General features: G+C 35.3%; 1 protein-coding gene and 3 long non-coding RNA genes across 4 annotated transcripts; 3 read left to right on the top strand and 1 right to left on the bottom strand.

Annotated features, from left to right (window-relative positions):
- Positions 1-1,602: 1,602 nt before the first annotated feature.
- LOC140021654 (uncharacterized) lies at positions 1,603-4,901 on the bottom strand. The gene is made up of 4 exons (XR_011825556.1): positions 4,703-4,901; positions 3,617-3,819; positions 3,402-3,536; positions 1,603-1,846 (listed from the first exon to the last, which is right to left on the bottom strand). It is a non-coding gene; the product is annotated as an uncharacterized lncRNA (long non-coding RNA).
- Positions 4,902-44,830: 39,929 nt separating this feature from the next.
- LOC140021663 (disease susceptibility protein LOV1-like) lies at positions 44,831-47,546 on the top strand. Its single transcript, XM_072072952.1, has 2 exons — positions 44,831-45,410; positions 45,550-47,546. Exons 1-2 carry the CDS (start codon positions 44,831-44,833, stop codon positions 47,544-47,546), a joined length of 2,577 nt encoding a protein of 858 aa, XP_071929053.1.
- Positions 47,547-62,727: 15,181 nt separating this feature from the next.
- Positions 62,728-65,255, top strand: LOC140021088 (uncharacterized). The gene is made up of 3 exons (XR_011825062.1): positions 62,728-62,904; positions 64,265-64,323; positions 65,063-65,255. It is a non-coding gene; the product is annotated as an uncharacterized lncRNA (long non-coding RNA).
- A 1,853-nt stretch (positions 65,256-67,108) lies between these two features.
- On the top strand, positions 67,109-69,636 carry LOC140021084 (uncharacterized). The gene is made up of 3 exons (XR_011825058.1): positions 67,109-67,285; positions 68,646-68,704; positions 69,444-69,636. It is a non-coding gene; the product is annotated as an uncharacterized lncRNA (long non-coding RNA).
- The last annotated feature ends 2,453 nt before the right edge of the window (positions 69,637-72,089 follow it).

Raw genomic sequence — 72,089 nt, 5'->3', positions numbered from 1 at the left:
AGTTATTACTATTTCCTAACATTTACAGATAAAGTTTATAACAAGCTGGCTTTCGAAATGGATCACATTTCTATGGCTTCCCTTCCTGGGATGTATGGGAGAACTGTCACTCTGAATTCGTAAGGGAAGACATTTTCCTTAACCGGTTGGAAGATTGGGTGGGCAATAGCTCCTCCACATTTGACATGGGGGGTGAGACAAGTCCATTCTTTTCTCACTTTTGCAACATCAACTCCAATGCAGTATGCTGCTGCAACAACTCTTGGAGCCCCAGATTCCTACTATCAGGAGCTAAAGACTAGTTACATGGCGAAGAAAGCGATCCTTGTTGATGGATTGAAGGCTGCAGGTTTCATAGTTTATCCTTCCAGTGGAACTTATTTTGTAATGGTGGATCACACTCCTTTTGGGCTGGAAAACGATGTTGCCTTTTGTGAGTATCTGATCAAGGAAGTTGGCGTTGTGGCAATTCCGACTAGTTTCTTTTACTTGAATCCAGAAGAGGGAAAGAATCTTGTAAAATTTACCTTCTGCAAAGATGAAGAAACTCTTAAGAGTGCAGTTGAGATAATGAAAGAGAAGCTGTCCAAGAAGTTCTAACCCACGAGGCATGGGGTTTTTAGACCTTATTTATATGGTGCTATTATTGGTGGCTAGTAATATTTCATGTGCTTTGGGAGTGTATATATTTTCCAAACTACAACATTTCTAAGATATTGAATTTCTAAGGTGTAAAATTTTTTTTAATGGTTTCTAAGTATTATATCCACAGCTTCGTGTATTCCCTTTGGCTGATGTAAATGTTCTCTTTGATGTCATTTCAGCAAAAATTTTCATTTGTGTTTTAGTTCATGTTCTCCTTCATCACATTTTCTGATTTTATCTTCCATTTTAATGAATTTTTTCAGTTTTTTTTTTGTTTAATGATGAGTGTAAAAGATTGATAGTGCTATTTCAGTTAGGTGTTAATGATTGGTAGCGCTATTTCAGTTAAAATATGTTTTTAATTTGGGTATTATGTTTTTTTCTTTTTTTATTTTAATTCATATAATTGCTATTCCACTACAACAAAAATGGCCTTTAGCGGCATTTAAAGGTGTCAGTATAGATAATCTAACCTGACACTTTATCTATCCTCACACCTAGGGTGAGTGTTGTCCCTTCCGATGTGGGGATAGCCTCAAATCTTTAGCAGCATTCAAATGTGTCAGGAAAACCATGCTGCTATAGCATTCCCTCTGCCAACAAAAACTTTTTTGTGATAATCGAAAGTGTCAGTATAGCATTAGAACATCAGTAGCGGATCAGTAGGATATCCAATTTATGAAGGCATCTTGAGTTGTCTTAATATATGGCTTTAAGGACACGTAGCCATGTGAATTTACACTGGTTTGGACGACATGCCCATTTGTCATTAGTGTTTTTCGAAACTAAGCTATGCTGACACTTTTAATTGTCAGGAGTTTTTTCCCTTTTTTCTTATATGGAAGCAACCTGCAATTAGTCATCCCTGCTGTACATTCCATCAACCAGAATCCCAAGGGACTTGTAAAATTATCCCAAAGAGCAGAATGCATATAGCAATTTAAAAGAAAAAGTCGATACTCAAATATAATTCGTTGAATTAAAAGTCTGTAACAAGTACAAACATAACAAGTACTAAAATCCCAAACAAGTACTAAAACATTCTCATGTACACAAACTTGAAATACTCTCTTGTGCACAAACTAAAAGATTCTCATCCCTAACAAGTTGAAAGAACTAACAGTAGCTTCCAAACTTTCCAATGAAATGAGAGCTTTCAGTCATAACCACGAAGTCCCCATCAATCTTCAGCTGGTTCCACCTATGCACAAAGTTTGTGGGGGATCATTAGATCATCATACTAACAAGAGCTTTCCAGAAAAGCCACAATGTATTTGCTAAAGATCAAATTAAATTGCCATGATTCCAGAGGCGAAGCCATTCATGATGAGACCTAAGAGCCACGATGTAAAGACATGAACCCCTTTTCCACTACTCTGGGTTAGGCCACGAGCCATGTCATTTTGTTTGATTCAAAGTTAGGAACCATTCTAAGGATTTAAATTTGTTCAAATTTTCTGTATTCCACGAAATAATCACTTCCAGGAGGAAATTTTGCAACCCACTCACACTTAAGATCAATCTGCTATCAATGAAAAACTAAACCTTGTATCCACTCAGTAACATAAAGTCAACTGCTAACAAAACTAGTTACATGCATTTCATATCGGCAATTATAGGACAGATCAATGCGTAAAGTTAAAAGCTTTCAGAATAAGTATTAGCAACTCAATGCCCATAAAACCAATACATAAATGTGCAGCAGTAATGGATCATGAAGCTTTAGTTGCATTTACTTCTTAAATATTAGCTAGAGAAAAGATCATAACGTTTCCCACCTAGAAGGTTTAATTTCATCCGTTAGTTACCACCTCATACTTGCCAACAACCATAATCACACCACTCATCCTCTTATACCAACCACAAAGTCCAATAAACCCAATCTCCTGCCCCCTGACCCTTCTCTTCCCCACCCCCTCAAAAAAAAAAAGAAAACTAAAAAAAGAAAGAACAGAACAAGAAATGGTTCTTGGAACATTTACAATTTTCACAACCCTTTCACAACAAATACATGGAAAGCACTAATGAACATCATCTGTAGGCCTAATTGAATCAAACAAAACTGACTACTAGTTCTCAATTTACTGTACAACCACTAACCACCGACATGATTACTACCAAAAATGCATCTGCAAAGCAGAAGCAACCTCTTTAATTCATAAAACAGAGTACAAAATCAACCCATTTTAGTACTCAACTTCCATCCTTAAAATCCAGAAAAGGCCATGCAACATCCTTAATCTTCCTCACAAAGACTAAAGACCGTTCTTTGATCAGCTTATACCAAAACCCCACAAAATTAAAACACATATTTTTCAGTTTCAAGAAAAATCACGAGCCAAGATTTACCTTTAGAGAAGACTTAAAACAGCCCTTCCGGTACACAGACTGGAAAACTTAATGATGTATTGCTGTCCTATCCTTGACCAGGGCCTTTTAAATACTTAATGTAATTACCTAGTAGATCAAGAATTTAGTTTCTTTTTGGTGTTAATGTTTTCCACATGAATCAGGAGTTTGTTTTATCTTTTCTTGGCTTCCTCGTGAATCAGGGAATGTAGAAAATGGAAACATAAGAGTGATCACTCAATAAAAAACCTATACTAGGTTGTTTTCGTATTTATGGTGAAACTATATATTACCTAATAACTTTTCAGTACATCAAATTGCAATCATGGACAGCAAAATGTGCATTGCATCCGTTGCTTTCGCGAAAAATTTGAACTATACTAAAAGGAATGTCTTAAAATTTTTACCTCCAAAGGAGGGAAGTTCTGCATTAGTGCTCAAAAGAAGCTGTGCTTTTGTTCCTGTGCAGAGTCTCCATTTCCTTTCTTTAAGGTAAAATTGTTTGGAGAGGCATTCATTGCTAAAGTTTCTTGATACAAAGCCTGCAAAAATAGTTTCCCCAAATTTTAGTAAAGACAAAAGCGAGGCTAAATCAAATGCTTGTATGAGAAAGATAGTTTACCATTTATCATTGCCAGATATACTCTCATTGCCCTACTTCCTAGACTGCAATTCAACTTTCAAAGCCTTAAGAAGGTCTTGCATTTCAATTTGTTGGTTTTGCATTTCAGCTTGTCAGTTCTCCAGCCTTTGCATAAGTTGCTATTGAGTTTGGACTTGAATTTTCATCTCAGCTGAGCGCTTTTCCGCTTGTTCAGCATTTTTCTTGAATTTTCCAACCATGTCAGGTACGAATAACAACAATTCATTAAAAAACAAGACAGATTATGTCCCATCACAGAAGATGCAAAAGAAAGCTCCAAAGTCTGAATTATAAGTTGTAAGTGTGATTATAATTTTAAGCTAGTCCTAAAATTATACATCTCAAACTACACAACATCAACTCCCAAGTTTGAAAAAGAATAACCAAAGGAGATTTCAATTCATGAACAACCCCTCCATATGATACATACCCAGCCTACTCAATCAGATTGAATTTGAGGGAAAAAAATAGGGTCAGATCAAGCACATAACATCCCATCTGTTCCAATTCTGTGTACCCATACAAAAGCTCCAATTAGCTTGCTGGATAAACTAAATCAACCCCAAAAACTAGTGGCAAAACACATCTAATTTAATGTTTTCTAAGTTTGTTGTGTAGGTTTGTCTAATGAGGGAAAGAAGCAGAAAGTATGGTCAACATTTTACACTACCAACGACAACAACCAAAATTTTCCAACCGCTGGTCAATTTTTGTTCAACTCTCCCCCTGCCAAGTCCAGCCGTAGTTGGGTTTTGTGCAAAAAATGGTTGGGAAGTAGCAAGTCCTTCCCAAGCGGGCCAAGAGGCAGATGATGCAATTAATCTAGGGGATTCATGATGACAAGGCAAAAATTTTTAACAATTTTTTCCCCTAAGTTAAAAATTAGGGCAATAAAATTTCTAGGGATGAAAAGATTAATCATGTAAATAACCATAAAATTACACCCTAAATGCAGATTCGACAAGAATGCAGGTAGAAATTTTCAGAAAAAAAAAAAGAAACAGGCTTAGGGCCAAAATATTTGCAAATTATTTTAGAGAGAAAGAGGAGAGGGAAAGAACTAACCTTTGCTGCAGACACTTGGAGAATTACTTGGTCTTCATGCCAGAGAGCCATGGTACTTCACTGGTCTTCAATCGTCGGAGAGATTGAGATTGCAGTAGTGAGGTGGAAGTAGAGGTGAGAGTGGGCGTTTGAGTGAAAGTGAGGTAGAGGTGATTTGTGAGAGAGTTCAACACTTAGAAAAGCTTTGTTTTGCTTCTACACGGTAAAAGACAATTAGACAAGAGTCCGCCACTTTTTTTGCCTTGAAGAAGAAAATTTTCACTAAGTCTTTTGGCCGCCAAAATGAAACTTTGGAGTTTCCGCCAAAATCAAACGCTATCGTTTTGTGTCTTTTTTTTTTGTACATCTTACATTTTATTAAATGTCATGATAGGTTGTCTAAAGGCACATTATTATTTTTATATTAGATAAAATAAAAAAAATTATAGTATATATTATTGAGTTGATAATAAGTGTCATGATAGGATTGCTTTAATGACACAAACCAGAAAGTGTCCTTATAGGCATGTCAAGAAAAGCCATTTTTGTTGTAGTGTTCATTTAAAATGATCGGAGAACATGAAGTATAAAATTAGAGGTGGAGATAATTTTATGGGTGAAGAGATATATACTCTTTGAAATTGAACTCTTTGCATTCTTTTGTGTGTTATTTCTATTGATATATAATAGAGTGTTAATCATGATCCACCACATATAAATTTTTTTTTCTATCTCATTATTCATTTTTTTACAACTAAAATTTCATTAGTAGAGATAACTGAGTTTTTTTTTATTTTTTTGGGCATATCTAATGTAATGCACTAATGACAACGAGTCCTTTTTTTTAGGTAAAATGCGAAATTTTATTGATCAAGCCATTTCAGTTTGTACGCAACAGCATAGGCTATATATGTTGAAAATGAGGTTTGAATTAAAACTTTCATTGGTCTAGGAAGTTTCTTCTTAAAAGTTATGATTCTTTATTTTTTCCAGATCAGTTTCTTCTTGACTTTCGGTTGGGAAGTCATGGCTTTTGGTCCAAAAACTGTCTACCAACGGTTTCTTCATGACTTTTGATCTATAAATATATGTTAGTAGGACAGAAAGTGTGTAACCATTAATTCCTTTGTTGCATCAAAAGTTTCTGCAGAAGTTCCATAGAATCATCTTGAGAGAAAAGTGAAAACACAGAGTTCATAGACTTCCTAAATTTTTTGTGCAAATTTGAGGGAGAATTCACAGTTGAATCCTGGGAACAGATTGCTCACGCACTTCTGCACAAAGGGAAGGAGCAAAATTCTGTTTTAGGACATTGATCAAAGATCAAGCCTCTGTGATTTGTAAGTTAGTAAGTTATTGTTATTAACATTGTTCTAGTTTATTACATCAGTGATTTGAATTTATTTAGTGGTAGGATTTGTTACTGGTAGGTTTTTCATTTCCTTTTCTTAGACTTCTCTTTAGTCTCCAATAATCTAAAATAGAATTTTTGTTGGAGGTTTTCCTGAGTCTTTCTTTATTAGTTCATTGATTCGGTTTCACTTGAAAGCCATTGAAAGATATGGCTTCAAGTTCTGATGTGAAATCAGATGTTCAGATCTCTAACAAGATCAACGATGAAAGGCCAGAAAAGTTTAAGGGAGTAGATTTCAAAAGATGGCAGCAGAAAATGCTATTTTGTCTTACAACCTTGAACTTGGCACACATCCTCAAGGAGGAATGTCCCAAGCCAGCGGATCCAGATTCAAGAGAGTCTTTCTTGACCGTAGAGACATGGAAGTAGTCTGACTTCCTTTGCAAAAACTATGTTCTCAATCGTCTCGATGATACGCTTTATGACATATATTCAGCGTATTCTACTACGAAGAAAGTCTGGGATTCACTCGAGAAGGAATACAAAACGGAGGATGCTGGGGCCAAAAAGTTCGTGATTGGAAAATTCCTCAAATATATAATGGTGTATTCAAAGTCTGCGACAAAACAAGTAGAAGAGATTCAAATTCTCATGCATGAGTTACATGGGGAAGGATGCTCGATTAATGAACACTTTCAAATTGGTGCAATAATTGAAAAATTGCCTCCATCTTGGAATGATTTCAAAATCTACTTGAAACACAAGCGTAGAGAGATGTCCATGGAGGATTTGATCTTGAGGTTGCGAGTAGAGGAAGATCATCGCAAGGGTGATAAGAGTGATGCACCATCCATGGAGGCCAAAGCCAATATGATTGAGGGATCGAGTTTCAAGTCAAAATTCCAAAAGAATAAAGGCAAAAAAAGAGTAGGAGGGCCTGGAAATTCTATGGCACCTAAAGGCAAGAATTTCAAGCGGATCAGAGGATCATGCTGGGTGTGTGGAAAACCAAGGCACAAGGCAAAAGATTGTTACTTTAGAAAGGGCCAAAATGATGCTAACTCCTTGAAGAACAAGGAAGCAAACATGGTTGAAGAAAATGTTCAGCATATGGACCCCGATGAAGACAATCTTGTTGCTATAGTGACTGAAGTGAACGTTGTTTCTGATATCATGGGCTGGTGGATTGATATCGGAGCCACAAGGCACATCTGTTCGAATGAAAATATGTTTTGTGAGTACAATAAGCTCACAAATGGCGAACAGCTCTACATGGGAAACTCCTCTTCTTTAAGAGTGGAGAGGAAAGGGACTATCAAATTGAAGTTCACTTCTGGAAAAGTTGTAACCCTCAAGGATGTTCTTCATGTACCTGATATTAGAAAGAATCTAGTTTTTGGTCCACTCCTTAGCCAAAAAGGATTCAAGCTTGTGTTTGAATCCAATAAATTTGTACTTACTAAGGGTGGAATGTATGTAGGAAAAGGCTATTTAGCTGATGGTTTGTTCAAACTAAATGTAATGGTTGCAAATGCTATGAATAAAAATAATATTTCTGCTTATATTGCTAATTCCTTTGACTTGTGGCATGCAAGGCTAGGGCATGTTAATTCTAGATCTTTGCATAGAATGATGAATTTGGGACTTATACCTAAACTTGACTTTGATGCCAAAAGCAAATGTGAAATATGCGTTGAATCGAAATTTGCTAGACATACTTATAAAACTGTCCAAGGAAGAACAAGTGAATTACTTGACTTAATTCACACAGATATATGTGACTTTAAGTCACTTCCAACACGTGGTGGGAAAAATTACTTCATCACATTCATTGATGATTGTAGTAAGTATTGCTACGTGTACTTGATCAAAAGTAAAGATGAAGCTTTGGGAATATTAAAGATTTACAAAGTTGAAGTTGAAAATCAACTTGGAAGAAAGATAAAGGCAATACGATCTGACAGGGGTGGAGAATATGAATCTGATGCCTTTGCAGAATTTTGTGCTATACATGGAATAATTCATCAAACTACTGCACCCTTTGCACCTCAACAAAATGGTGTAGCAGAAAGAAAGAATAGAACACTTAAAGATATGATGAATTCCATATTAAATAGCTCGGGTTTACCTCATAATTTGTGGGGTGAGGCATTGCTTACTAAGAATCATATCTTGAACAAAATACCATATAAGAAGACTAATAAGTCTCCTTATGAGATATGGAGAGGACGGTTACCAACATATAAAACACTTAAAGTGTGGGGTTGTCTAGCAAAAGTCTTAATTCCTATACCTAAAAGGACAAAAGTAGGACCTAAGACTGTTGATTGCATTTTTATTGGTTTTGCAAATCACAGTGCAGCATACAGGTTCTTAGTGATTAAATACGAGAATCCAAATGTTCATATTAATACGATTATTGAGTCCAATGAGGCTGAATTTTTTGAAGGAATTTTGCCTTATAAAGATAAGGAGACAATCTCAAAGAAAAGAGGTTATGGCGAGAGTCAAAATGAGTCTCCTAAATTAAGTGTTAAAGATCAAGACATGGAACCAAGAAAAAGCAAAAGGACAAAATCTCTAAGGATTTTGGTCCAGACTTTATCAGTTATCTAACTGAAGAAGAGCCAAGAACCTATAGTGAAGCTATGAGGTCACCAGAAGCTCCTTACTGGAAGGAAGCTATTGATAGTGAAATCCAATCTATTTCACAAAACAATACTTGGGAATTGGTTGATCTTCCACTAGGAAGTAAACCAATTGGTTGTAAGTGGGTTTTCAGGAGGAAACTCAGAGCCGATGGTTCTATAGACAAATACAAAGCACGTCTGGTAGCTAAAGGCTATCGGCAAAAGGAAGGATTGGATTATTTCTATACTTATTCTCCGATTTCTCGAATTACATCTATAAGGATGTTAATAGCAATAGCTGACATATATAACATGGATATACATCAAATGGATGTTAAAACAGCCTTTCTGAATGATGAATTAGATGAAGAAATTTATATGGAACAACCGGAGGGTTTTGTGGTCAAAAATCAAGAGAATAAGGTGTGTAAACTTGTCAAGTCTCTTTATGGACTTAAACAAGCACCTAAGAAATGGCACAAGAAATTTGATCACGCGATGTTATCACATGGATTTAAGATAAATGAATGTGACAAATGTGTGTACTACAAGGAAATGAAGAATTCCTGTGTTTTAGTATGCTTGTATGTTGATGATATGCTCATAATAGGAACTAGTAAGGATGCAATAAACTCAACTAAGAAATTGTTGAGTTCAATGTTTGACATGAAAGATTTAGGTCAAGCAGATGTAATTTTGGGCATTAAAGTCAAAAGAAGTGATGAAGGATATGTCCTTACCCAATCTCATTATATTGAATAAATACTGCAACGATTTAATCAAATGGATTGTAAACCAGCAGTAACTTCTTTTGATGCTAATTGCAATTTGCAAAAACATAAAGGAGATCCAATTCATCAATTGGAATACTCTCAAGTGATTGGGAGTTTGATGTAACTAATGAACTCTACTAGACCTGATATTGCTTATTCAGTAAACAGGGTAAGTAGATATACAAGTAGTCCATGATATGACCATTGGAAAGCATTAAATAGAATACTAAGATATTTGAAGTTTACTTCAAATTATGGACTACACTATACAAAGTATCCTCCTGTTCTAGAAGGATTCAATGATGCTAACTGGATTTCAGATAACACAGAAACCAAGTCGACTAGTGGATATATATTTACACTAGGTGGAGCAGCAGTATCATGGCGGTCCTCAAAACAAACTTGTATTGCACGTTCTACAATGGAATCAGAGTTTGTAGCATTGGATAAAGCTGCTGAAGAAGCAGAATGGCTTAGAAACTTTCTAGAGGACGTTCCAATATGGCCAAAGCCTATCACAGCCATTTGTATACATTGTGACAGTATGGCTGCTCAAGTTAGAGCTAAAAATAGTGTATACAATGGTAAATCAAGGCATATTAGGTGCAGACACAATACAATTAGACAATTGCTCTCGAATGAAATTATTTCCATTCAATTCATAAAATCAAAGGCAAATTTAGCGGATGCTTTGACTAAAGGCCTACCAAGAGAGCAAGTCAAGTTCTTATCGAGGGAAATGGGTCTAAAGCCAATCAATGAGTAAAATCCGGTGGAAACCTAACCTAGCAGATTGGAGATCCCATGGTCTAGGTTCAATTAATAGGCAAACTGGTTGGATAATACTCAAATAAGTGAAGCACATGAGTTGCTTATTTCTATGATAAACATGTGTTGTTGTTGATTGTTGTAGGGTATGCGTAAGCATTTAATGACAACTATAAGAGTTCTTTAGAACCTATAGTAGAGTTACCTATGTGATAGTAAATGTGGGGTCGCATTTATGAGAATGATAATGGCTAAGTTCTCTAAAACTATCATGAAACCGGGATTTGTTCAGGACCAAAATTGAACAACAACGTTGTGAATTACTGTGCTATTTAAACATAGTTGTGTGTCCAGTATATTGTCTTGGTTACTACAAATGGTGATTAGTTCAAGATCAGCTCTATCCACTGCATCATCAAGTAACTCCGGTATACTCTCACTAAGGTAAAGTTCAAGTCTTTTACGACACTTCATCTGATGCACAACATGTTAATTTTCTCTCAAGATGATATTATTCCTATATTTATTTTTAAAGTTTTAATTCAAAAGTGGGGTATTGTTGAAAATGAGGTTTGAATTAAAACTTTCATTGGTCTAGGAAGTTTCTTCTTAAAAGTTATGATTCTTTATTTTTTCCAGATCAGTTTCTTCTTGACTTTCGGTTGGGAAGTCATGACTTTTGGTCCAAAAACTGTCTACCAACGGTTTCTTCATGACTTTTGATCTATAAATATATGTTAGTAGGACAGAAAGTGTGTAACCATTAATTCATTTGTTGCATCAAAAGTTTCTGCAGAAGTTCCATAGAATCATCTTGAGAGAAAAGTGAAAACACAGAGTTCATAGACTTCCTAAATTTTTTGTGCAAATTTGAGGGAGAATTCACAGTTGAATCCTGGGAACAGATTGCTCACGCACTTCTGCACAAAGGGAAGGAGCAAAATTCTGTTTTAGGACATTGATCAATGATCAAGCCTCTGTGATTTGTAAGTTAGTAAGTTATTGTTATTAACATTGTTCTAGTTTATTACATCAGTGATTTGAATTTGTTTAGTGGTAAGATTTGTTACTTAAAGGTTTTTCATTTCCTTTTCTTAGACTTCTCTTTAGTCTCCAACAATATATTCATCAATGACATTTACAGTCTCCTAGACTATATCTGTCAACAAAAGAATTGGATTTCTAATGTTCACAAATCCAAGGTAATTCAAGGGACCACGGAAATGGACCAAGGCATCAATGGTTGTCAATAACAATTGTTTTGAACATGTAACATTTTTTGAACAAGATATAATTTTACATGAATTACTTATAAAACTTAGTAATAGAGAGATAACTATTATATACAGGATCCACATAAATAATAACAAAATATCATACATTTGTTATAAAAATATACAAAAAATTTACATAAAATTAAAAATATTACACTGTTGAGGCCGTCTCCCCGGATATGGTACTCTGAATACTGATACCATACTCAGGAGTTAGGACCTTCCGCTACACAGCAGCCGAAATGGAACATAGAGAAAATTAAATGATTCATTGACTCCTCAACGCAGCCCCATAATAAACAACCAATACCATCACCGCTTATGCACCCCCAATTCTGCATTCTATCCTCAGTGTATAATCTTTCCTTGCATGGTAGCCATAAAATGAATGAAAATTTCGGAAAATGACAAAGAGTCCATTAAAAATAAAAACCTTGATTGGGTATCAATAACAATAGTTTTGACAATTTGAAAATTCAACTAGGTTGTGACTAATGAAAAATTTTAGATTGAAATAAAAATGAAAGATGGAATGCAAAAAGACATATTAGATTGAATTGTTCTATTTTATTCATCGTATTTATGATTCAAATTTAATTAAATTTACAATTTTTTTCTTCATACCTGCTACAATTGCTGACTACTATTAGAATACAATAAATAAATCTAATAAGGGAGAAGTGTGTACACACATTTATTACATACATACATATATATATACACACACACACACATACATATATATATATATATATATGTAAAAACACACACACACACATATAGCCCAAACTTAACTCCCATCCAATTAGCACAAAATATTTTGGCACAAATTCAACTCATCTCACGTTGTATAGGGCTCGACCTCATAAATTTAGGGTTAGGGTCTACTAGGCTGAGCTGAGGCTAACCCAACCCAATTGATAGGCCTATTAATAACTGGAACAAGCATTGCTTTAAATAACTAAAATAATAGGTCTAACTACATTTGTTTGTAAAAGTAATTATAACTATCTTTAATGGTCAAACGAAATTACTCAAATGGGTTGGAGTTTTTGAACTAAATTATTGAAATTATTAAGATAAATGATATACAAAAATGTTGAAAAAAATATGAAACTACTCAAAAAGGAAAAAGAGGGTTTTATAAATTATTAAATAGTTTCCTTCATTGTTTAGTGCTACAATTAGAATTGGTTTAATCTATTTCCTAACAAAGAGGCCTAGATAGTAAATATTTGATTTATGTGCGCATTACACATGTTTGTAAATATCATTCATAGAAGGAAAAGTTGTCCCAAATGTTCCCCATATTTTGTCAAATGAATTTTTTCGTCCTTCACTTTTAAAATGATAACTTTACAATTTTTACAAATTCATATTAACAAAATTTGGTCCAAACCAAAAATTTCAACTATATTTTAGTCTGAAATCACCACGTGACCCATATGTAGTCATTTATTATGTACAAAAAAAATCAGATTCCACTTTTTTAGTGATAAAAATAAATATGGATTGGATCAAATGCCACATTTTTGGGAAAAAAATAAATATGGTTCTAGTCAGATCATACTTTTTAGAGGCAAAAATGAATATGGATTGGGTCATTTGTTTTGCTACAAATGGGATCTAGCATATTTGTCCCTAAAAAAATGACCATATACAGGTCACGTGATAGATTTAGAGTAAAAAGTGATAAAAATTTTGATTTGGGATCAAATTTTATCTTTTTAATCTTGTAAGGGATGTAAAATTACTATTTTAAAAATGAAGGATGAAAAAATTCATTTAACAAAATGTGAAGGACATTATGAACTATTTTTCCTTAAAAAAACTTTTGTGTTACATTTCAAAAATATTCTGAAAAATACTTGTACTTTGAAATACTCTCATAAGACAAGTAATAAATTTTTAATGTATTATACTTCAATTTTTGAAAAAATTTAAAATTTGAGTAAGGATATTGAGATATATGCTAAGAGTGACATACATCATATTTTATACATACAAACAGTTATGAAATTTTAATAAATTTATTGTCTCCTACACAAAAATAAGTTTAAAATTTGTATAGATGTAGCATAATTTTTGAAAATCATAGTTAATTTATCTGTGTTTTTAGTTCCATAACTTTCAAATATATTATTACTATTTACATACGAATTTAATTATATGCATACGTTTGCTATATGCATTTTTTCATGCCGAATTGTCCTCATATTTTTTTGAAAAATATATTTCAAGTAATGTATTGTATAGTTTATGTATTTACATAGTATTATACCCTTCCCTATTTTACCACAGTGGTGGAGATAGGATTTATAGGTAGGGGGCGAAATACTAAAGGTAGAATATTTTTTTACAAGTGCAATTTTGAAAATTATGAATTATGTTTTAATTTTTTCCATTTCTTTGGCTTAATGATTTAGAATTCATATCGAATTGCAACTAATTAAAAAAATAATTTAAACCAAAGTTTCTAACAACAAGTTTTTTTGGTCTCAAGATGATTTTAACAAAACACCAATAAAATCAAGTCCACAAAACATAATAAGGAAATCATATGGCTAGTATTGAATTAAAATATGCATTAATATGTGAAATTTATACAAATTTATATAATAATTCATGTTTCAATCTTTTCTTTCTTCCCATCCTACACAAAAAAGAAAAAAAATCTATCTACATGAACATATCGCAAAATTTTTCCTTAAAATACCAAATGGAATAGCCGATTAGTTACACATATTAATTGTAATAAATGTTTATGTTGAGATATTTTTAGAGACAATACGTTAAATTCTAAGAAGATAATATGTAACACAAATCATTTAATAGGAAATTAAATTTTGTAGATCAACTAATTTAATGACAATCTAAAAATATTTAGAGAATTTAATATGTTTCATAAGAAAAAAAAAGTTAGTGAAGGAGGACAACGAAATTTTTCTAAAATTCTTGGTTGGGAAGGAGGGGTCACAGGCAAAAAAATAACCTTCAATGAAAATTATCAAAATCCAAGGGGGTAAAAAGTGATTAGCCAAAATTTTGGAGGCAACTACATTGACAACGATGCATTGAGGTGAGAGAGTTCTGTCGGTCGGCAGCCAAAGTCATATATAGTTCGGGTCCAAAACCCTAATTAGGTCCACGACAACGAAACTATTCAACCATGGGACGTTCGCGACCTCACCGTCGCAGAAACGCAGGGAAGTCTGCTGCAAGAGAAAGCAAACCATCCCAATTAGGCGGCTTAGTTCAACTGGCTCAAATCCCAGACCACATAATTTGCAGCAATATCATCCCTAGACTTCCAGGAAAGTCTTTGATAAGATTCAAATGCGTAAGCAAGCTTTGGAATTCTACAATTTTGGATCTGAATTCTACCTCTTTCGGTAACATTCGAGGTCCCAAAACAGCTTCTATGTCATTCGAGTACCCAAAAAGATCGATAAATCTTTGTTTCTATTTGATGGACAGCAAAGGCTCGACCGAAAAGTTCTCCCTGGAGAAGCCAATAACGGAGTATTATCATCGTGATGGCCATATTGCAGGTTCATGCAACGGTTTGTTACTTATAATTCTTGGAGCCTCTTTCTTCTTGTGGAATCCATGCACAGCATACTTCAGCTGCGTGTTAGAATCGGACAAAATGAAACCTCCCTATTTTGTAACAAATTCCGGGATTTGTTACGATTCATCCACTGACGATTACAAGGTCGTAATAGGGCTGCAAAACAGTAGTATTCGTGCTCGGGAGTTTTCACGCGGACCCGTGTTGGTAGCAGGATTGAGAAACAAAGGTTGGAAAAAGCTAAATTTTCCTTATCGATGTCACCGGAGAACAAGTGGAGTTTTATTCAATGGTTTTTTACAGGGTAAATTCTAAAATTGTGATGGAAAAAATAAGTTATTCTACAAGGGGGGCCATTTTTGAGTTTAGTTCTAGCATTAGGGTCTTCGCATTTGTGAAATGCGAGTTCAGTGACATCGCATTTCACAAATGCGAGGTTATTGTTCCGGAAAAAGATAAGAAATGTTGTGCGAAAAAGAAAAACGACAACACAAAGCTCGCATGTGTGGAATGCGAGGTGAGGTACTTCGCATTTGTAGAATGCGAGGTGAGGTACCTCGCATTTGTGAAATGCGAGGTGAGGTACCTCGCATTCCACAAATGCGAGATACTCAGTCTGAAACCCAATTCAAATATGTCTCGTACCCCGCAGAAATTGGAGGTCACTTTCTCGTCTCCTTTGCTGAGGTAGTCAGTGCTCCAAGCATCTCAGTTCTCCGCCATTGCCATTGTAGACGAAATCGCTCACATCTCGGCAGAGGAAATCCCTCACATCTTTGTCGTCGGAAGCTGTCCGCTGAAACCAAGCTGTCCCATTTCTGCCAAGCTGTCTGGAATCCGTGCATCCCCCCCTCCCTCCCAATTTGCCAGAAGAGGTATGAATTTATCTTTTTTTTTTGTTTCTTAGTTTGTTTGTTGTTTCCAGAGGATTTTTGTTTCGCTGAATTGAGCTGGCTGTTCTGTTTTGGCAATCTATTAATCGTTCATGTTCTTTCGGTTTGACTCGCATTAGCTTGCCATGCCTTAGCCTGACAATTAGTTTGGAAAAGGGAGAAAAAGTTTGGAAAATCGCAGTTTCTGCAATTAGTGCAGAGAAAGAAAGATCCGAGCTCGGATCGAAGTTAATCCAGAAGGATCCGACATCGGATCCAAGAAACGAGCTCGGATCCTAGTAAACCCGGTCGGATCCGAGGGATCGTCTGTGTTCCTGGTGAGACCGATCCGAGGCTTATAGGATCCGAGGACTTCAAGAACCGATCCGAGCACGGATCGGTTCGCGATATGTCTGAAACCGAGGGCTCGGTTCCTCATTTTTCCAGTTTTCCTCTTCCCTCTTCTCACCGAAACCCTAATTTTCCATTTCATCCATAAAACTTTCAATTTTTCACAAAAAAAACCTTCCCTAAGCTCTTGTGAGCATTAAAAAAAGTAATTACACTTTTAAGGGGAGATTCTATCAAAATTTTTTTAAAAAAAAGTAATGACAATGTGTAATTGTTAATCATAATAAATATATATATTTTTCAAAATATATATAATAAAAAGTAATTTGTTCAAAATATATATATCTATTATGAATAATAAATTACAATAAACAAATAAAATTTGGAAATGATTATTATGCTGGATCTTTATTTTTGCATTTATAGCAAATTATATGTTGTACTCTATAAGAAAAATAATCACGTAATAATCGTTTGATAAAGGGTTAAATGCAAAAAACCCTTATAAACTATTTACCCAGTTACAGTTTATCCCTAAACTATAATAATAGGCATTTTTGCCGTCTTGAATGATATGTTTGGAAAAATTTACCCCTTTTAATGTATCATATTTGTTAATTTTCTTTTTAAATTATTCCTTTTTTTCTTTAAACAATAGTTTAAATAAGTAGACTAGATTAGTCAAAATTTGTTTATTTCTTAATTTCGTAGGTCAATATTTTATACAAAAAAATGTATGTGAGTAAAAGATTTTTTTCCCAAATGTTGAATTCAATGTCATTTAATAATTTTAACTTTTCAAATATATAATAACAAAATAGAGAAATTGATTAATCAGTTGTTAGTAGTATCAATAACAAAAAAAATAAACTACTACTGTTGTTCATTATTATTTTGTATTTCACTACAAATAATAATTGTTAACTTTTCTTTCTTATGTGGTATATAATATGTTGCTTTTATTATAAGTAGTTGAGGAACTACGAATTCTTAATTAGTTTATAGGTACTTAAATTATTGAATTACTAGATTAATACACTTTACAAAAATTGTTGACTTACTACATTAATACACTTTACATGGTTTTGTACTACTAATTCTAATTTTTTTTTTCCAACATAGGGATTGTTTTCTTTGATATGTCTATAGAAAGACCTCTGCGAGTATCCCTTTATTGGGGAGGTAAAATACACTATGAAGATGGGTCAATTTGTTATTTGCCTCGTACCTCCAACCGTACATTCTTATTACGGCATAGAATTGGATATGATGAGTTGGTGGATAGAATTTATCAATACATGGGGGTCGATAGGGGGCTGTTCAAGTTGAATTTATTTCTCCGCCAACCTTGTGGCCGTACTTCTTATAATGTCTCTCAAGTGATGGATGATGAAATTCTGGAGATAATGTATGATGTCTGGAACGAAATTGTCCCATACATCGCTGAACTTTATATCGAGAAGGAGGAAATAGTCCAAAATCCTCGAATCAGTAGCACATTCATTCCACCAACTACCAATATTGGTCCGATGATGTCGCTTGTCCATGCATGCATGGATCCAACTAGGTATCGATCCTACTCTAGTACAGTGGTACCAGAGACAGCATCGGTATCACAACTACCTCATAGGGATTGTGTTAGGGACTTGGTAGAGCCACGGTTCACGTCAGGCTTAAGGACGGATGTTGAATATGTTCAAGGCCTTGACTCGATTCAAAGTTTTGGAGACCCCGTATCGCCGAATCATGTGCCTTCTTATGGCTTCGATTCGACTGCCGGTCCAAGTCATTGTAACACATTGGTAGATAATGATTTGGAAAATGATGTAGAAGATGTGGAAGAATCTGAGTCGGTAGATGTGTCAGGTAGTGACTCAGATGGCGAAAATGAAAGACGTGGAGTCCACCAGGATCTTAGGAACCAACAGCCCTTTGCTGCATCTGCCAACCCAATGTATGCTCCACGAGGATTCGAATTCTTCTCTAACCTTGGAAATATAGATGATGGCGACCAACTCACTGATGAAAGTGAGTTGGAGCGTATTGTGACATTTAGTGAGGATAATAATCACATATGTCTACATATGAGATTTGAGAGCAAACAACAGCTGAGCAGGGCTATTAGAATGTGGTCTATCAATCATAATAGGGAGTTCAGGGTTGTTGAAAGCAAGAGTAATACTTGGGTTGCCAAATGTAAATTTGCATTTGAAAGGAGCACCACCACTGCGGTCGACGTATCGTATCCTCCATGCGACTGGTCAGTCCGAGCAGTGAAAAAAAAGACTCATGGATTGTGGCAAATAACCAAATGGATCAACGACCATAATTGTGTTGGTGATTTGATGAGTAATAGCAATGCTAGTCTTACATCTTCGGTTATTGCTAGACACATAGTTCGTAGTATTGAAGATGATCATGGATTTAAAGTAAAGAATATAGTAAGCCATGTTAAGTAAGTTTTGAAGGTGGATGTCTCTTATAAAAAGGCTTGGTACGGCAGACGCAAAGCTATTGAACTTATATTCGGTTCTTGGGATGCCAATTTTGCTGAACTACCGAAATATGTTGATGCACTTATGCAGTCAAATCAGGGATCTGTGATCAGGTGGTTGCACCATTCTGATAGTACGGATCGTGTGAAAATATTTAAGTATGTCTTCTGAGCTTTTGGACCGGCTATTGATGCATTTCACATGTGTCGACCGGTTATATGTGTTGATGGCACTCATTTGCGGGGCGAATATAAAGGCAAACTACTTGTTGCAGTTACGCAAGATGCCAACAACAAGATTATTTCGCTAGCCTATGCCATTGTCGACGAAGAAACTATTTCTAGTTGGTCTTGGTTCATGGAACAACTAAGATACAATGTGGCCCGTGATCGGTATCCTATTTGTGTCATTTCGGATCGGCATAATGGTATCATCCATGCCATGACACATTATGACTATTGGCAAGAACCTTTGGCCTTTCATAGATTTTGCCTACGACACGTTAGGAGTAATCTAATGACTCACTTCAAAGGCTTGCACCTTAAAAGGTTATGTTGGGCAATGGGAAAAGCCAGACAATTGCGCAAGTGGCGGGCATTCAAACGAGAATTGAGGAACACGTTTCCTGATGCATGGACTTATCTGTCTAACATTGGAGCTGAGAAGTGGTGTCTAACACATGACGGTGAGAACCGTTGGGGTATTCTTACAACCAACATTTCCGAAAGTTATAATAATGTACTTAGAGGAGCACGTCATTTGCCTATCCGAGCTTGTATTGATATGACATTTCATCGGACAGTTGAGTTGTTTAAAACAAGAAGAGAGGATGCTAGACATTGCCGTAATCCATTTCCTCCAAAGATATGGCGGCGGTTTAAGAATTCGGACCTGAAAGCGGGAATCCACAGGGTTGTTGAGTTCGATGGCTCATCGGGGGTGTATAAAGTTGTGACTGACGGACGTTTGGATGGCAAAGGGGGTAATACACAAACGGTCAAGTATTTTGATAAAACATGCACTTGTGGTAAGTGGCAGTGCTACAGACTTCCCTGTTCGCACGTGATGGCCGTATGCAGGCACCGAGGTGATAATCCTGGAGCACTTGTAGATCCCCAATTTACAACAAGGCGGTGGGCGGTGCAGTATTCAGGAAAGTTTAGCCCTTTGCCACATCCGGATACTTGGCTCCAACCAGATTGGGAGCTACGGGCAGATAGTAGTAAATATGTTGCACGTCGGGCTGGAAGGGTACGAGCTAGAAGAATTCGGAATGAGATGGATGAGAGAGACCCAGAGGAGCCAAGAAGATGTACAAATTGTCATCAATCGGATCATAATAGAAGAAATTGTCCAAATTTTAGAGCTTGATATCATCCGTTTTAGGGATAGGAACTAGTGTACTATGATATCTGTAATTAATTGGATTATGGACTTGGACATCATTTATGAGATACATGTTGTTGATCAATGTTTTACTCGTTACATTTTTCTGTCGTTTTTAGGGTCTCTGTATTTAAAGTGTTGCATTAGTTTTAGAAACTCCTATTCCACTATTCAAATGTGTGTAGGCTTATATGTTACATAATGTATTTGCAGCTATTGTTGTCAGTGGTATGGCCGACATTCCTACACAGGCAGCCCTGCATCCGGGCCCATTTGTGTATGATATTATCTCAGCAGGCACTGCACACCGGGCACGTTCTATATTTCACGGGCACATTCTAGGTGATCAGCTTGATGTCAGGCGATGTGATAGGCATTTTTGGGATCATACACCTATCCTTGAGACTGTGCAGCATTATATTCGATTGGCTGGCTTTGAAGGGGTGCTTGACTGTGGATATATGATGCTCGATCATGCTTTGATCACTAGTTTAGTGGAGCGATGGCGGCCCGAGACTCACACATTTCATCTCCCCGTTGGAGAGACTACAGTTACCTTACAGGATGTTGAGGTTCTGTGGGGTCTACCCATAGATGGTCCTCCAGTTATAGGGATAGATACATCTCATAGTGTTCAAGAGTGGATGAATTTATGTGAAGAGTTGCTTGGTTTTTGTCCAACGATGTCAGATTTTGATGGGCAACGGCTCAAATTGGGGTGTTTATCTAGAGTATTAGATACAGGGTTGGCACCCGATGCTTCGGATGTCCAATGTAGACAGCGGGCCCGCGTATACCTGCTCCTGATATTAGGCGGTCATTTATTATCAGATAAATCCGGTAATAAAGTCCCACTGTTGTATATGCCATTACTACGAGATTTGGAAACTGTTGGGCAATATAGCTGGGGCAGTGCGATATTAGCAACTCTATATCGATCATTGTGTAGCGCCACGTCTCCCTCTAGATCGTCCATTGCGGGACCATTAGTGTTGCTTCAGGTACACTTGTCTCATTCCGACGTGTCTAGATTTAAATATAGAATTATTACGTGGTCAATTAATATATTCAAACACAATTTAATTACAGCTATGGACGTGGGAACGTATACCAACAATGCGCCCTGATCGAGTGCATCCGTTAGAGCACTATCCTGGTCCATATGGAGCTCGGTATGTATATCAAATACATTTCTATAATACTAATACAACTCAATTGACGCCTTTAAGACACAACGGCTCAAATTCGTTCCCGCAGGTGGAATGTTCAATTTGATGTACACAGAGTGGCAAGACATGTTGTATCTATATTTCGAGATCAGTTGACGGGCTTACGTGCCCGAGAGGTACACTAACATCCTTTGATGCTTTTGTGATTGGCCTTTGCCGTTATATCTGAGTAAGATGCTTAAAATTAGGGTCATATGTTGGTTGAAGGTTATGTCATTGACGAATTATTGGTCTTGCAGTTCATATGGCAGCCATACTCGGACGATATGCTCGCTTCTCTTCCTGCATATTGTACTGCAGGACGTCGCATTTGGAGATCTGTCACGTATATAATATGTTGGGAAGTTGTCGAGCCACATCTTCCCAATCGGGTTATGAGACAGTTCGGTTATCATCAGCCCGTGCCTGATCTAAGATTGACCGCAAATCAACAGGCACTGCATTCTCTTGATCGTCGGGGCAAGGGGAACCAAGACTGGATAACTTCACATGGAGCATATGTTGAGGTGTGGACTGATCGTCATTCACATGTGGAAGACGGTGTTGTAGCTGAAGATCCTACATATCCATCGGATGAGTATCGGCAGTGGTATCGCGAGCGGACAGTGCTATATATTTCAAATCCTACTAGGCAGCTCATTTTTCCGGAGGGCTATCAGGGTGATAGCGTCAGAACACAATATCTGGTAAGTTTTCCTTGCAACTAGTGAAATAGATTTCCGGACATGTTGTCCATATAGATTTAGCTCTATTAATCCTTATTCATCCCAATATTTGCACTCCAGATGGATGCTATGACTCAGGTGTATTACATGGCAGAGACCTGTCTAACACAAAGTGACGAACAGCACGCGAATTATTTTAATGCAATGAAGGACTTTGCATCTATGACATTGGAAACTGTAGGGGAGTCATCCCGACTTGCATTTCGCCCTCCACGAGTGCCGCAGCAAATTTCACAGCCAGCCGACCCCCGTCGCGTTGAAAGAGCTCATAGGAATGTTCACGGAGGTCAGCATGGCGGTGGGCGCCGTCGTAGATTGCGATCACCAGAACCCACCGTCCAAACTGGATTTGATGGAAGGTCACAGACTACTGAGCACCAGGGCACCTCTACGGGACCTATTGGTCATTCTAGGTCCCCAGTACTTATGGAAGAGTTTACGCCCATTACAGATGAGCATCATGGCAGCGGTGAACAACATGTGGGAGGTACTGATGCAGGCCAAAGTACCCAAGCACTTGATGCTAGACTTGAGTCACAGATTACGCAAGTCGATATAGTGATGCCAGCCCAGCCACGTCGCACACAAAGAGTACACAAACCCAGAGGATGTGGCACTCATGGAAAACTTGGACATCATTGATATTCAAAACTCGGATCTGTGTGCTCGTGTTATGAATATTATTCTAAGTGTATGGAAGAAAAATGTGTGGGACTTGTAGTAGTTTTATGTTTTGTATTTGGACAAGTTGTCGGAAATATGGTTTACATTAAATGTGGTCTATTTTGGATTTGCTGGTAGGGAGTTTAGTCCACTATTAAGGGGAGATTCTGTCAAATTTTTTTCAAAAGATAGTAGATGTGTATATATAAACATATATATACATATATATATATATTCATGGAGCATATACAATGTGCATTTCATGAAGGCTCAAGTGAGTTTCGGTGATAACATGTTTATAATTGCTCATGGACTCATTCGATGTGCATTCGATGCCTAAAGGTGTCATTTTGGTGTAACTGTGTAAAAATGATCAAAGAACCTCACCCCTTGATTTGCAATGTTGATATGTTTGATGTGTTTTGATAGGTTGGATATTGTGTTTTTGGTATATTACACTTGCGTGGGGGGTTAGATTTGATGAACAGGTTGTCAAATGTGTATTTCGGAATTTGGTGAAAATGGGAGAAAAAGTTTGAAAAATTTACAGTTTCTGCAAATTATGCAGAAACGAGACGATCCGAGCTCGGATCAATACACCCAGAAAGGATCCGCGCTCGGATCACTCGAATCCAATAGCTGAAAATTGTGAATACGACCTCGGATTCGACAAACTTGGACACATCCGAGGGCTCGTCTGAACTTCCGGAATAGATGATACGAGCCCTTTCGGATCCGAGGGTTGATAAAACAGATCCGACCTCGGATCTGTAGAACTCAAATTCTGAACATTGTGAATACGAGCTCGGATCTAACAAACTTGGACACATCCGAGGGCTCGTCTGAACTTCAGGAATAGATGATCCGAGCCCTGTCGGATCCGAGGGTTGATAGAAAGATCCGACCTCGTATTTCTCGAAGTCATAGCTGAAAATTGTGAATACGACCTCGGATCCAACAAAGCTCAGTTAGATCCGACCTCGGATCTGTCGCGATATGAATCCACCCGCGGGCTCGTTTCCTCATTTTTCCAGTTTTCTCTCTTCTCTCTCACCGAAACCCTTCCCCACCCTCACCAATCTTCCATTTCGACCAATTATCAGCTGCTTTTTCATCATTAAACCATAGATACATCTCTTTTGAGCTTAAACGCTTAGTTTTCTCGAATCAAAAACATAACTTTGAGGTGTTTTGATCTTCAACAAATACTTAGGGCCGAAATCCATTTCTTCAATTTGGGGACTAATTTGGGTTTTTTAAGTTTCACTTTTTGCATCTTTATCATCTTCCTCCATCATTCAACACAGTTGAGGTAACAATTTGCAACTTTATTTGCAATTTAAGAACTACCAGTTTTCATTATTTTTTATTTTTTGTGAATCTTTTGCTAATTGTTTTATTGTTGCAATTTTTTATTTACAATTGTGCTACATTATGGTTAAATAGATTGTTACAACTATTTTAATCATTGGTTTTTTGGATTTGTGGATTTGGTATTATTGTGTAGCTTTTCCTTCTTCATTTTTAGGTTTATGCACATGAACTCTTAAATGCATGAACTTACTTCTCTATGTGCCTACTTGTAAGCTTAAAATTCACAAAATTGTTATTATAGTCATCTGTTTGTTTATTTTTCTAAACTTTTAAGCTTAAGCATGTGAAATTTGTGATTGAACATTCCTTGTTCTTAGACATAATTGACACTCATAAAGAAGAATGCTAGCTCATTAGTTCGTAATTTGGTATTAATTAATAGTCCTTTTCACTTGGAGATTATACTCTATTTCTGAAATATGGAGAAAATTCTCATGAGATTGGACTTTTAAATGAGCTTCTAATTGAAAGATGGGATTAACAAATTCGGAAAGTGGATTGTTCAAACCATGTATTGACATTGGGGATTGACATTCATATTATACATGCCAACCACTGTATCTCCAATGACCTCTGCAGGTTCTGTGATTGTTTTTGGGTACAGCTGGCAGGAAGTTTAGCCCTTTTTCAAGGGAAAACTCTGCCGAAATTTTCTTAACTCATTAAGACAATTGTGTTCTACTTGTTTTGTATTGCTTAAACATATTTGTGTTGAATCTTGTTTGTAATCCAGGCATCATGGCTCGCACACGAAGGGCAGTGATTCGCACTCCTACACCTTCATCCAGTGAGGAGCATACACCCTCTTTACAAGAGGAGTCGCCTGAAGAGGAATCTCCTTCTCCTCAGTCCCCACCTCGTTCTAGGCGTAAGACGGCATCTACCAGCCATGACGAGCCACATCCGGACTACGATACCAAACGTTTCACATCAATCGAGAATCAGCAGTGGTACGAAGCCGGTTTAGACAAAGAAATAATAGTTGAGAAGCACTTGGCGCCGGAGGTGGATGACCATTACAAGATCTCCATGGCCTTCAAGCGACTTGGTTGGGAGGACATACTCAAGTTGCCCAAGCATTACTATCCTAACCTGATTCGAGAGTTTTATGCCAATGTGGAAGACAAACAGAGCCATAGTGGCAATCTGATCGAATCCTGGGTCCGAGGCAAACGAGTGACGATCACTCGAGACAAAGTTGCAAGGTGGGCCAAACTCAAAGACTCAGGAGATGATATCAAATTGACTAAGGAGTTCAAGGCACGTGACCCATGGCAAGTGGGAGAAGCTGTGACACGTCTTAAGGGTCAATACCGTGAGCGAGGAAGTTCGAAAAAACTCACAGTATATGCCGATTCCTTCGAGTATAGGTACCACCTGATTTTCTATCTTTTTGCCTTCAATGTGGTACCAAAACGGAGTGGAAAACGGGAGCTCCGCAACAGTGACCTATACTTCCTCGATAAAATGATGCATGGTATAGGTAATCATATGACTGGAATTCCTCTGCCCAGCATCATTATCAGTTACATGAGGACCACAGCTCGCATGAGGGCCGGTGATACATGTTTTGGGTTCCCCCGTCTACTCTCCCTCATTTTTGAGAAGCTCAAGGTTCCTCTTGGAACTGAACGAGCAGTCGTGACTCGGTCTGCTGAAGAGGTCAATGCCTCTATACTCAAGGCTTTAGGCATTCCTACGAATTTTGGAGCTGCTCTAGTTCGGGACACAGGAGAAGCTTCGACCTCCACTCAGCCTCCACCTCACACTGAACCACACGAGCAAGCTCAAGAGACAGAGGCACAGCTGACCCTTCCTCCTCCCACTCCACGACCACCGCCTCCGCCACGATCCAAGTTGCAAGAGATCCTCAATGCCATCTGCTGCATGGAGACACGTGTCATGGAGCGCATTGACCAGACCGAGCGGATGATGACTGAGCGACTAGACAGGCAGGATCGTCGTCTTCGAGCGATGGAAGATCATTTCCACATTCACCGCTCACCTACTCCAACCCCTCATCAACAGGAGGGGCCTAGTGGTACATCTCAGGGAGCTGAGGAGGCAGTAGACCCTCGTTCTGAGCAGTCGTGAAGACCTTTCGAGGATTCCATCTTTTATTGCTTTATTTTTCTTTTATTGTGTTCGGTTCAAACTTTGTAGTTTTCTTATTGGATTTTCTTGTACTACTTATACTGTTTAGTACCCTTGGTGTTTCAAGCATGACACAATTTGGATGGTCGTGAGGATTAAGGGCTTCAAACTGCATCACCACTTACCAAGTGGGAAGTTTCGTTTTCTTTTACCTTCCTCTACAATGAGGACATTGTAGATTTTAAGTGTGGGGGAGGGATTACTTTATTTTGTGGGTCATTGTGTCTTGAAATGCATGAATTTGATTGTCTATGGCTTAAACTTTTATTCCGAAATATTGTCTTGAGGTTGTTGGCAGGGAGTTTTGTCCATTTTTATGGGGAACTCTGTCAAAATTTTTCTAAAAATATTTTCCAATATTAATGGCCAAAATGTTCACATTTTAAGTGCTCAAACTCTTCCATTGGATAGAATGCTATATGTAGTACTTGAAGGTTTAGTCCTTATTTTGTTTGGAAAGAATTATTATGCTTAGAAAGTATATTCGGTTAAGTAAGAAAACTTATGCTTACAAATTTGCAAGGTTAATGATATTTCTCATTTTGACTTAATTTTATCGGTAAGTGATTGATATAGTCAAAACAAGGCCAAATTCTTCCTTTAATGATGTTACAGGGAAAAGAAATCATTTCAAATAAAAAAAAAGACAGAGACAAAAAATATGTATATTAATCTTCTACTCCAATGATTCACATACCGAGTAATCGGGGGTTGGCATCTACAAATGTCGACATTCGCGTAAAAAGGTATCGGAATTAAGAGTATTCTTAGCAATTTGAATAAGTGAAATGTTGAGTAACCGGGAATCTTCACCTAAAAGTGTCGATTTTCACGTAAAAATGCGTTTTCACTATTAAAATAAAATGGAGTATGAATAAATCCCTCTCATTAGTTAAGTTTTGATGGTATAAATGCATAAAGGTATATAAATATTTAAACAATAAAAATTATAAATTATAAAAATTATAAATTATAAATAATATTAATTGTACATTTATACATAATATTATAAATATATTTATAAATTATAATTTATACATTTACATAATATTCATTTATAATTTATACATTTATATTAATTATACATTTATAAATATATTTATATTATGTATTATATGTAATATAATACATTTATACATTTACATATTCTTATATAAATATATAAATATATTTATTTATAAATATTCATAAATGTATTATAAATGGATAAATGTATATAAATATAAAAATCATAAATTATAGAAATACGCAACAATATGTTTTAAAAATACGTGAACAAAATAATCCAAGAAAACCTACAGCAAATTTTTTTATATAGTTTTTCAAAAACAACCCCAAAAACAATTAATCCAAACTGGCTTGTTTTTTAAAAACAAAATGCTACAGTACTACTTTTTGAAAAACAACCCCGAAAACAGCTAATCCAACGGGGGCCAATGTCATTTAAGAAATTTAACTTTGCCAATATATAATAGCAAATTTGAGAAATTGATTAATCAATTATTAGTAGTATCAATAACAAAAAAATAAAATACTATTCTTGTTCATTCTTATTTTTAATTTCGCTTCAAATAATAATTGCTAACTTTTCTTTTTTATGTGGTATATAATATGTTACTTTTAATATAAGTAATTGAGCAGCTACGAATTCTCAATTGGTTTATAGATACTTAAATTATTGAATTACTAGATTAATACACTTTACAAAAATTGTTGACTTACTACATTAATACACTTTACAACATCAGCTACATATATTTTTTAATAACAAAGAGTTTATGGTAAATTATTAAGAATGAATTTAACAAATAAACAAATTAAAAAAGTAATTTAAAATATATTAAAATTATTTGATGTAATTTTCTAGGAATTCGTATTTATCGGATGCAAGATACGGCCCAACCAAAAAGCTTGCTAGTTTGGTTACGATTTATTGCCCCAAATTATTATCAACTATTGATCTCAATATTATGGGATCTTTTTTTTTTCAATTGTGCTGAATTTAGAGCCTTAAGTAGTAAAATTTGTAGAAATTTGCATTGCAAATTGTAAATCATTTCATAATTTGCAGTGAAATCATAAAGCAAGGGAAAATGGCATTACAATTGAAGCAAAAACAACAATTTTTTAGGCAAAATCTAGAAGCCAATGTTGGAAAGAATCTTAAGATGGTACATAGTGAATACTTGATCACTAGTTTTATCACTTGCATGATGAAGCACCCACGGCTTGTTACTTATGATTATTGTTTGAGCAATAATCAGAAGTGTAAAATTGCAGCTTGCTCGTTCACTAGACAACAAAACTTCTTTGCTCATTGCTGGGCGGTTGCTTACCTCGCATTTGTGAAATGCGAGGTCATATACCTCGCATTTCACAAATGCGAGGTCTGTTTTTTTTTTTTTTAATTTCGGTTAGACTTCGCATTTAGCAAATGCGAGCTCAAACAACTCGCATTTGCTGAATGCGAAGACCTCAAAAACAGAAAGCCATACACAAAATACCTCATTTGTAGAATTTTTTTAAAAGTCATCACAATTTTAGAAATTTCTCGTTTTTTACACTGGAGAGCTAATACCAACAAGGGTTATTGTACCAACCCTGCACCTAATAAGATCATTGTTTTTGATCCAGAAACTGATCAAGTAAGGGAGCTTCCTATGCTGCAGGACAGAAGCCGCCACATACTTGGTTTGGGGGTTTTGGACGACTGCTTCTGTATGTCTTGTTGGGACATTAACCAAGTAGAAGTGATTGCAATGAAAGAATATGGTAATGAAGAATCTTGGACTCCTTTGTTTGAGATATCAATTCTGAAATTCTATAGCATCTCTTATAGCACAAAGTTGACACCATTGATGCTCATGGAAAATGGTGAAGTCTTGATGCTAAGGGATGATGATACTATTTTTGGTTATAACCCTCAAACGATGGAATACAATTATGAGTACCGCGAAGTGCTTGGCAGCTGTCCTCATATATTCATCGAAAGTTTAAATAACCCTCATGCCTAGCTCGGAGTGGGATGAGAACCAACATCAAGGACAAGGATTTCTTATTCTGGCAGAATATTCACTAAGTTGAAAAGGTTTCATATGATTAGAATTCGAAGCTCGCAGGTGAGAAAGTTGTCTGCTTTTTTTCTTGTTGCAATCTTTGTCGCTTAATTCCTGTTGGTTCATCCAGTATTATATTACTACTAAATCCAGATTTATAAAAGTTAGTCCATACTTGTTATATTGTTGGCGAAGTTGAAATTGGAATGTAATTGTGGATGGCACACCTAAAAACAGATGTTTCGCATTTCATATATAAGGTCCAACTTAAGAAATATTAATCTACTTTATTAGTTTCTATACTATCAGTAAAGAGGTAGTTCATATTTATCATTCATTTCTTTAATTTTTTATGAAATAATTTTTTGCTTTTGCAACGATATTCTATTTCTATGCTGGGAATAGTTTTTTTTCTCAATACTTATTTTTGAATTGTTATTATCTTAAATTTATAGTATTCCCTATTATGTGACACCTTATGAATTACATAAATTATAATGGCACTGTTCACCCCTGAATTACCTAATTTTTAGTGTAGTTTATTTAAACTTTTGTATTTTTTAGTTATTTAACACCCCTTAAATTACGGATTCCGTCTTTTAAATGTATTAACTGATGTGGCTATGTACATATGCAGGTTTGCACGTGGTATATATATATATATATATATATTGGGTTTGCACTTCGGTCTTATTCTCGTTTGCTTTAAATTTTTCAAAATTTAATTATGAAAAGTGATTATAAAGAATAATTAAAATCAGCAACAATTGATCTTTGGTTGATTATGGCTATTAAAAAAATAATCTATAATATGAATATAAAACCAAAATAGAATATCACAAATAAACCGATTATCCAAAATCAAAATCTATAATCAGATAAATTAATCAACCGAAAGCCTTTCATATCGTTTGTTTGAGTTGCTTGTCTTGTTCCTCTCTTGAAGTTTTAATAAAACTAGTGACCTTCCTTTAACCATCCGAAACTATCACTACATCTATTTAATTCTTAATTTTCTGACATTCAGCCCATTTCAAATAAAATAAAATAAATAAATGCCAGAAGGAAGAACAAGAAAACTATGAATAACAAATTCAAACCATTTTGCATAAGATAACTATGAATAACAAATTCAACCCATGTTAAGGAAGTTTTTCTGAAAACACTTCATGGAAAGCAGTCATCCAAATGGGCCATAAGATACCTAAAAACAATATGAAGAACTACTTATAAATAGCAGTGAAATAGTAACTCTTCTAACCAGTAATGTCTTTCATGATCTCTTTGACTGATGGCCCATTACTTGTAGCATTCAAAAATTCAGGAACCTGATGAAAGTGAACAAAGATGAACTAAAATTTGCTGTGAAAAGATATTCCATCTATGAAGTTAGCCCCAATTTATTGTGATTTGGATAAAGATTTTTTAACCAATATTATGTGTACATAATGATAGCAAAAAAGAAAAGAAAGCAAATCCATTACGAGTGCATTGTTGGTTTAATAGCAGCATATTTTTAGTTGTGAGTCTTGTGACTAAACAAAAAGTAATCATAATGTTTCTAACACTGTAATAATTAGAAAAAGTTTAGAAAGCCACCAAAACCTATTGCAATCTTCAACATCAATAAAAACATACAAATTTGCATATTTTTCTTTCTTTTTTGAGATAAAGAGCGAGTTAATCCATCCATTTAAATCATGCATAATCACTTTACAAACAAATGAGAACATTATCTCACCAAACAATTCTAAAATACAAATAGCAACTTTAAATAAAAACATGAATTGCCATTTTTCTAGATCTACATATGCAAATTCGAATCCAACAATTTGTTTGATTGCAAAAATGTCTTTTTAATCAAAATAGAATTTTCTAATAATATTTTGTCGAGTGACACTCTAAGCTAAAAGCCTCAATGCTAACTTCCACCACCAAATGCATTCCTTTGACAACTGCAATCGTTTTAGCTAGTCAAATCGACAAAATATTACCAACTCCTTTAGCCAAATAGTACTGATATGTCAAGTTCCACACCTAACAACTACCTCAAACTCTAATTACATTATCTATCATTATGGACAATAAAAAAGGATAAGAGTACAAAGTCATATAGAACCAGTTTAAGTAAAAGATTCTGAAAGCTAATTTTACACTTCTTTTATTCTCAGGCTATCATTTGCTAAAATTAAAACCATAACAATAAACTACGTATCATGGATACAAACTAGTAATTCAAAATGTTGAATGAAGAAATACAAAATATTATCTTCACATTCTAAATTGCTAGCCCCGACAATTATTTTACACGTCATCCACCTTATCCAATAGATAAGCACTTTTCACCATTAATAAACTTTATATAAATCAAAATATCAAAATATAATTACCTATTCATAAATTAAGAGACTCTGATTAATTTTTAATTCAATAAGCATCATTATTTTCTTCCTGATCATCGTTTACCTTGGGCCTTCATTTGTCAGATTCTTTCTCCTCTACTCTAGCACTATCACTATCACCCTATTATCAAATAACAATTTTAATAAATAAAAAATTAAAATTAGAATGAATATGTATAATGGTGTTATTTATTTTATGGGGGAAAAGTAGTTACAATTCTTTCATTGTTAACCTAAAAATTCTTCATGTAATCACCATCCGTCTTCTTGTCAGCCTTAGGGATTTTTGTTCCAAAAATAAAATAAAGGCCAAAAAGTAGTTTCAGAATAAATAAAATTTTAAAAACTGAAAAAAAAGGTTTCTTTAGATTTGGGGGAAAAATATTCATAGCATCACATACCTCTTTTAGGCGAAAAAGAAAGTCAGATGAAGAAGGAAGCAGCAAGAAAAGCAATAAGCAAAGGTTTCTAATCAAAACACAAAAAATGACAAAAAAAAAAATTAAATAGTACATGCCAAAGAGAGACAGTAAAAGTAGAATATCATAAATCATGATTATTGGACTATGGAAGAAAGGAAATATCATACCCATTCTTGATCTCAGATAATGAAACCATTCAATCAGTTAATTATGGACAAAAATGAAAGAAAATGCATCAACTAATCCAATAGACAAAAAAATAGAATAAATGATTAGGATGAGGGGAAAAAAAAAAGGAGTACAGAGTGAAAACTAAATAAGATATTTGCAGTGTATATGAGGGTTTGTTTAATTGTCTTTAATCAAAAAGGAGAAAGTAAATAAGGTGAACAAAAGAAAAAAAAAGGCAAAATGAAGAAAAGAAAAGGAATGCGCCACATGTCAAAATAAGGGGGATGCACTTGACAATCATTGAGGTTACTATAATAACTCTACTTTTTTCTTATATAATAGGTAGATTTATATATATATATATAATTGTTACATTACATTTTTCTATAAAAATTTTTAAATATAGCAATCAAAACCGGGATAAGCATGGTTCCAATCCTTGCAAGCATTCTTTCATTTTCTAGGTGGAGACAATAACAGCATCTCATGCACATATGCAAGGACAAAGATAGAGACAGTTAATAGCACCAATTTCGGCCCCCACGTGAATGGGCTGGTGGTTGGCGCCTCTTCCTCGGGTCCTCATGTCCCGGGGTCGAATCTCCGCAGCAACATCAGTTTCTCCGTGCATCTAACGTGCTAAGTCTGGTTGGGGCGCTGGGCCGGGCCGAAGTGGGATTAGTCGGGCCGCCTTTAAGGACTTGACCCGGACACCCACTCCGTCGAAAAAAAAAAAAAAAAAAAAATAGCACCAATTTCGGGCCCACTCGTTTTATGAATTTTTCTTCCAACAAACTGTTACAAGTCTTTAACTAACGTGTATTCTTGGATTTCCGACCGGGATGACCAAGACTCAGCAAAGTGCAGCCACAACAGAATGCTTTCTTTCCACGTAATTGGAACATCATCTTTAACAGCGACAATATGTTGAAGGGAAAAATGTCATTGAGTCTACACAGAATTAATAAAAAAAGAAAAAAAGAAAAGAAAAACTTTGTCATCACAAATTGAGTTAAAAATAAAGCTAGAGTTGTGGGCACTTGTTTAAACTACAAATGAATTGCTATGTATGTATACTCTAATTTTGGAAATAGCTCTATCCCAGATCTTGAATGGGGAGTATAGACAAAATTATATTCTTTTATACGTTCTAGGAGATTACCACAAAAAGAATGGCTAAACAATTGTACTTCCTTCAGATAATTGTACAAAATGAAGCAGAACCAAGTCTTAACAGAACTATTCTATACTAAAATGAAATACTTTATCCAGGAGTATGCATAGTTAAATCATCTAAAGAGTATTGTTTTATTTATTTTTTTTTTTTTGTGGAAATCTAAAGAGTATTGTTCAAAACGATGAATTTTGAAAGTTATGAAAAGTGGACCAACCATAGCCGAATTCAAATCCAGATGGTCTATTTTATCCAGCTATGATAAACCACAGCCCTATGATTAATGAAAATGCATAGGGTTGAACTTTTCACAAGTTGGAAAAAATAGTTTAAGCATACACATTAGTCCGCCTTATCAACCTGTTTCAGTATCTAATCGATATTTCTACACATAAGACGCATGATAAAGTCATGTCATAACAATTTCATTGCTTACTTTTTTACCAAAAAAAAAAAAAGACTCCATGATCTCGTTCCTTCCACTTCCTACACGCGGTTTAATTCCATTGCCTTCACTAATAATTGAAAAGACTTTAGCGTTGGACAGTTAACAAACTGCCTCACGCTATTATATATGGCCTTATTTCTGTAACAAAGGTCCATGGGGGTGTCAACTGTCGAACCATAAAAAGGTGGAATCTCCGTTGCCAGTCACCGACACAATGTAATCCGGTGTTTATTGTTGAATGTCTAATTCTTTTATTCCAAATGGAATGCCATCTGGAATTGCGGTTAATATGAAACTGAATGCACTGATAAGTAACATATAGTGAAACTGTTTTGGCGTCAATATAAACAATCACAACTCTTTTCTTATTCTTTATGCCCTTGTGATTGCTATCCATTTTAGTTATAGCTAGGTGCAAAAGATATCGGTTTGGGAAATTTCCCTACACTTGAGTGTAAAGTGCAGCACTCTATTTACAACACCATCAACGAGTCCATGGATGCACTTCGTTCTTTAACAGATTTCAAACAAGGAAGTAAATGTTAGATCCTTAATCCAACGTTGAACTTATATATGAATAATTATGTGATGTAAACTGTTAAATAAGATTAAATCCAATTAAAGTGATCAAATATAGTTTGGACTTAATGTATCTAATAGGGTGTAGGTCTTTAATGTGTAGAGACTTAAGGGTATTTTTTATTTTTATGATGGACTGAAATAGGAATCCAAAAGGTAACAGGAATGTTATCTATAAAAAGGGTTATGGTCCCCAAGTCACAAGTATTCTTATGGTCGTATTTTCTAGTATTGCAGAATAGCTCTTTCCTAATATCTCATCATCATGAAAGATACCAAAGAGAGATTAAAGGACTCTCTCAAGGATTGGTAAATACATGCTGACCTGGAAGGCCACCCTAAAATCTCTAAGGATTCAAGCACCAGTTTGTCAATATGAATTCAGTTATACTACCGCAAATTTTCTGTTAATTTATTTATTAATAATCGCCACATAAATTTTAGATTTAATAGGTGATGATTTTCACCAAAAGTTAAATATAAATAATCACCCTAACAGTAAAATCTGTTGAACTTAAATTCTTTTCTAGACCTCCTTATTGGGATTATGGATAAGGTGTTAGGTTCATGAGTAAAAAATTATGTCCCACATTGGTTTGAGAAATATAGAAAGAGCACTTAATATGTAAGTAAAGGTCCAAAAACTAATAGTTTAAATTTTTTTGTTATAGTTGGGTTCCTAACTTACATATTGGGCTCTTTGGTAGATTCTCTTGAGATGTTTTTCCTTGTCAAATCGGTATCAGAGTCTCAGGTTGCAAGACTGGACTACATATAGGCAAGTGGATTCTTTTCGAAATTGGACTGGTGAAAATTCTCTTCTTGATGGTGGATTGAAGTGCTAAAGTATTAAGAAATTTGGCTAGTATTAGACCAAGTGTGCCATGGTTTGATAGGGGGTTAGGTTGGTGTTAGGCTAAGGAGTCAAGAGTTGACAGGGATCCAGAATGCAGTTAGATGTTAAAGAAGAGTGGATCCATGATTGGAAGAAAAAGATGACGTTAGGTGTTAAGGTGGGTTTGCGTTGAATATTATAAGTGGGCTCGGAGAAGTACTATTAAATTTGAGTTTAATGTAAAGAGAAATTTGTTAGATTCATGAGTAAATGATTATGCCTACATTGATTCAAAAAATGACAAAAGAACACTTAATATGTAGTTAAGAATCCGAGACCTAAAAACTTAAGTTTTTAGGTAAGAGTTAGATTCCTAACTTACGTATTGAATTCTTTAGTGGATTTTCTCGAGATATTTCTTCCTATCATAAAGGTTGGAAGAGACTATTGGTCCTTTTTTCCTTTTTCGTTTCCTGACCCTCTTAGACAATCCTTCTTGAATGCGAAATGAACATATGAAAACAAATAATAATTCTGGTGAAACATCTGATATATGCATGGCAAAATTGCTTCTTGGCTCAATTTATCAACAACATGAAACATTGTAATATACTACCAACGCAATGCATGCATGCCAGTGTTACTTCTTCGTCAATTTATCAACAAAATGAAACACTTTACAAGCTTTCAAAAGTTAAAGTTCTTGAGAATTACACGCATTTTAGAGCGAAATGCTGCTCGGAAAGGCGGATGTTCTTTCAAGCTATTGAACTTTCTTTTTTCCTCGGGCTGAACTTTCCTTTTTCAAGTTAAGTGAAAGCCCAAGCCAAATTGCATCTGCGACATGTTATGCTCAACAAATTGATCTTGAAGCATATTGAGCTTAGCCCTACACATGGAGTCCAATTTCACAAGTTGGTTGAGATTGTAAGAAGACAAGTTCAACACCTTAATGCCCAACCTTCCTATCTACAAATTTTTTTTTTTTGGGCAGCTACATATCATATAATAGTAGGATTATTCATTTCATGCGTAATATTCAAAACAACATATTATAATGGCCATTGTTTTGGCTTTTTCTAACTCACGGTTGAAGTGGTTTGGTGGCATCTCATGCGAGGCCATATCAAAGAGATGTTTTCCGTGGATCATATTTTATTCTACTTCCAATATACGTTTAATTAATGCAAAATGGTTTTCTTTAAAGTACTGCTTGTTTTCAAATACAAGTTCAAAAAGGCAAAAATGTTCAAATTGGCATTGCTTAACCATAGATTAAAGTATAAATGTGTATCATAGACCTAATTTTGGGCCTTGACAGTGATAAAGAGTCGGGCAATTTACACTTTACTTTCCTGTGGTTTAGCGATTTTTCACATAACCCCTCTATAGTTTCAAAAGTTATACATAATTCTCTTATGATTTGGATTAAAATGCCAAAGTGACGAAATTATCATTCGTATCGGAACCTTTAACAATGTCAAAATTACCCTTATAAATACATGACACACTAACCCCGGATAATTTTATGTTTTACCATAGAACTCCTTAATGATTTAATACTTTACCATATAACTCCCTTATGGTTTTTAAAATATACAAATAACTTCGCTTGATTAATAAATAATTTTTAATTTTATATAAGGGTATTTTGACATTTTAGGTAACTTCGTTACAAATGACCATTTTCGTTACTTTGACGCTTTAATTTAAACTATGATGAGATTATGTATAACTTTTGACACCATAAGGGAATTATGTAAAAAAAACATTAAGTCACAGGGGGGTAAAGTGTAATTTGCCCTAAAGAATATACTAAACTCTGACTAAACTGTGAGCTTCTATAATTGGAAGGAGTCGAGCTTCCCAGGGTCCTATTAAAAAAGCTTAAATGACCCTACTTATTTTTCTTTTTTCACTTAGTGTGATTAACGAAACCACTAACAAATTATGCATTTCATGAATAACGATTTTGTGATAATGGTTACAAGAATAGTTCCAACCCAAAGTGGAATAAATTAACAAAGGGAATGCTGACTAGTTAATCAGCAGGTGAATACCGTTTGAGGGACTGAATTGAGAAAAGAACTAGACGATGGTACGGAAACAAAAAATCCAACTCCATGGATCAGAAAAGTGAACAAATGTTTTGATGTTAGTTATATGATATACTTCTGTTAATGAAAGAACATTTCATTTCCCACGAATCTCATATACATCATCAAGGTAAATTATCTTCAAAGAGCAAATTTAGATTTTTATTACGAGTCACGTGTGTGTTGGAAAAATGACTATATCCATTGTAGAGTGAATGAGAAAATTGTTCTCATAATGGCACTCTTGAAAGAATCCAAGAATAATTATCTATCAGTCATTCATGTATATTAATTATTGATACATGATTTTGGATAGGATTCATGTACTTAATACATGATTTTTGAGTTATCTTATTGAGATACATGTATGTACATGAATGGGGTACTTTGATAAACGTGAAGATAATTATCTGGAATTTAACACTTGTTGCCAATTTCTAACAGTCACCCTTGGCCAGCATCTATAAATATCTCTCTTTTGTTTCAAAAGAAAGAGCTCTCTCTATTTTTCCTTCTTGCATCTTCATCTTTTATAGTGTTCCATATTGCTCTAGTTCGAGTTCGCTGTGGTGAAGAAAGTTTGGTGCTGACATATTCACCTTTAATCCGTTATATCCTGGGAGACAGACGCCTACTTAACCTCGAGCACTCTACCTGGAGGGGGCGAATCTGTTTTAAGGAAATTGTGCTCACAAGCCTCGGATTGTTATTATTGTTATTTTCGATCATTACTTTCTTTCTAGGTTGTATTTACTCTTCTCTATAGTGTATCAACCTATTTTTATTATTTCACTAACAGTCTTATAACAGATTCTGTTCTCAATGGCTGACATTCCAGGAAGAGAAACCAACACATCTACTTTTGATGCCTCTGCCTCTGGCACAATTGTGAAACAACCTGAAGGAAAGATTACTCCTACGGTTTCTACCAACCATAGTGAGAAACCTGAGAAGTTCCATGGCTCGAACTTCAAGACATGGCAACAAAAGATGTTGTTCTATTTGACAACATTGAATCTCTCGAGATTCTTAAGTGAGGATACTCCAAAGCTGCCTGAAGGCTTAACTGATGCACAAGCTGTCAGTGCTATTGATGCTTGGAAGCACTCCGATTTTCTTTGTCGAAATTATGTCATGAACTGCTTGCATGACTCGCTGTATAACGTGTATCAAATATACAAGACAGCAAAGGCATTGTGGGAATCCTTAGATCGGAAATATAAAACCGAAGATGCCGAGGCAAAGAAATTTGTCGTTGGAAAATTTCTAGACTATAAAATGGTGGATTCCAAGACTGTTATCAGTCAAGTGCAAGAAATTCAGATTATCTTGCATGAGATTCTAGCTGAAGGCGTGATTTTGAGTGAAACCTTTCAAGTAGCTGCTGTTATTGAGAAGCTACCTCCTGGGTGGAAGGATTTCAAGAACTATCTCAAGCACAAGCGCAAAGAGATGAGTATGGAGGACCTTATCGTTAGACTTCGAATTGAAGAAGACAACAGGGGTTCTGATTGCAAGGCAACAACTTCGGTTGATGCTAAAGCAAATATTGTGGAGTATAAGCAAGAGCAAAACTCCAAAGGCAAAAAGCCAACTCGACATTTTGGGGCAAAAGGGAAAATCTCTAAGCAGAAATTCCAAGAAAAGTGCTTCAACTGTGACAAAAAAGGTCACAAGTCCACTGAATGTAAGCTTTCAAAGAAGAAGAAGCATGAAGCGAACTTGCTTGATAAAATCAAGGGAGACATGGAAAACATCAACCTGACTGCTATGGTCTCTGAAGTAAATATGATAGGGTCAAATCCGAAAGAATGGTGGATTGACACTGGAGCTACAAGACATGTTTGCACAAACAAAGACCTGTTCACTACCTTCGAAAAAGTTGAAGGTGAAAAAATGTTCATGGGGAACTCTGCCTCATCTGCTATTGAAGGTCAAGGGAAGGTGTTGCTAAAGATAACTTCTGGCAAAACATTGACTTTGAACGATGTTCTGTATATGCCAGAAATCCGCAAGAACCTTGTTTCTGGATCATTGCTGAACAAGCATGGCTTTCGCATGATTTTTGAATCGGATAAAGTTATATTATCCAAATCTGGGATGTATGTAGGGAAAGGATATACAACCGATGGATTGTTCAAATTGAATGTAATGACTATTGTGAATAATTAGAATAAGTCTTCTGCTTATTTGCTTGAGTCTTCCAATTTATGGCATGGTAGACTAGGTCATGTTAATTATGATACTTTGCGTAGACTAATTAACTTGGATCATATTCCTTCCTTTCACATCAATTCAAACCATAAATGCGAGATTTGTGTAGAAGCAAAATTAACAAGGTCATCTTTTCAAACAATTGAAAGAAACACCGAACTCCTTGAATTGATTCACACAGATGTCTGTGATTTGAAATTTGTTCAAACAAGAGGTGGTAATAAATATTTTATCACTTTCATTGATGATTGCACAAAATACTGTTATGTGTATTTGCTCAAAAGTAAAGATGAAGCCTTGGAAAAATTCATTCTCTACAAGAATGAAGTTGAAAATCAATTTAACCGGAGAATTAAAAGGTTAAGAAGTGATAGAGGTGGTGAATATGAAACACCTATTAGTGATTATTGTGCAAAATATGGAATTGTTCATGAAGTAACTGCACCTTACTCACCATAATCGAATGGTGTTGCTGAACGAAAAAATCGCACACTAAAGGAAATGATGAATGCGATGTTACTAAGTTCAGAATTGCCTCAAAATATGTGGGGTGAAGCTATTTTGTCAAGCAATTACCTTTTAAATAGGGTACCCTGAAAAAAATAAGATAAAACTCCTTATGAGTTATGGAAAGGTAGGAGACCATCCTACAAATACTTGAAAGTGTGGGGGTGTCTTGCAAAAGTGGCTATTCCAACACCAAAGAGAATAAAGATAGGTCCTAGAACTGTGGACTGTATCTTTATAGGCTATGCACATAATAGTGCTGCTTATCGGTTTCTTGTGTATAATTCAAAAATTTCGGATATACACAAAAATACGATAATGGAATCAAGGAATGCTTCATTCTTTGAAGATGTGTTTCCTTGTAAATCGAATGGTGCATCAAGTTCATCAAAACGAACACATGAAGTTATGAATCAAGGAAAACATGATCATGACTTGATTCAACAAGATGAACCGAGACGTAGCAAAAGGGCTAGAGTGGAAAAATCATTTGGAGATTATTTCACAACTTTTCTATTAGAAAAGGAACCACAAACCTATATAGAAGCTGTAAGTTCTTCTGAAGGATTTTTGTGGAAAGAAGCAATAAAAAGTGAGGTTGATTCTATTTTACAGAATCATACATGGGAGTTAGTGGATCTTCTTCCTGGTTGTAGACCTTTAGGGTCCAAATGGATCTTTAAAAGGAAAATGAAACCTGATGGCTCTGTCGATAAGTACAAAGCCAGACTTGTAATCAAAGGATACAAGCAACAAGAAGGTTTGGATTATTTTGATACTTATTCTCCTGTTACGAGAATAAATTCTATCAGAATGATTCTTGCTATCGCTGCATTGAAAAATCTGGAGATACATCAAATGGATGTAAAGACGGCTTTCTTAAATGGTGATTTAGATGAAGAAATCTACATGGAGCAACCTGAGGGTTTCATAACTCCGGGAACAGGAAATAAAGTTTGTAAATTAGTAAAATCATTGTATGGACTAAAACAAGCGCCAAAGAAATGGCATGAAAAGTTCGACAATGCAATGATAACTAATGGATACAAAATAAATGAGTGTGACAAATGTGTCTACACTAAAGAAACAGAACATGGGTATGTTCTTTATGTAGATGACATACTTATTGTTGGTAGTAATGACAAAATGGTCAAGTCTACCAAGGACATGTTGAATTCAAAATTTGACATGAAAGATATGGGGCATGCTGATGTAATTTTAGGAGTTAAAATTACAAGAATACCAGACGGCTTGGTCTTGAGCCAAACTCATTATGTGGACAAGATTCTAGAAAAATTCAATAAGGATGATTCTGGAATTGCAAGAACTCCATTAGACAATAGTTTCCATCTATCTAAGAATAGAGGAGAGAGTATTTCTCAAGTAGAATACTCAAGAATCATTGGCAGTCTAATGTATTTAATGAGTTGTACTAGACCTGACATTGCATATGCAGTGAGCAAATTGAGCAGGTTTACAAGCAATCCGAGTGCTGATCATTGGAAAGCAATTTTAAGGGTACTTAAATACTTGCGGTACACTCGAAACTATGGACTGCATTACACTAGACACCCTGCTGTTTTAGAAGGGTATGCTGATGCAAATTGGATATCTGATATAAAAGATTCAAAATCCACAAGTGGATATGTGTTCACACTTGCCGGTGGGGCAGTATCTTGGAAGTCTTCTAAACAAACTATTGTAGGTAGATCTACAATGGAATCTGAGTTCATTGCCTTGGACAAATGTGGAGAAGAAGCTGAATGGCTCTACCATTTCCTTGAAGACATTCCAAAATGGGAAAAACCTGTGCCACCAATATGTATTCACTGTGATAGTCAATCAGCAATTGGAAGAGCACAGAATAACATATATAATGGTAAGTCTAGACATATACGTCGTAGGCATAATACCATTAGACAACTACTCTCAACAGGAGTTATCTCTATTGATTATGTGAAGTCAAAGGATAACATAGTGGATCCGCTAACCAAAGGATTGAATAGAGAGTTGGTTGCAAAGATGACAAAGGGAATGGGACTAAAGCCCATGGAAGGCTAAGTCTTATAAAGGAAACCCAACCTAGCTGACTGGAGATCCCAAGATCTAGGTTCAAAGGGACAACCTAATTATAAGGACTTAGCATAGTCATTGTGGGAGGATATCCCTAGACCCATTCCGTAATGAAACAATGACGCAAAGGAGAATTAAGGATAGCACAATGGAGTACTTTAATGATTCTTAAGTGAAGTAATTAATTATTGGAGACTTAAGTAAATCACCTATGTGAGAGTGAAGTGGGGCCGCTTCAAAAGAGAATTGTTTAGGGCTCAATTCTTAAAAACTCTTGTTGAACCAGGTTGATGTTCATGGCCAAAACAAACATAACTATGAGAACTGAACAAATGGAGCATGATTCCTGTATGAAATGTATGGTTCATTTACACTAAAAAGCGGGACAATTCAAAGACATCATGTCTACTGGATTGCTAGTAAAGTAAGTGTATTTCACAAGAGAAGGTTCAACGGGTAACACCAACCTATCTTATGCAAGTTTCAGTCGTGGAACACTACTGTATAGTCAAATCAAAACAATTATTCCATTCATGTGGGGGATTGTTGGAAAAATGGCTATATCCATTGTAGAGTGAATGAGAAAATTGTTCTCATAATGGCACTCTTGAAAGAATCCAAGGATAATTATCTATCATTCATTCATGTATATTAATTATTGATACATGATTTTGGATAGGATTCATGTACTTAATACATGATTTTTGAGTTATCTTATTGAGATACATGTATGTACATGAATGGGGTACTTTGATAAACGTGAAGATAATTATCTGGAATTTAACACTTGTTGCCAATTTCTAACAGTCACCCTTGGCCAACATCTATAAATATCTCTCTTTTGTTTCAAAAGAAAGAGCTCTCTCTATTTTTCCTTCTTGCATCTTCATCTTTTATAGTGTTCCATATTGCTCTAGTTCGAGTTTGCTATGGTGAAGAAAGTTTGGTGCTGACATATTCACCTTTAATCCGTTGTATCTTGGGAGACAGACGCCTACTTAACCTCGAGCACTCTACTTGGAAGGGGCGAATCTGTTTTAAGGAAATTGTGCTCACAAGCCTCGGATTGTTATTATTGTTATTTTCGATCATTACTTTCTTTCTAGGTTGTATTTACTCTTCTCTATAGTGTATCAGCCTATTTTTATTATTTCACTAACAGTGTGTAATAAGAACGCTTGTTATGCGTTAAACAAGCACAGTTGCTGATAACAAAGGTATATAGATTGCAAGTGTATAAAGCAGCAGCACAACGGCGTGCGGACACTAGTTTTGACCGAGCCATTGGTTTGCTCAGAGTCTTCACCTTCGAGGACTTTATTGGGCACCTCTTTTCCTTATTTTGTACATTCTTATCAAGTTGGCCAGCGTTTTCACCCGACAAACTGGGGTCCATAAGCTAGACCGGTCAAACTCTGACTTTCACGCTCAACAAATCTCCCGCTAGAGTACCAAAAATAAACTAAATATAGAGAGATTTTGGACAAAGGGATAATTTCAGAAACCTCCCTAAGGTTTTTAACATTTTCACTCTCCTATACTAAGGTTTTAGAAATTTTACTTATCTCACCTGTCAATCATTTAAGATCCAATGCTTACATCATTAATGGTCAAATGAATCTATTATCCTTATAATTTAGGATATTTTACACATATATGTGAAGAAAAAGAGTTAAATGATTGCTAACTACATTAACCATAATTTGGATTGTAAAAGTTAATTAATTTGCCATCTAAAAAAAATGTGTATCTTTTCTAATTTATACACTCCACAAATAAAAGAAATCACTTGATAAATTAAAGGATTTAGATATGAGAAATAATTAAGCCTTTTACAAACTAAATTAACCATAATTTGAAATGTAAAAAATAAAGCCTAATTTGGCATCTAAAAATGGATCCCATACTAGGCATCTTTTTTTTTTTCAATTTATGTACTTGATAAATAAAAGAATCAAATATAACGAGATCCTGGTTGGGCTAATTTTTCTTATAATTGTGGTGACAACAAGAATTTTAAGGTATTGGGCAAAATTTTTTGTTTTGTTAAATTTTGGAAGTTGTTATTTTTTTATTATGGATGATGAAAATTTTTTGGTTGATCATGTTTAGTAATGGCCCCATAAGTGAATTAACAATTTAGATCAAATATTTAATCTAATTAGTATTATAGTTGATGGGTACTTTTGAAATGAATAAATCTTCTCATACCTGAAATTATTTTTTTTTGTTATTCCTTTTTTTGATTGGGCTGAATTTTAGATTTTTAAGGCATAGACACATTCTCGTGGTTCATTTTAAAAGTGATTCTATTTTCCTCCTCCGGGGTTTTGGAAGCACAAATTTGGCCCAAAGATTCCTAGAATTCATTTGGTTTGGTTTTCAGTGATAATGGCAAAATGCATAGCCACATTGGTTTTTGACTGGAATAATTGCCCCTGTACAAGTCAATGAAATAAGGATAAAACTGAGCAGAGAAAATGAACCACGAGAATCCAACCTCTCTTCTTCTGAGATCAGTAAAAACAACAGCTTGTTGAGGCTTTAATCAAAATGGTTGACTCTGTCATCTCTCTTGTCATTGGGAGAACCGTTGATCTGCTGCATAAAAAATCTGTTTTCCTAAAAGATGTTCGACGACAAGTTGAAAGACTTGGAAATGATCTGGAGTGGATGCGGTGCTTCCTGAAAGATGCAGAACAGAGGCAAGATGAAGATGCGAGGATCCGAAACTGGGTTTCTTTAATCAGAGCTGCTGCCTACGATGCGGAGGATGTCATTGAGATCTTTGCTGGCAAAGTTGAGTTCTTGACAAAGAACAAGGGACTCGTCACCAAATTGACGTATTATCCCTTGAAAATTGTAAACCTCTACAAGATAGGTAAAGAGACTGAATCTTTACAGATGAGGCTCAATGACATAGCTGATAGACGCGAAAAGTTTGGTATCAGAAATCTCGAAGAGGGAATGAGTTCACGGGGAGAGGAGTTTCGGCGCCTTCGCCGAACCTCTCCTTTTAGCGAGGACAAGGATATAGTGGGCTTCGAGGAGATTACAAAATTCCTGGTGGCAGAACTTCTGAAACAGGACAAAAACCGCCGTGTGGTTTCAATCGTCGGCATGGGAGGAGCTGGTAAGACAACTCTAGCCAAAAAAAGTTTATAACCATGCTGATCTCAGGGAAAGATTCAATTGCCGTGCTTGGCTCTGCGTCTCTTCAAGCTACGGTCACAAAGAGATGCTGAGATCAATCATAAAGCAATTGAATACAGTGGATAACAAGCTACTTGAGATGTTGGAAAAGATGGACGAGCAGGACTTGGAACGAAGGCTCTATCAAGATCTACAAGATAAATGCTATCTTGTGGTACTTGATGATGTATGGAAGGAAGAAGCGTGGGATTGTCTTGCTAGGGCCTTTCCTGATGTTAATACATCAAGTAGACTGCTAATTACAAGTCGCAACAGGGGTGTTCCCTTACACGCAGATGCTCTGAGCATCCCATATGATTTGAAAACTTTGGGGCAGGAAGATAGCTGGCAGTTGTTCCTTAGAAAGGCCTTAGGCCATGGGGATAATGCTTGGTGTCCTCTGGATTTGGAAGAAGTGGGGAGAGAGATTGCAAGGAGATGTGCTGGTCTGCCACTGGCCATCACAGTTGTAGGTGGGCTGCTACTGACAAAGAAAAGGTTGAAGAGTGAATGGGAGAAAGTTCTCAACAGCTTCAACACAAACCTATCAAGGAACCAGAGTGGAGTATCAGCAATTCTGGAATTAAGTTATGCAGACCTTCCTCCCAATCTGAAATTTTGCTTTCTATATTTGGGGTTGTTTCCCGAAGACTACATGATTTCTGTGCGAAAGTTTATCCATATGTGGGCTGCAGAGGGAATAATGCAGAAAAGAGATGCAGAAAATTTGGAGGAAATTGCAGCACATGATCTGGAACAACTTTTTAGCAGAAATATGGTTCAGGTGGCGGAAATGACTGTTGATGAGAGGATTAAAAGGTGTAGAGTCCATGATTTGTTGCGAGAGCTTGCAATCAGAAAGGCAGAGGATGAAAATTTTTTTCAGATCCACGACACCAGATATGATAAAATATCAGCCAAATCCAGGTACCTCGCTGTTCATATTCTCCCTCGGGATACAAATTATTTTTGGACTTCGACCCCTCCTCTCCGGTCTCTACTTTTTTTCAATGTCCATGTTGACAGGGAAGACATTAGTCTTAGCTTCAAAAGTTTCAGAAAGCTTAGGATACTAGACCTTGAGAATGTTAAGATGCCGTATAATTTGCCAAAAGAAATTGGTGAAGTCAGGCTTCTGAGGTACCTCAATTTATTAGGGACATTCATTAGTAGGCTTCCTCATTCCGTCAGTTACTTGCGATACCTACAAACTCTTGACATACGGAACCTTGACCCAGTGATAGTCTCAAATTTCATTTGGAAGCTTGAAAGTCTACGGCATCTATATGCGTTTGATATAAAATGTAATGTGCCTCTTAAGATTGAAGGATTGAGGAATCTCCAGACTCTGTTAGGCATACGCTTTGATCACATTATGCACAATAACATGATAACTGTGACAAGTCTTCAGAAACTGGGGATTGTAGTAGATGACAGGTCAGAGATAGACAAACTCTGCATGCATTTATCTGAGGTTGGAAGCCTAAAGACGTTGTATCTTTACCGTGCTAGAGGAAGAAGCGAGTGGCCATCTCTAGTGGGACTTTCTAAGCTCCATCATGTAACAAAGCTTAAGCTAATTGGGCCGGCTTTGAGAATGCTGCCTCCTGATTTCCCTCCAAATCTCTCTGGCTTGTCTTTGAAATACACAGATCTCATGAATGACCCAATGTCAATACTAGAGAAGTTGGGACAGCTATCGTTCCTCGAAATGAAAGATGCATATGGGGGGCCACAGCTAGTCATTTCTAGGCATGGATTTCACCAATTGAAATTCCTTGAGCTCGACCTCTTACGTGATTTGGATGAAGTAATGGTGGAGAAAGCTGCATTGCCACAGCTCCAGTGCCTGAGAATCAGGGACTGCCGCAATTTAGAGAAGTTGCCGGAAGAGCTGAAGCACATATCTACTCTTGATACGCTTGAGCTTGTGGACATGCAAGAAGATTTCATCAGTAGGCTTGATGCGGACATGGTATCCAGTGTTCCTAACCTCAGAATATTTGACTCCACCATCTCGCAGAAGAAACGAAGATCATATGTTTATTTGCGGCGTAGAATGGAAGGTTGTGCATAAATGTCTTGAATGTGTATTTCTACCTTTGTACTCTCTCTTATTTATCCTCTCCATTAAGGGGCTCCTGTTCCACCTTATGTTGCACTGTATGCTGAATTTCAGAGTAGTAATTAATAAAATTATTTCCAGTTTTTTATCAAATTAAATAAATAAAAGAATGTTTCTAATTCAACATAACTTTTATTTTCCCCAATTCAACATACTTGCTTTGCCATAATTTCACTCTTTATTTTCGTCACATAATTGAGGCCAACCGACAAAGGAATTAGCCCCAACCGACAAGCTTTTTAAGTCCTTTTTTTTAATTATTTGAAATCTCACATTTCAAAAAAGCAAGGAATGATTATTTTGTTATTAATGATTTTTTGGGTAACTAAACAGTGCCTACATCTGTACCTTATAGGATTTGTCTCTCTATCAATTTACATTGCATATATCATATTAATACAAGTAGAAATTAAAAAAAAAATTCATGCCTTTAATAGGCCTCAAAAATCCTGATGGTAAACTCTTGGGATTTTGAAATGTCTAATTCAATGAAATATCTAGAGGTATTTGTTTGATTCTAATAAGAAGTTGTTTGGGATAAACATTGAAGGGAAAAGCATTACTGAGGGGAAAACGTTTATAATAATTCTTACACGTAATGTTATTTTTTTTTCATGTTTTCGTAGTAATTTCAGGTTTACAAAAATTAGTACAAATGTCGTGTGTAATGGATATTCCAAGATTGTACGCTGTTTTTAAGTTTGACACTCCCTTTTAATTCTTCATGATTACTAGTTAGTTGATTCTATAACATGTACTGCCTTAAAGGAAATGTGTATACTTCTTTGAAAAAGCAAGCGTAATTTTGCTTATAAAGAAAAACTTATTTAATTTTTTGTGAACTATTGGAGAATTGGAGTTTGGTTAAAGTTGCAGTTTACCGCCTAATGTTAATTTGTTTTCACTTTGCCTCCTATTTCAGTCCAACTAATTAAATTAACCATTAAAATAGTCAAGTTAACGAAAGTGCCCTTCTACATAGTTTATAAGGAAAGACCCCAAGGTTCTTGGAATGTTCAAATTACAAGATATGATTTTTACTATAGAATAATTATTTTTTTAATCTTTTGGATAAAATAAATTGGAATACTGATATTTTTTTTCCTGCTCAAAATCATCATTCATGTAATTAATTTAAGTGGGAAGACCCTGAATTTTGTGCAAAAAGAAGAAAAATATGTGTTGCATGTTTCCCTTACTATTAGGTCTTACAAAAATGCTCCAAAAAAATATTTCTTACAAAATAGGAGAATATCTTTAGTTCAACAATGCGTGGACTCCTAATTTTGAGTCACTTACCCTTTATTTGTGTAAAGATACGCATTATTTGTTAAATTTTTTGAGAGTTCATATTATATATAACCATCTTTTTAAGTCTATAATCCTTGATATCTAGGAGTTTAAAGAAGAGTATGTCTAACAATAACCCTAACTTAAGCTAGAGAAGGGATGCAGAGACTAAACTAAAAAAAAAATCAAAATATTTTTTTCTCAGGATTTTTTAGAATAAAGGAAGCATAGTGCTTTCTTGTAATGCACTAGGTGGGGTTTGAACCCTCGACCTAGTGCACAAGAGAGCTTTAAAAACACTCTACCTGGTCATTAAAAAAAATAATCCAAATCTTTTTAAGCTTATTCAGGAAAAATTATCAAAGGTGGTGTAGCCCCTCATTCACTTGATTTAAGTGCAAAAGGATGAAGAGCTACTTGCTTTTATCCAGAGTATAACGGGTTTGGTTGCCTATGTGATTATTTGAAAAAATAAAATAAATTTTGGTTTTATCATAATACATTTTTCAATTGCCTATTTATCTTTTTCACACACTTTTATCTCACGTGCACACCTCACAAAATGAGAGGGAATATTCAATTTGGAGAAAAGAAACAAGAAAATGGAATCTCGCTTCTGGAAAAACTGATCAAATATTATTATTTTCTGGAAAACTGATTAAATGTTATTTTACTCTCAACCAAGCAGAAATGCCCAAAGAATGATGACTTTCAATTGCTTATTATTATTATTATTATTTTCTCTTTCAAGCATTAGGGGATAGTTCTAAGGGCTTCCAAGAATTTACTGTAGGGCCATACAAAACGAAACAAGTTTGGGGTTGCAAGTTGTACGAAATAAAATTTTGTTAATTTAAAATTCTGTACTGGTCCTTTGCAATGCGCTTTCTGCATTTGCTGAGGAATCTCGATGAATAGCAGTGGAATCATGGAGAAAAAGAAAAAGGAAGACAAAAAAGATGAAAACGGATTGTGCATGTACAGCTGATCACAAGGCAAAAGTGACAATTGTTTTATATAATGGGAAATTTTATAGAAATACATAGCAATTGTTTTGGCAGTTTTCTTAATTTCTAATGCTAACAATAGTCTAGCGTATAACAGAAATTTTAGGATACAATTATATAAACAATCCTAATCCTTTAAAAATAAATTTAAAATGAAAATCATGTGTTCGTTATTACTATATATTCAGGAAAAATATCTCGAATTTCTTTTGGAAATGTTAAAGTCCTTTACTCTTTATTAGGATATGCAATCACGTAAAGTAGGGGAAAATGCTAGAAAAATATGTAATTGCCAGTAATATTAGTCATCAAAAGAATAATTTGTAATTGCTAGTAATATTAGCAATATTGATCAAAAAATTAGATTCCATTAAGCTTAATAATTTGTCCTTGACAAGTGTAGAGTATACATATAACGATTAAACTCATTCCACAATCAAGTTTTATATTTATAAAATTCTAAATACCTTACATGCGATTTTCTACAAGTATATAGTTCGTGATTGAATATAGGGTATTTAGGATCAAACCCACGGGGAAGAATGAACAACTACCGGTGCTACTAAAACTCCTCTATTATTTAGACAATCAACAAATTAAAGGAAATAAAACTAAGTTAAACTATGCAAGAAAATAGCAAATGAAAATTTCTTAGGATATCATATCCCTAACTACTCATGCAAGTGCAACTTTTGGATCATTGAGCATTACTATCTCGGCTAATTATGACATAATTTTCTTGAGCATGTAAAACCTACTCTCGTAGTAAATGAGCTATACTTTAAAACTATACTTATAACTAATCAACACTTACTCTTGTGGTTATAAAATTAGCTACAAATTCATTGAACCTTTATGAAATTACATGAAATAAATCACTAAAGGCACAAAAGTGCACATCTACTCTCGTGAGTGTACTCCCTAGGTTTAGCACTTCTTAAACTAATATTAAATGTCAATTATCATTGCAAATCTAACACCTTAAGATTATCACAATTAATGGCCAGTTAATCATGATTAGACAAACAAAAGTGCTAAATAACTTACTCAAAATAATTGTATCAAATAGCTAAGAAATCAAATACAATGCAATCATAGAAAGTTCAACCAAAACCTAAGGCATAAACTTTAGAAACATATAATGAAACACAAATCTAATCTTGTCTAATAACTAAACACGAAATTCAATACAAGAGAAAAAGTAGTAGAAGAGATATCACCCTTATCACATGAGATCAAATTCTCCATCTTGCTCATCATACCCAAGCCGTCAAGTTTGACCAGAATCCCTCCAAGAAATCCCTCCAATTTTTGGCTGAATTCGCCCCTTGTTTTGCCAAAATTCTCTGTCTCGAATGCTTCCAAACAATCCCTCCAAAAACTGGTCAAATTGTTTGAAGGGATTCGAGTCGACTTTCATTTTTGACAAGTATCTTCGTTTACTTTTTCTAACGTTTCGAATCACATTTGAAACTCATCATCCTTGCGAACTTTAGGATTTCAATCATCATAATGTAAGTTTATTTCTTGTCCAAATTGAAGTCCATTTCCAACTCCTACAAAAATAACAAAAAATATGCAAGTAAAAAGGACAAATATCTCATTTAAGCATTGGATTGCACTTAGAACTAATTCTAGCAAAAAATGACCATTTTCTTCTTATAATATTGCAAAAGTGACTAAAAGTAATATTAAATATCATCCAAATATAGTACAAAATAGTCATTTATCAACTCTCTCACACTTGAATCATTGCTTGTCTTCAAGCAATCAACACATAATTAATCAATCACAATGATTCAAGAGGTGAAACATTACATACACTTTTTCAAATTTAATTCCTCATAACTCGGTAAACAATCATTATAGAATCATTCAATTTATACTAAATACTCATAATATCAAGTAAAAGAAAGATAATTATACCCTAATTTAACGAGTTAAATTTAATCTCTCACCTTAACCTAATTTTCACATGCAAGCAAATCACATAGTCAATTCATAATTATCCTCCTCCTACAATAATCTTTTTTCAAATTTCACAATTAAGAGGGACATTATTCATAAAAATCTTACTCAAATAGAGCAAATGCCTTTTGACGCGAAGATCGACACTTTTAGGTGAAAACTTCCGATTACTCAACACTTCACTTATTCAAATTGCTATGCATACTCTTAATTCAAACATTTTTTTATGCAAGTGCTAACATTGATAGATGCCAACCCCCAATTACTTGGTACAAGAATCATGGGAGCAGAATAAAAACTTTTTTTCCTCTTTTTTCTTTTTTCTTTTTTTAAAGTAAAAGACAATAAATAGACATTCTCTCTTAGTAAATACATAAGAATAATCAAAAAGAAAAGTATAGTTTTTATTGACTATATCAATCACTTGTAAAATTGAGTAAAGAGAAGAAATCTTGTTATACATGTAAAATTATAGGTATAATTTTCCACAATTTACAAGATATACTTTCTAAAATGAAAAAAATTCTAATTGCATAATAACTATTTTCAAGTTAACTGAGGACTAAAATTTTCACAATACATATAAAGTTTCAACAAGTGGAAGGATTAGAACACTTAAGGTTGGATGAAATTGGCCCTTTTAAAACAAAATTGCAAAAATTGGAAGAATTTTTGGCCATACTGAAATTTTAAGAAAGATTTTGAAAAAATTTTGACAAAGTTTCCCCTTATAACTGAACAAAACTCCCTGCCAACAAACCCAATTTCAAGAAAACTTTTTCATATGGCAATTTTTCAAAACACAATTTCAACATTTCTAATGCATTTAAATCTACAAAAATATCATCAGATGGCATAAAATAGCAAACCAATTATTCTCCTCCTCCACACTTAAATTTCACATTGTTCTCAATATGAGAAAAGAAAACAAATAAAGAGTAAGAGATAAGACTCACCTTATTAATTTGCACTGTTTAAATCCATGGCCATGTAAGGAATTTTCAACCTTATTTGACAAAGAAAGAAGAGTTCAATTAATGCACCATTTCAAATGGAAAAATCAAAATAAAATAACTTCTTAAAAGTAAACATGCAAATCAAGGGAAAAAGAGAAAGAGATCAAGCATGTAAATCAACACAATGTTCAAAGATAATAAAAATATGAAATTAGCTAACTTCGCAAAACAAGTATATCCATGAGAATCCAAAGCAAAGTTAAGCAAATTTCACAAAATATGCTCATAATCATAAACAAAGTAAGTTCCATTTATACATTTTGTTGTCAACGATCAAGTCCCCTCAAATACAAAAGTACTCTCCAAATGGATGCAAACACACCAAATCAAAATATAAATGATCTTCTTTAGAATTGATGAAATGCTAAAAACCATTGAACTACAAAGATCATAAGTGCATTTATGAATTTTATCCATTAAGGCCATTTTCAATTCACCTCAGCTTCTAGAATTACTTAATAATTCAACCAATATATATTCTCATATATTTAGATAATCTAGACTACTCAAATGAATATCATAAACTCCTACAAAACTAATTAAAATGCTACATTAGCCATTTAATATGCAACTTTTTACCAATCCAAATTAAGCATAAATTTAGCTAAAATTCACCAATCTTCACAAAATATTTACAACTCATAATTTATTCATCATCAATAATCATCAACAACATGAACAAGTATAATAAAAAATTACCGAACTTCATAAAGACAAGAAATTCGAAAGTGCCAAAAAATAGGAAATATTCACAAATGGCAATAATCAAAAGACAAGGTTTAGTAAAGATTTGTTACCTCAAACTTATTGATTGATGACTAGGGATGCAAAGTACTAAAATCTCACTACAATTTGGCCTCAAATGGAGGGTTCAGAAAAATTGAAACTCTTGTCTTGTGAAGCTAGAATCCAAATTAAAGCTTATTTTTGAAGAAGTTAAGCTATAAAATCTTCTCTAGAGGATAAGAGGAGTGTTTTGGTGAAATTAGTTTGAAGATTTGATGATAAAAAGAGGAATTTTGGTGAGTAGTGTGTGTTTTATGTGTGAGTATGTGTGTGGGGTTGAGGAAGAAAGAAGGGAAGAATGAGGAATCCATGAACAGATTTCTCTTAAAATCAAAGACTAGTCAGAATCCGGTCGAATTCTAGCCAGAGGATCAAAAATTTTTTTTTTTCTACTCCCCTGCTAATCCGGCCGGAACTTGGCCAAATTCCCTGGCCAGATTTGCTGCAGGAAATTTGATCTGCAATTTTCCTCTAGTTTTCTACTTGGCCATGTTTCCACACTTACCAGGTTTTCAACTATTTTTATGTTCCGTGTATGAGATCAAGTTTTAACCTAGAAAATGCATTTTTCTCAATAAAATACACTTGAAAACACGAGATCATGCGTTAATATAACTCTAGCATGAAACACTTTAAATGCATGAAATGCATCAAATCAATATGAAAACTTCCTTTTTGCCTCAATATAGACACTTTTGCACTTGAGATGATTTGTCTGAACCCTTGTTGTCACAGCTTACAAAAACATACAAAAAACACTAATCAAACAACTAAAACCTACTAAAAACAGGAAATCGTTGGGTTGCCTTCCAATAAGCACTTCTTTATAGTCAGTAGCTTGACTATATAACCTTATTTTTCAAGGAGGTTTTATTAATGAATAATCTACCATTTTAAGATGTGGTGGATCAACAAAAGATAGATTGATAACAAAAGCCATATGCTCTAATGATAAGAAAGATGGAAGTGGTTTGCCCATCTCAAGTATCTCATGTGTATCATTTGAGTACTCACCAAAAGAATGTTCACATCTCAAGGGGTTAAATATGAATCATTAATGTTCATCTCTTGAGATTCATCATTAGTTCTAAGGATATTATCTTGTGAAATGGACACCTTTTCATTAAAACATGCATTAGATGTATCATTTTCATCAAAATGCAATCCATTTTCACATACAACATCCTTACCATTTATACTAGGGTCATTTTGCATATCATTAGAAGAAATAACTTCATACAAATCATGCAATTGGTTTTGAATTCTACTAAAGTGTGTTAATCATTGTCCCTTGTTTTTATGTTTACAAAACAAATGGATGTTACAAATATCTCATCAAAAATCTTTTCAGCAATATTGCAAATCAGGCTCAAACATTAAGTACATGTTGATAGAGAAAAATGAGCACTGAAAGCTGTCGGACGCTCATAAAGCTTGGATCGGACGTCCGATAGTCATTGCTCAACTTCGGACGTATGAAAAACTCCACTACCGGACGTCCGAAAAGATAAAAGCATTCTCTCTAGCTCACCCACCTTGATCAGACGCAAAACATTAAAGCACCGGACGTCCGATAAACAATGAGTCACTTCGGACGCAAAAGCATTGTTGGTACCGGACGTCCGAAAGAATTGAAGAAAAACTCTTTTGCTCACTGCCTGCTGTCGGACGCAAAAAAAACAGAACTACCGGACGTCTGACACTACCAACGGATAGTTGACTCTTCAACTGCTTTCTATCCGTTAGAAACATTAATGAAGGAACTTTTCAACCTCATATAAATTGAGCAAAGTCAACCACTTTAGTATAACTTTGCACATTGAGATTACATCATATCAAGAGTGATTGTAGCAAGAAAATACTCTTTAAAAAAGATTTGTACTTTTAGTTGTGTAAGTTTCATACAAGCTTTTCTTGTGTGAAAAAATTACTTCAATAGTGTAATTCTGTGAGGGTTATCCGAGTGATTGTAAAACTTCCTAACTTGACTAAGTGTGACTTCGGGCAATGAGGAAGTGATCCTTCCTTTATACACAACAATTGGTTGTAATTGATCAACTTGAAGAAGGTTGCTTTATAAAGTGATATTCAAACTCAAGAAGAATTTGAAATCTAGTTTGCTATTCTATCTCTTTCATTTACTATCTTGCAATTTAAAATGCTTATCTCTTCTACTCACAAGCATTTGTGCTTTCTCATTATTTGTTCCTTTGTGTGGTCATCTAGAAAAGAGGATAAGTTTCATATTTAACCAAAAAGGGTCTCATAACTTGGTTAGTTTTTAATTAACCTAATTCACCCCCCTCTTAGGTTGTCTTCGATCCTTACAATTGGTATCAGAGCTTGGTCTCCTAGAGATTAAACTCAATCGGTTTTGGAGTAAAAATGACAACCAACAATACCATGTTTTTTGAAGGACAATCTGTCACTAAACCCCCAATGTTTAATGGATTCAATTATGTGAGTTGGAAGGAAAGAATAATTATCTTCTTGCAATCTATTGATATTAAACTGTGATTTATTGTTAATGAAGGTCCATTTGATGTCTCTACAATTGATGATGCTACTCGGCCAAGACCAAAAATCAGAAATGAGTTGACTGCTAAGAACAGAACTCATCTCACCTTGAATGCTAAGTAGGGCTGTCAACGGTCCAGGTCTAAACCTGGACCCGGACCAGACCCGTCAATATTTTTTGGATATGGTTAGGTATATAGACTCGTGACCTGGACCCGAACCCATTTTATCTAACAAATTTGTGGGTCGGATACGAAATATATCATTCCGACCCATATTTGATCCGAACCCGCTTTAATTAATTAATAATTAAAAAATATATACCTATCTTTACTACTTTCATTCCCAAATTTTCCCAACCCTAATTCCCACCGCCACACCGCACATCTCTTTTTCCCCTTACTCTCTTTTCTCTTTTGCTCTGCCTCCCATCTCCGCCAATAAGTAGTCCACCTTGAAACACTAAAGCGGCGATGCTCTCAGCTCTCTGACTCTCTCCATCTCAGCTCGAAGAAGATTTCATCTTCTCTGATAGGATAGATCAAGATGCAGCTTCGCATATGAACAAAGGAATAATACCATTTGTCAGTAGTCCTGTTTGTTGACGTGGGGTAAGAGGTGGTCTCAAAGCTGCTCAAATTAGGAGGCCTAAGCAACCACAAGTTTGGTACAAGGCAGGCAGAAAAGAAAAGATTTGGACCCTCTTCGATATTCCTTTTGCTTCACGGTGTTTGGACCACAATCGGCAAAAAGTTTTATGTACTCGTCTAGGATTTTTGAGGCGAATTTCTCAATTTTTCTTCAAGCTTCAGAGAGTTTTAAATCTCAGAGAATATTCAATTTTCGATTGATAAGCATGTGGCCAATATATTGTAAATTCCTTAAAACATGATCTTTTCTGGATATTTGAAATTGTCAAGATTTAAATTCTTAGAATTGAATAGACCCCAAATGGTAATTCAGAAATACTAGGAGCGTTGCCGTGCAAAACAGAGAAGTTTATGCCATGCATAGAGAAGTTTATGCAGTGCATAGGGTAGTGTGAGTGGTTTGTGATTTAGATTTGTAATTTGTGATTTAAGTTTGTGATTGGTTTTGAATAACTTTGTAATTTACTGCAAAACATCTTTCATTTGTAATTTTCGGCAAGAAAAGTTTGATTTTGCTTCTTTGGCAAATTAGCTAACTTCCCTGATTCAATAAGGCTTGCGCAGTCTGCAAAATGTGATAAAAATCAGACTGCAATTTCAGGTGCTGAAGTTGTAGCCAAAGCAGGTTTTTGACAGGTTTTTTTTTGGGTAGGCCCGACCCAGATCCGGGACCCGTCGAGTGCGGGTCTGGTACAAAGATTAGGGGACCCGTCAGGTATTTGGGTCGGGTTCGGAACTAATGCAGTATAACAGATTCGGGTCCAAATTTATTAATTTCGGCCTGGACTCGGCCTATTGACAGGCCTAATGCCAAGGTTATGAATGTGAGTCTATTAGAGTCAAAGGTTGTAGATCTGCAAAAGAAATTTGGGATAAACTAAGAGAGATCCATGAAGGGAGTGAGAATGTAAGAGAACAAAAGAAATCAATCCTAGGTACTAAGTATGAATCATTTAAGATGAAATCTCATGAAAACATTGATAAGATGTATTGCAAATTTAATGATCTCATTAAGGACTTAGAAGTGTTGAAAAAAGAATGCACCTTAGGTGAGAAAAATAGAAAGATTTTGAACGCCTTGACCAAACATTGGGAGAGTAAAGTGACTGCCATTGAAGAGGGTAGAGATTTAAATTTCATGCCTATTGAATCTCTTATTAATTCTCTAACCTCTTATGAGCTGAAACTTAAATCCAAGTTACAAGAGGAAGAGAATGCAAAAACAAGAAGGAACATTGTTCTAAAGACATCTCAAGATGAAGATGATTCAGCCTCCTTGGATGGAGAAGATATGGAAGTGATGATAGCGATCTAGCTCTCATCACAAAAAGTTTCAAGAGAATTCTCAACAAACGAAAATTTAGAAAATGAGGACATAACAACTCATTCTCAAATTAGTTTAGCAATGCAAGAAACAAAGGGAAGCAAGAGTTCAATAAAAAGCAAACTGATAAATGCTTTGAATGTGACCAACTTGAACACTACGTAAGTGAGTGTCCAATAAAGAAAACGAAGGAAGAAAAGGTTGAACGAAAATCAAAGTTCAACAACTTTCAAATTACACGGAATGATTGCAACTCAGAAGGTGAAGTCGAAGAAGAAGAGAAATCTGCCCAAATGGCTTTCATGACTATTGGTGATGATGAGGTAACTACCTGCAATTCTCAACTTAATATTGATGATGAATCTGATGATGATATTAATGCTTTCATTGAGAGACTGCATAACAGTTTGAAAGAATCCTATGCTAGAAACAAGGAACTAAAACAAAAGATCAATTTTCTTATTCAAGACAATACAATGTTTTTTTGACAAAACAAGAATCTAAAAGTTGAAAATAATAACCTGAAAAGAATTGAGACTAATTTGCATATTGAGCTGGATAAAAAAATAAAGACTTGTGATTTGTTAAAAAAGGAACAAGGTAACTTGAAAAAAAGAATGGATAACCTTAATAAGTTGCTCTAACACAAAAAATAAAACTGTTCTCAAAAGAATGATTCAAAACCTCTTTTTTTTGGCATTCACAAGAAAATGTTGAATTCTAGTGCCAACGAATTTACCATTTATAAGAAAAGGCAAATCAGATTTATTAAATCTGTCCATGCCAGTAGTTCACTAACCATGTGCAATTTTTGTTGTCAAATTGTCATATGATGAGAAACTATTATGTTAGAAAGAATATGAGAAATAGCATGAAATGCATGTGGATAATTAGGCATACTATTAACTCTCAAGAACCCAAAAAGTAAAGGGTATCATATATTATCTTGTGAATTCTTATGTAGGTAAATTTGGTGAATATCGTTAAGGAATCAAAATGGTTCATAGATAGTGGATGTTCAAGACATATGACTGGTGATCCATACAATTCATCAAGCTCAGGCCCAAATCAAATGGAAAGGGAATTTTTGGATATGATAACAAAGCCAAAACTTTTGGAATAGAAGATGTTTGTAAGAATGGCCAAACCTTTATTTACAATGTTCTTTTAGTTGATAATTTGAGCTACAATTTGTTGAGTGTTAGTCAATTGTGTGATAGAAATCTGTTTGTGTTATTCAAAAAGCATTAATGTCTTATTCTTGACTCAAAACTTAATACTATTTTCATAGGAATGAGCATAAATGACATTTATGTAGTTGTTCTTGAAAATGTTGATTCTTCTAGTTTTAAATATCTTAAAGTTGCAAATGAAGACCCTTGGTTGTGGCATAGAAGGCTTTGTCATTTCAACATGGATTTGCTAAAAGAAATTTTCAAAAAAGATCTTGTTAGGGTTTGCCAAAAATTAAGTTTGAAAAGGACAAAATCTATGATGCTTGTCAATTTGGAAAACAAGTCAAAGTTTCTTTTAAACCCAAAAAATGTATTTCTACTACAAAGCCTTTGAAACTTTTACATCTTGATTTGTTTGATCCTACACAAACTGCGGCTTATGTGGCAAAAGATATTGCTTTGTTATGATTGATGATTATTCTAGATATACTTGGGTAATGTTTCCTGCACACAAAGATGATGCCTTCAAAAACTTTGTTTCCTTATTCGCAAAAGTTCGAAATCTGATTGGTTTAAAAATCATTAAAATTAGAAGTGATAATGGCTCGGAATTTCAGTTTTATGGCTTTCCAAAATTTTGTGATAACAATAAAATTACACATGAGTTTTCAATTGCTAAAACTCCTCAACAAAATGGTATTGTTGAAAGAAAGAATAAAACTCTTCAAGAAACTGCACGAACCATGTTAAGTGAATGTAACTTGCCAAAATATGTTTGGGCCGAAGCCGTTAATACCGCTTGCTATGCTATGAATAGAGTTCTTTTGAGACTTATTTTGAACAAAACCCCTTATGAATTGATGTTTGATAAAAAGTCTATTGTTGGATACTTCAAAGTTTTTGATTGCGAATGTTTTATTTTAAACATCAAGTAACATCTTGGAAAGTTTGATAAAAAAATCTGATGAAGGAATCTTTTTGGGTTATTGTGAGAATAAAAAAGGTTTTACAATCTATAATCGTAGGACTTTTGTTATAGAGGAAGCTATACATGTTACTTTTGATAAATCTAATGGTGACATTTCCAAAAGTTGTGGTGAGGATGACGATGTAGGTGTTCAAAAGGACTTAGGAAACTCACAATTCATGATCAAGACAATGTTTCACCAGAAAATAATTCAAAGGAAGATAATTCTCAAGATATTCTAGCACTGTAAGATAATGACAGGGATGTTGGTATACTTAAAAATTTTTCAAGAGTTTGGAAGTTTGTTCAAAACCATCCGAAGAAACTCATCATTGGTGATCCATCCGAAAAGGTAAGAACTCGCTCCTCTTCAAAACAATTGATGGATAATTTTGCTTTGGTCTCACATTTTGAACCAAAAAAATGTTGTTGATGCATTGAAAGATGAAAACTGAATTTTAGCTATGAAAGAGGAACTAAATCAATTTAAAAAAAACAAGGTGTGGACAATAGATGAAAGACCTCAAAATTATCCTATTATTGGCGGAAAATGGATGTTTAGAAATAAGATGAATGACAAAGGTGAAGTGTGAGAAACAAGGCTAGACTAGTTGTTAAGGGGTATGATCAAAAAGAAAGAGTAGACTTTGATGAAACATTTGCTCCCGTAACTAGGTTAGAATCAATTAGGATGTTTTTGGCCTTTGCATATTTCAAGAATTTCAAACTATTCCAAATGGATGTTAAAAGTTCTTTCTTAAATGGCTTTATTGATCAAGAAGTATATGTTGATCAACCTCCCGATTTTGAAAATGAGATTTATCCAAATCATGTGTTTAAACTCTCAAAAGCTCTGTATGGATTAAAACAAGCTCCAAGAGCATGGTATGAATGTTTAAGTGGTTTTTTTTGGTTAAAAATGGTTTTAAAAGAGGCATTGTAGATACCACTCTTTTCACTAAATAAAGTTCAAATGATCTTTTAATTGTGCAAATATATGTGGATGATATTATATTTGGTACTACTAATGAGGGTTTGTGCAAGGATTTTTCCACAATTATGCAAAAAGAGTTTGACATGAGTATGATGGGAGAATTAAATTTCTTCCTTGGTCTCTAAGTGGTTCAAAATCGAGAAGGAACGTTCATTAATCATGCTAAATACACCAAGGAGCTGCTCAAAAGATTTGAAATAGAAGATTCAAAGCAAATTGGAACACTTATGTACACATCTACCAAGTTTAACAAGGATGAAGAAGGTATAGAAATTGATAAAAAGAAATATAGAAGTATAATTGGTAGTTTGCTTTACTTAACTCGAAGTAGACCTGATATTATGTTTACTGTTTGCTTGTGTGCTCATTTTCAGCTTTCTCCAAAGGAATCTCACTTAAATGCAGTAAAACAAATTTTTAGGTACCTAAAAGGAACTTTGAGTTTTGGTCTATGGTATCCTAAATGTCATGAATTTCTATTATGTGACTTCTCGGATGCTGCTTTTGGCGGTTGTAGGATAGATAGAAAAAGTACAACGGATACATGTCACTTTGTTGGCAATTGCTTAGTATCTTGGTTTAGCAAGAAACAAAATGCTATTTCCTTGTCTACAACTGAAGCGGAATATGTTACTGTAACATCCCGAATATTAGGAGGTTGTTTGTGAAGAAAATATTAAAGTATATTTCTTCGGGTTTGATTTAAAACCTTATTTTGTTTTAAAAGACTAGAAACCCTAATGTTTTAATCAAAAAAACCCTAGTTTACTTGTGACTAAACGGATTCTTAAATCTCTCATATTTTACTAGAGATCCTAATGTTAATTATTGAAATTGTAAATTCCTCGCGTTTTCTTAAAAATTTCCTTTTATTTGAAAATTATTATTTATTAAGGCCCTACTACCCAATTGTTCAACAATAAGTGTAGATGAACCTGGAAATAGGGTTTTACACTTCGGTTTGAAGATTTGAGCAAAATTAGGGTTCTCGCGATTTTTCGCCGGATGAATTTTCGATACTGACCAAGGATCAATTTGATGATTAAAAGTGACTTTTAAGTGAAAAATCATATGTGAGTAGTAGCAATGATATAAGGTTAGAGTATGGGAAGAAAAAAAAAACAGTAGTACGTGAGTTTTTAAGAAAAACGGCGCGAACCGGCGGGTCCCGCGCACTACCGTTTGAACGCACCACTGGACTACCACTTTCTTGCACCACAAGCTCATTGATATTTGAGCCAAAATATCTTCTTATATTCAGCTAAGAAGGACCGAAATTTGTGGCTAAGAAGCAAGGGGAAGAAAGAGAAAAATTAGTGGACAAGATTAGTCCAAGTGTTAGTAGAAATTTGTGGTCATAATTAACTCTAACCTTCTTACTTCTTATAAGACCAACACTTAGCTTCATTCCTCTTCATTTTGCTGCTGAAGAACCGTGAGTGAGAGAGAGGAAAAACAAGAGAGCAAACCTTCCATTTCATCTTCAAATCCAACAACTTAGTGAGAAAATAAACAAAGTAAACCGATTAAACTTGTTCTTGAGTGACTAAGTGTTGATTTGTGGTAAGTTTTTGAAGGAAGGAAGCTTGGACTACTCTTAGTGACCTCTACTCAAGGTAAGAGAGATTATCTCTCCAAGTTTTGCTTTTAATTTGGTTAAATTAAGATGGGCAACTTGATTTTATGGTGAGATTATGGATGATGAGCATGTTTTAGTAGTTTTCCCCAATTTATTTGATGAACTAGGGTTCCTGATTTTCTGCTCAAATTGATGTATGATGCATGAATGTTGCAATTAAAGTTATATAAGGTTGTTTAGTGGTGATTGGAACCAGAAATTTGAGGAAACTACACTTAGAGCTAAAAATTCCAGATTTCTGGAAAATTTCCCAAGCATTCTGTCCGAAATTGTATCTGTATGCTAGAGGCCGAATTGGCCTTTGGTCAAAGAAGGAAAGTTGTAGAGAATGGTGTTTTATAGGTGCCTACAAAAGTTCAGCTCAATCGGAGCAACGTAGAACGTGAAAAGTCCAAAATACCCCTACTGCTTTAAGAATTTCCCAGTAGTCCGTTTCTTCAGTTCAGTCCAGTTTATCACGATTTTTGACCAGGATCCATTCTGATTTAGCTCTGGACCAAAACATGAAAGTTGTAGTGCTCTGAAGTATCTTTAAAATGCCTCTAAGAACACCTGACTCGGACTTGTGTACACTGAGTTATGTCCATTACAGTGTTCTGCATTTAAACAGCCGGTGAATTGATTTCAGGTTTGGTAATTGGAGAATTTGACCAATTTACATTAGAAACTGGATTAAGTGACCTTCATGAACATTGTAGCTCTGTGTCTTAGCTTCGAAACGGCATAGGTTACGCCTCAATCCGGTAAGCGTAGCCTCGGATATGTTATTTCCGCAATTGTACGTCAAATCTGTCTTGTACTAAGTTAAATTTCTGCACTTGTAATTGTTGTGAATCTTGTTTTTATGATATTGTGAGCCTATGGAACGGCTTTTGGATTGAATTGTTGAGATATGTAATGTTGGGTTGTGTTTGAGAAAAACAATGAAGCCTAAAAGGCTGGAAAATTAGGTAAACACAAAGGGCATGCTGCCCGAATTTTTACTCGAGGTCTAGAAAACTATCTTTGCAACTTGAGTATGAGTTAAGAGTGATTACTGCTTGAACCATCTAGGGTACTTAAGTCTTCTTGTCCCAAGATATATAAATAAGGACTTGGCCGAACTTGTACCCTTGAGAAATGAAATAATGATTGTTCAAAGTACGATTTCCTTGTACTTTCGACTCGCATGACCATTTCAAGTATAAATGTTACAAAGTTTTATCATTTAAAAAGTGAGCGAGTATTTCACGAGTATTCTCCAAGTGAATTTTCATTTCTTGATTCTTATTGAACGAAACGTCTAAGTTTCGAACTCTAATCATGTTTCAAAGTTCTCAAATTGAGTTTTATCGCAGATTTGGACTCCGAACTCGGAGTATAACCTGAAAGTGACCAGTAGCACTATATCTTTTGGGTGAGTGCTTTCAAATACCGAATTGCACTAGATACTTGAACTTGATACGTGACCAATATGAGTACATGTTATATACGTGAATTGATAGGGCAAGAGTGTACTTTATCGCACTTGCCCTTACGTGATATACTTGTTTATTGTTGCAATTGACTTGATATACTTGATTATGATGCGCGCACTTCCTGGAATTCCAGAAACCCTGTGGCGAGTTACTCTAGTCGAGCCGGCAAGGGCTTGGTCGATTGGGTAACGAACCCTGGGTCTCTTGTATTGTCGAGTGGAGTGATATCTCCTCGACTAATCGGTATACTCGAGTATTACCACCCATGTTCTTGAGGATTTTGGGCCCAGCTGGGGGTTGAACGGTGGACGGAGAGTCGTTTAAGTGGTGTTCTACTGGATTGGTTACTTACTTGAAAGTTGACGGAGTGTCAACTACTACGTGATCAAGCTTCTGGTAATGCAAAGGGGAATTTGGCTCCTGAGAGCCATCCGTATCCTTACGCTTTGGAATACTTATTGTTTGTTGGATTATTGTTTCTTTTGAAAAACTTTTACACTCGCTCATTTTAAGATTGCTACTTGACGTGTTACTGTTCACATTTATGAACACTTCATGAACACTTTATGCTCGTTACTTGGCTATAACGAAAACTCGTACTTATAAATAATGGTCAATTTGCTATTTGGAACCTCACTGGGCTTTTAGCTCATTCCACTCCATTTGTTTTCCTTTCAGGGGTACGAGCGAGGTGCGAGATATGTAAAGTCTAGCATAGACTAGTTGTTTGATTTTTGACTTGTACTCGTGCTATTCCTCGAATAGAATGTTTGTATTTGGATTGTATACGCCTTGAACCAGTTTGAGTATATTGAGACTTTGTACCTCGATTTCTATCAATGTAAATTATAAGCTTGAATTGGGAATGTTATTTATGGTTCATGGATGTGTGTACATGACTCGTTTGAGATAGGGAGTGAGTCCTGGCGAGAGCTGGGCAGGCGGTCTGCCGAACCCTTTGGTACGCCTTAGGGGGAGGTGGGGTCGTCCCAGATGGTATCAGAGCTCCTATTGAGCTCGTGCCGGGAGAAGGTTCTCGGACTGTGGGAATTGACTTGTTAAGTGTGGAAAAGTTGTCTATTGTTTGGGACCTTAGTTAGTTATGCCAGGTAGGAATCTCTAATATGGATGATTTACTCTTGGGACCGGCCGGCTCGAGTTGTGAATTGTCTTATTGTGGATTCTTGTACTTGGGTATCACATAGTGAAGAGCGTTAGAATAAGGGTCTGTATCTTGATTGCACTTAAGGTGAGTTTTGATGGAAAAGGTTAAAGCGTGGATGATTCTAACATCTAACCTTGTTATTGGACCGATCAAAGGGGTTTGCAATACTTGAACTGTCTGAGACAGACTAAAATGAGCTCATTTGGGACTTGAACTTGTTTTGGCAATTGTGCTCTTACGTACATGTAATGGACCTGATTTGATTTTTACACATGAGTAATATGACCTATAGGTGGATTTGAATTCGGCGACTGTTTGAGAATGTGAATTGCTGGGTATAGGCTAGTCGAGTGAGTTCTTATTTGTACCCGTGCTTCTTGAACTTGAAATAATTGAATCTACTTTTGAACTTATATGTTTGAACCCTGCTTTGACCTTGCTTTTGAACTTATTCGTATTTGTGTGGCTTTGCCTGTTGTGTTTCCAAGCACCCGGCAGGGGTAAAAATTTTCGACTTGAGGCTAAGCCATGTTTTAAATTTTTCAAATATCTGAGACTTTTCTTTCAACTTAGGGCTAGTTATGCGAATTAAGCCCTTTTTGCATGTTCTATTTGGTTATCTCTTAGTTTTTTTTTACTAAATGATAAGGTCATATATAAGGGATTGGAGTGATTTCTAGTACCTGACTGACTTTAAAGGACTCTTAGTACCCGTTGGAATTTCGAGGGCGAAATTCTTTTAAGGAGGGGAGATTGTAACATCCCGAATATTAGGAGGTTGTTTGTGAAGAAAATATTAAAGTATATTTCTTCGGGTTTGATTTAAAACCTTATTTTGTTTTAAAAGACTAGAAACCCTAATGTTTTAATCAAAAAAACCCTAGTTTACTTGTGACTAAACGGATTCTTAAATCTCTCATATTTTACTAGAGATCCTAATGTTAATTATTGAAATTGTAAATTCCTCGCGTTTTCTTAAAAATTTCCTTTTATTTGAAAATTATTATTTATTAAGGCCCTACTACCCAATTGTTCAACAATAAGTGTAGATGAACCTGGAAATAGGGTTTTACACTTCGGTTTGAAGATTTGAGCAAAATTAGGGTTCTCGCGATTTTTCGCCGGATGAATTTTCGATACTGACCAAGGATCAATTTGATGATTAAAAGTGACTTTTAAGTGAAAAATCATATGTGAGTAGTAGCAATGATATAAGGTTAGAGTATGGGAAGAAAAAAAAAACAGTAGTACGTGAGTTTTTAAGAAAAACGGCGCGAACCGGCGGGTCCCGCGCACTACCGTTTGAACGCACCACTGGACTACCACTTTCTTGCACCACAAGCTCATTGATATTTGAGCCAAAATATCTTCTTATATTCAGCTAAGAAGGACCGAAATTTGTGGCTAAGAAGCAAGGGGAAGAAAGAGAAAAATTAGTGGACAAGATTAGTCCAAGTGTTAGTAGAAATTTGTGGTCATAATTAACTCTAACCTTCTTACTTCTTATAAGACCAACACTTAGCTTCATTCCTCTTCATTTTGCTGCTGAAGAACCGTGAGTGAGAGAGAGGAAAAACAAGAGAGCAAACCTTCCATTTCATCTTCAAATCCAACAACTTAGTGAGAAAATAAACAAAGTAAACCGATTAAACTTGTTCTTGAGTGACTAAGTGTTGATTTGTGGTAAGTTTTTGAAGGAAGGAAGCTTGGACTACTCTTAGTGACCTCTACTCAAGGTAAGAGAGATTATCTCTCCAAGTTTTGCTTTTAATTTGGTTAAATTAAGATGGGCAACTTGATTTTATGGTGAGATTATGGATGATGAGCATGTTTTAGTAGTTTTCCCCAATTTATTTGATGAACTAGGGTTCCTGATTTTCTGCTCAAATTGATGTATGATGCATGAATGTTGCAATTAAAGTTATATAAGGTTGTTTAGTGGTGATTGGAACCAGAAATTTGAGGAAACTACACTTAGAGCTAAAAATTCCAGATTTCTGGAAAATTTCCCAAGCATTCTGTCCGAAATTGTATCTGTATGCTAGAGGCCGAATTGGCCTTTGGTCAAAGAAGGAAAGTTGTAGAGAATGGTGTTTTATAGGTGCCTACAAAAGTTCAGCTCAATCGGAGCAACGTAGAACGTGAAAAGTCCAAAATACCCCTACTGCTTTAAGAATTTCCCAGTAGTCCGTTTCTTCAGTTCAGTCCAGTTTATCACGATTTTTGACCAGGATCCATTCTGATTTAGCTCTGGACCAAAACATGAAAGTTGTAGTGCTCTGAAGTATCTTTAAAATGCCTCTAAGAACACCTGACTCGGACTTGTGTACACTGAGTTATGTCCATTACAGTGTTCTGCATTTAAACAGCCGGTGAATTGATTTCAGGTTTGGTAATTGGAGAATTTGACCAATTTACATTAGAAACTGGATTAAGTGACCTTCATGAACATTGTAGCTCTGTGTCTTAGCTTCGAAACGGCATAGGTTACGCCTCAATCCGGTAAGCGTAGCCTCGGATATGTTATTTCCGCAATTGTACGTCAAATCTGTCTTGTACTAAGTTAAATTTCTGCACTTGTAATTGTTGTGAATCTTGTTTTTATGATATTGTGAGCCTATGGAACGGCTTTTGGATTGAATTGTTGAGATATGTAATGTTGGGTTGTGTTTGAGAAAAACAATGAAGCCTAAAAGGCTGGAAAATTAGGTAAACACAAAGGGCATGCTGCCCGAATTTTTACTCGAGGTCTAGAAAACTATCTTTGCAACTTGAGTATGAGTTAAGAGTGATTACTGCTTGAACCATCTAGGGTACTTAAGTCTTCTTGTCCCAAGATATATAAATAAGGACTTGGCCGAACTTGTACCCTTGAGAAATGAAATAATGATTGTTCAAAGTACGATTTCCTTGTACTTTCGACTCGCATGACCATTTCAAGTATAAATGTTACAAAGTTTTATCATTTAAAAAGTGAGCGAGTATTTCACGAGTATTCTCCAAGTGAATTTTCATTTCTTGATTCTTATTGAACGAAACGTCTAAGTTTCGAACTCTAATCATGTTTCAAAGTTCTCAAATTGAGTTTTATCGCAGATTTGGACTCCGAACTCGGAGTATAACCTGAAAGTGACCAGTAGCACTATATCTTTTGGGTGAGTGCTTTCAAATACCGAATTGCACTAGATACTTGAACTTGATACGTGACCAATATGAGTACATGTTATATACGTGAATTGATAGGGCAAGAGTGTACTTTATCGCACTTGCCCTTACGTGATATACTTGTTTATTGTTGCAATTGACTTGATATACTTGATTATGATGCGCGCACTTCCTGGAATTCCAGAAACCCTGTGGCGAGTTACTCTAGTCGAGCCGGCAAGGGCTTGGTCGATTGGGTAACGAACCCTGGGTCTCTTGTATTGTCGAGTGGAGTGATATCTCCTCGACTAATCGGTATACTCGAGTATTACCACCCATGTTCTTGAGGATTTTGGGCCCAGCTGGGGGTTGAACGGTGGACGGAGAGTCGTTTAAGTGGTGTTCTACTGGATTGGTTACTTACTTGAAAGTTGACGGAGTGTCAACTACTACGTGATCAAGCTTCTGGTAATGCAAAGGGGAATTTGGCTCCTGAGAGCCATCCGTATCCTTACGCTTTGGAATACTTATTGTTTGTTGGATTATTGTTTCTTTTGAAAAACTTTTACACTCGCTCATTTTAAGATTGCTACTTGACGTGTTACTGTTCACATTTATGAACACTTCATGAACACTTTATGCTCGTTACTTGGCTATAACGAAAACTCGTACTTATAAATAATGGTCAATTTGCTATTTGGAACCTCACTGGGCTTTTAGCTCATTCCACTCCATTTGTTTTCCTTTCAGGGGTACGAGCGAGGTGCGAGATATGTAAAGTCTAGCATAGACTAGTTGTTTGATTTTTGACTTGTACTCGTGCTATTCCTCGAATAGAATGTTTGTATTTGGATTGTATACGCCTTGAACCAGTTTGAGTATATTGAGACTTTGTACCTCGATTTCTATCAATGTAAATTATAAGCTTGAATTGGGAATGTTATTTATGGTTCATGGATGTGTGTACATGACTCGTTTGAGATAGGGAGTGAGTCCTGGCGAGAGCTGGGCAGGCGGTCTGCCGAACCCTTTGGTACGCCTTAGGGGGAGGTGGGGTCGTCACAGTTACCGCCGGAGCTTGTTGTGCTCAATTATTGTGAATGAAAAACACATTGAATGATTTTAGATTAATGTATGATTTTGTGCCTGGATATTGTGATAACATTAGTGCCATAAAATTGACAAAAAAATCTCATTCAACATTATAAAACAAAGTATTTAGACATAAAGCATCATTTCATTCGCAATCTTATCCAAAAGGACGAAATTTGTATTCAATATGTCTGTTCAAAAGATCAAATTGCTGATATTCTCACAAAAGTCTTACCACTGGATCAATTTATGTTTCTGAGTACAAAATTGGACGTTTTAGAAAAAATTCTCTAAAAATTCTCTGGTCAGATTTTATCGGACGTCCGATGCATCTGAACGGACGTCCGACAGTGTTCTTGATCATTTTTCCAGAAAATTTTTGGTTCAGACGGCTGTGTCAAACGCTTCTCTTCATTCGGCCGTCCGACCCTCAAAAGAAGGGTATTATAAAGAAGTTCTCTCCTTCATTTATTTCACTCTCAACTGCTTTGTGGGACACAACCCTTCATATTCTCTCACATTCAAAATTCAAAATTCATCTCTCTTAAGAATAAGTTCCAAGAAAATTGATTTGCCCAACATAATCACATCCCTTTTGCGTGCCCATTAGCTTTCATGGCATTCTATAACTGCCAACCAACCCAAAAATCCCAAATTCTCATCTGAAATCCTAGTGACTCAAAATTCACCTTCTATGGATGATTCAAACATTTATTGTAGTCCATTCGCACTCTAAGATCGTCACATACACACTCACATCATACTCTGCACCAATATCATCCTGCATATCATTATGATGAGAATGAGAGGAGGATCTGTAAGTACCGGACGCATCACCAAATTTAGGTTGAGGGATGAAGATACTGAAATTATTGAGTCCTCTGCCATTAAATCTCCAAAAAGGGCGACAAAAAAATGAAGTGGAAAAGAGAAAGATTCTGCCCAAAAGAATCAATCTGCTCAAACTGAGGACAGGCAATCTACTGAGACTTCTGATGAACAAACTAAGGAACAGCCTACTGAATTATCTCATGTAAATGATGATGAAGAGCCAACTATTGAGCCTTCCACCACTAAATCTCCAAAAAGGCGAGCTGAAACTGGTGGTAAAAAGGGAAAACAGTCTGCAAAAAGGAAGAGGACTGCTCAATCTGAGGGACAACAAACCACTAAACCTTCTACTAGAAAGTCACCAAGAACAAGGGCTGGTGGACAGATTGATGTACAAACTGCTCAACACAGTGAAAAGGGGAAACGCACTGCCAATGTGCAACCTGAGGCTCAAATTGAAGATGAACCTACCCCATTGCCAAAATTCATTGATGATGATGCCCGGGATAGGTTCAAATGGGTTTCTCAAAAGGGCTTCATTACCCAACGGACAATTGTTCCTCATGAATTCCGTAAATTTGATCTTGAACCTGTCATTAAGCTCTTTGAATTTCAAAAATGGACTCACATTTTGACCATTCCCAATACTTATCACCCTGACATGCTTCATCAATTCTTTGCCAACCTTAGGAAGGGTAGATCACACACTGATTTAGTCTCACAAGTAAATTCTGTTGATATAGAATTAAATCCTGACATGGTCAACACTGTTCTGAAAATCAAAATTGAAGATGGTTTTAAAGAAAAAATTACATATAAGAAATTTTTCTCATATAAGAAATTGAAGATGGTTGAACAAATTTTTTCTCATATAAGAAATTTCCTTCTGTCTACCATCATTTTTATGTTACAAATTGATGACTTATTTTCAAACACATTTTAACACTCCTGCTGAAGCAAGATTGGAGGATCTCAATTCCCAAAATTTGATAATCTTTTCTATAATATCAAATCTGTTGGTTCCTACTAATGGTCATAGGACTGATGCCAACAAAATGGAGATTTACCTGTTTTATTGCTTTCTTGAAAAAATTCGAATTGATTTTGGCTTTGTTATGTGCAAATTTTTACTCAAAATAAGCACTGATAGCGGTAGGAAACTTTCCTATGGAAGATTTCTGACCCCAATCTTTGCTCATTTTAAAATTCTCTTCACTAGCAAATCGCCAAATGAAAGTGCCTCAACTGTTTTCTCCAAAACTTATTTTGAAAGAAAAATTCTGAGATTTTTTGAGGGTCATTGGTGCTACAAGCAAACTGTTTCGAAAAATAGGACTAAGAGTCGTCACGAAACTCTTGTCATCCCTAGAACTCCTCGAGATCAGTCCATATTTGTCTCACCCTTTACTATTCATCCTAGAAGATCGTCCAGTAGACCCTCTTCATCTAATTCTGAGGTCATCTTCTTGCTTG

This window comes from Coffea arabica, chromosome 11e (genome assembly GCF_036785885.1).
Source record: "Coffea arabica cultivar ET-39 chromosome 11e, Coffea Arabica ET-39 HiFi, whole genome shotgun sequence".
Lineage (NCBI taxonomy): Eukaryota > Viridiplantae > Streptophyta > Magnoliopsida > Gentianales > Rubiaceae > Coffea > Coffea arabica.
This window is presented reverse-complemented; position numbering and strand designations above follow the sequence as displayed.

Bases quoted from the DNA above. Each gene is read 5' to 3' on its own strand.
- LOC140021663 (XM_072072952.1), top strand. From the start codon at position 44,831: ATGGTTGACTCTGTCATCTCTCTTGTCATTGGGAGAACCGTTGATCTG. The intron at 45,411-45,549 runs GTAAGACAACTC...AATTGAATACAG, and splicing joins CGTCGGCATGGGAGGAGCTG to TGGATAACAAGCTACTTGAG.